Source organism: Musa acuminata, chromosome BXJ1-3 (assembly GCF_036884655.1).
Source record: "Musa acuminata AAA Group cultivar baxijiao chromosome BXJ1-3, Cavendish_Baxijiao_AAA, whole genome shotgun sequence".
NCBI lineage: Eukaryota > Viridiplantae > Streptophyta > Magnoliopsida > Zingiberales > Musaceae > Musa > Musa acuminata.
In genome coordinates this window covers 22,945,669-23,017,757 of record NC_088329.1, presented here as the reverse complement: position 1 = coordinate 23,017,757, position 72,089 = coordinate 22,945,669, and the positions used below count along the sequence as shown (strand labels likewise).

General features: G+C 38.3%; 1 long non-coding RNA gene across 1 annotated transcript; it reads right to left on the bottom strand.

The window, feature by feature from the left end:
- Window positions 1–23,670: 23,670 nt before the first annotated feature.
- On the bottom strand, window positions 23,671–61,628 carry LOC135637188 (uncharacterized). The gene is made up of 2 exons (XR_010496188.1): window positions 61,425–61,628; window positions 23,671–23,949 (listed from the first exon to the last, which is right to left on the bottom strand). It is a non-coding gene; the product is annotated as an uncharacterized LOC135637188 (long non-coding RNA).
- Window positions 61,629–72,089: the final 10,461 nt, after the last annotated feature.

Genomic DNA, 72,089 nt, shown 5'->3' with positions numbered 1-72,089 from the left:
CTGCATCACTCAAAATGCAGTTAAACATCTAAACACAATCAATTAGTTTCATCATCAAAATTCGAGATTCAACACCACCTAGTCTAGGTGGTACTACCGCCTGACACATGGGAAACCATGTACTGGCAGTACTACCACCAATCTGGGTAGTACCACTGCCTAACACTAGCGGTACCACCGTCGGGTCTTCCGAAAAATGTACACTTCATAGGTTCTAGCTCATAGGCAATTCTACTACTTGGTCTGGTAGTGCCACTACCTGACCTAACTCTGGGTCATTGAATGAACCTCCCAATGAACTCAACTTAGCCCTAGATTAGTGTTAGGACTCTAGCCAGGAGAGTCCTAATTGAGTTTCATTGAAAGAAAAATTCATGTAAAACCTACCTAGCTAACCCCTATTAAAAAGGAGAAGAGGCCAACTAAGGTTAGGATTAATTTATAATATAAAGCTCAATTGACTAAGAAAGCTCAACGATATCAATTTCCAAAGGAATGAAACCAGAATATGCGAAATCGACCAAAGCTCGATTTCTGGCAGAATTCAAGAGGCACATTGAACAAATGATTCAAACTATCAATTGTGCTCCAATATACTCAAGAAACTATTGTGAAAAGATATTTTAATCTATTTTCAGATAAAATAAGTCTCGTTTGAATCAAAGTTTCCAACAAAGAGTTACAATAGATTTAGTAACCCAAGATCAAAGAATAAATCTCAATTTTATAGAATTCACAAGGTCGGCTTCAATAGAAAACTAGGTAGGCATTTGGACTCTAAATCTTTCAATCAATATATCAAAAGAAAGATCTATGAGTCTAGTTTCTAATGAAATCAGTTTTGAACAAATTGGAGTTTCCAATATCAACTTATAAGCAGCTCGGTATCAAAAGGTCAGAAATTACGATCCCTGTTTTGTAGAATCTGTAGGCTCATTTGAAACAGAAGTTTGGGCAGTCAAACTTACTCTGAATTCTTAAAATAAGCTATCAAAAGAAAGATTTATGAGTTTATATTCTGATTAAATAAGTTTTGTCTAAATCAGAGGTCAATACATGAAGTTATAACTATAACAAGATAGAAAGGTCAGAATCTCAAAAGTTGTACAGATTCGAATCGTTACGTCTAAACAGGAGATATATCAAATGCAAGGCTAGAACAATTCAAAGGTCCTCATATTCAAAGCAAATCTAGAGATAAAATTACAATAAGGAAAGATCAGGACACTTGCAATAGGAAAGATTAGAAAGCTTACAATAGGAAGGATCGGAACACTTACCTTTCAAAGATTTTGATCCGAAGATCCAAAGAAGGTGTCAGCCCAAATCCTTCTACTTTTCCTCCGTGTCCTCTCCCTGTTTCGTGTTCTACATATGTCTTCTCTTTTTCCTCCACAACTGCAGCTCATGCAGAACATAGAGGCATAGTCACCTGCTCTCTCTTACTCTCATTCCTTCGTTTTCTTTTTCAAACGTAGCTGTCGCAACCATCACCACTGCCACTACCACAATCGTAGCCATGACCGCAACTGCTGTCACAACCGTAGCCCCTTCCCCTGCACTGCTTCCTTCCTCCCTTCTCTCGTTCCTACTTTTTCTTTCGCAAACATAGCTGCTGTCACGGCCACGACCCCTTTTTTTTTTCCCCTTTCCTTTCTTTCTCTTTCCCAAAAGCAGTTGCTGCAGCCACCACCGCTGCCGCAGCTACCGCAGCCAACGTCGCAGCTGCAGTCGTAGCCACGGCCACAGCCACCATAGCCGCAGCCTCTTCTTCCTCCCCTACTCTGTTTCCTCTCCTCTTCCAACTGCAGCTGCCACTACCGCAGCTGCCTCCCCTTCTCCTCTTCCTCTCTTCTTCCCTTTTCCTTTCTCTTCTTCTTCCTTTCCTTCTCTTCTTTCCCAGCTGCACTACTGCAGTCGTAGCCTCAGCCACGGTCGCAGCCTCTTCTTCCTCCCCTTCTCATCTTCCTCTCCTTCCTCTCTTCCAACTGCAGCTGCCATCGCTGCAGCCGCAGCCCCTTCTTCCCCTTCTCCTCTTCCTCTGCTTCCCTTCTTCCTTCCTCTCCCTCTTTCCCTGCCACAGCTGTAGCTGCCACAGCCGCAGCCGCTGCTACTTCTTTCCCTTCTCCTCTTCCTTCTCCTTCCTTTCTTCTTCTTCTCTTCTTCTCCTTCCTCCCCTTCTTCTCCCCGATGCACAGCACCTCCTCTCCTCTGTTTCCTCCTGCAGAAAACAGAGGTGCCGCCACTTCACCCGCGTCTACTTCTTCTCTTCCTCTTCTTCTTCTTCTCCTTCTTCTCCTTCTTCTCCTCTTCTTCCCTTCTCCTACCCGACACCCCACACCTTCTCACTGCAGCCCATGCCGCAGCCATCCTTCTTCTTTTTTTTTCTTTTTCTCTTCTTCTTTTTCCTCTTCTTCTTCTTCTCCTCCCCAATGCCCCACACCTCCTCTCCTCTGTTTCCCCTGTAGGAAATAGAGGTGTTGCTTCTTGGTTAAGCATTAGGAGTTGGTTAGAAGTGGGACTCTTGAGTAGGAGTCCTATTAGGAGTTGGGGTTTAAAAGCTCTATAAATAGTCATGTATTCATCCTATTTTCTTAATGAATAGATGAATCCTTTTAGCAGCGTTTGAGCAGCAACCTGGAGGAAGGAACCCCTATAGAGTTCTAAGGAGATCAATCCTCTAAAGAGATCAACCCCAAGCTTAGAATCCATAAGGGTTCTAACACTTGGTATCAAAACAGCGTTCTTGGCATCCCACAGGCCTTCCACAGCCATCCATCAGCCCTCTACAGCCACCCAAAGCAATTCCCACAATTGCTTAAAAGATCATCACCGAATTCCACCATCATCTCCACCACCGCGGATCATCCTTTGATCTCCCCATGAATTGCAACAAGTTTTGGTTCCCTACCTTACTACAGTTGTAATTTAGTTATCCTTATTCAAAAATCCAAAAGAAAAAAATTGTTCCTATATTGCTGCATAAACTTTTTATTGCAAAGTTTTCATCTCTATGACGAAAGATGCACTACAAAATTCCAACCGCATAGCATAGTTTGTTTGATTTTGTTACTGCATTTTTTCTATCAAAATCTTTACAAAATTTTTACGATAGCTTTGACACTTCCTAACAGTGGATTTCCCTTTCGTTTCATCAAAAAAATTCTCAATATAAACCAAAATGATCTTTTACGTCCAAATTGCTACACTTTAGACGTAAAAATCTGCTACGGTACCTTTACTTGATCCTTAATTTTTTCGAACCTTCCACCACCCCATGCCAATAACCAATCAACAGAAAAAAGATAGGGACATCTTTGATCTATAGGCATATGCTATAGCTTCTTAGGATCTAATTGATACTAAATTTGAATCATTTGAATCTCGGATTGAATCACTACTTGAATTATGCTTGGAGGACAAATTGTGCATTTTGTTTGCAGAATTCAGAATTGAATAACCGTCGAGTCCCACCAAATTTTAGAGAGGAGAGAGTTCAAAGAAGCCTCTAGAGAAGGAGGCATAGCCCTCGGACCTGCTTCAGCCACGCATTAGGGTGGACTTCCCGCAATGGGAAGAAGGAGACCCGTCGAGGTGGATTTCACGCGCCGAACATTACTTTCGCTACTACCGAACGTTAGATGATGCTACGGTTGAAATTGCTACGGTTGAAATTGCTATCATCCACTTTGAAGGAGATGCTATTGAATGGTACAATTGGCTGGAATATAATCATAGGGCTCCGACATGGAATCAATTTAAGAATGCACTGTTGAATCATATCGGACCTATGAAGTATAAAAATATCGATAGCCAACTCGCAAAGATTTGACAAACCTCTACGATTTAAGAGTATCAAACCAAGTTTGAGAAGCTATCCTACCTTACTCGTGATTGGACTAATCATCAATTGTTAGGAACATTCATCGAAGGACTCAAGCCAGAGATAAAAGTGGAGGTTACGGTGCGGCAGGCCCATACCGTGACAGTTGTGATTTCTTTCGCCCGGATACAAGAAGAATGGCTCAACCAAGATGCTCGGAGGATGAGAACCTCTCCTAGGCCCGCGGCATATAAACCTCCTTTCGTTCCCAGCCATCCTTTGTGGCCAAAAAAATTGACAAGAGAAGAACTATGTGACCGATCAACAAAGGGTCATTGTTGGCATTGTGACGAGCCATGGAACCTTCCTTCCTCTCCCTCTTCCCTCTCTTCTTCTTCTTCTTTTCTTCTCTTCTCCCTCTTCTTCCTCTCTTCTTTGCCCTCTTCTTCTTCTTTTCTTCTCTTCTCCTTCTACTTCTCTTCTTCTTCTCCCCACACCCCACAGCTCCTCTCTCTGTTTTAAGGAAATAGAGAGCGTGGGGGGCGGTGGGATAAAACCGAAATTTTTGGTTTTTTTTTTTTTTTTTACAACTTAACAGTTTAGTCCTTAAAATTTCTATATTTACATATTTGTCCTCTGATTTACAAATAAATCCTTATTAATAAATTTCAAATGTGAGGGATATTACACTCTCCCCCCCTTGAAAGAAAATTTAGTCCTCTAAATTGGTCATAGCTCAATCGATGAAAAGATGAGGATTATGATTTCTTTATTTGCTCCTCATACTCTCAAATAGTTTTATCAATACAATACAATTACACAATTATCCAAGAGTGACCGAAATATTCTCCTCCTTGATCCTCAATAAATGGTAACCCGACCTTCAATTAGTCTTTGAAAATACTTATGTACCCTGCAGTTAATCAAACAAGTCGTTACTTTAGAAAATACTCTTTTTTTTTTTGGTCACCTGATTTAATTGTCTAAAATTAATGTAAAGTCTCAATGTTCCATCCATCTTTTTAACTAACACCAGAGCACCCCATGATGAAATATTAAGCCAAATAAAATCCTCATTTAATAGTCCTTGTAGTTGCTTTTCCAATTCCACTTACTCAAATGATGTCATTTTGTAGAGAGGCTTAGATATTGGGATTATCCCAAAGACCAAATCAAAAGCAAAGTCACATTTGGAGGTAATCCAAGCAAGTCATCTTGAGATACATTAGGCAAGGAGATAAATCATGTCCAATACTCTGAAAATAAAAGATCGGCTGATCAAATATGCAAAAATTAATCATTTGTTATATACTAATCCATACTGGTATGATAGGAAGATAGCCAATCCATACCAAGTATAATATCAAAACTCTAAATCTCTAGGAGAACTAAATCAGCAAAAAGTTCAAGTTCTCCAATAAAATCAGACAAGAGGACCAGATTCAAGTCCGTTATCAAAGAATCTCCAATGATTGTATTTACATATATCACATAATGCAGTGGTCTAGGTTGAATGCCCAAGTGATAAGCAAAATATTACGAATCAAATCGTAGATAGGACCCATTGTCAAACAAATATTTGTATTTCTTTCATAAACATGCATAATACCTTCGACTACTAATTCAGAAGTTTTAGAATCATATTTAGTGATAGCATACACTCTAACATGGGCTGATGATTTAAGAGGCAGTAACTCTTTCTTCTTGTTCAAAGGGCAGTATTTTATTTTATGATCCAACTTTCCATAAGCAAAATAGACTCTAATCACCCACAAACACAAACTTGTTTCATAATTTAACTTGCATCATACATGATTAAGTCTTTTGTGGTGACTTTCCTTTTCAAATCCAAATGTCTTGACCCTCTTGTTATCACTTTCTGATTCATTTCCAATCATATTTTTATTGGTAAACTTGTCCTTATCATTCTTGCCATTGATCTCCAAAAATTCTTTTCATTGTTGCCATTAATAATCAGCCTCTACTTTCAATATAAGGTGGAAAAAGAAATCTTTTGATCATTAGAACAATTTTGTACATCATATATCTTCTCCGTTTGCATCATCCATTTTTCTACCACCAATGAAATAAGGTCTGCCATGCTTTCATTGCACTACTCTGATTTAGTATCTTCAATAAACCCTTTCATCCCCCTTAATTAATCAGAAACAAATTAAATACGAGGACCAAATGTACTCATCATCCTAGATTCCTAAAATGCATCAAAGAAAATTTTCACCAATCATTATAATTCACTAGACCTCAATATATTTTGCACGTTAACATATCAAATATTTCAGTAATCCTTAAACCATGCTTTGATACCACCTCTATCACGCCCCCTCAAATAATATCGATAATATTAAAATTTTCATCACAAACTAATCTAGGATCCAAACTAACATTTGAGGACACTTAAAAATATTCTATCAAATTCATATCTATAAAACTTGTGCAGTTTATAATCATATATCACATCACTCGATAATTCACATTTATAGCAACCCAAGCCAACTTAACAAACATGAACAACATTTATAAATCTACAAGCTAAGTAATTTATACAATCATATCTCCAACCATTTACCACAAGTTCATATCATCGTAAACTAGATTTAACATTCCGAAATTTCAAATAAGAGAGATCTTCTAACACTTTTACAAGGTATATCCATTTCAGTTCATCGACAACATTTCATTACATACAAAATATGCTTATACAACAATAACATAATAACCAATAAGACTTACCCATAATTCTGAATAGCTCTCCACTGCCTCAGCCCAATTTCAAACATCTCAAAGAAAAAAAAGCTGACCTGAAAGATTTATATAACAATTGAGTGAGCTAAAACCAGCTCAACAAGTGACAAAGCATATCTAGCTCGAGAAGGGACAGTTTCAAACAAACAAGATATCACAATGCAAGATAGAATCCAAGAGATTCAAGGATATCATCTCATTAGATATAGAATCGCAAATGTCATTTCATTCATAACATATTTGGTTCATAACAAATGGAGCGTAGAGTAATTGGAGCATATCAATAGCGTACGAGATGTTCCGGAGCATATCAATGGCAAATAGGATATTTCAGAACATATCAATGGTATGTGAAGCATTTTGAAGGATATCAATGGCATAGGAAATATTTTGGAGCATATCAATACAAAATACGAAACAGAAGCTCAGACGCCGTACCCTAGCATAGTGCATGTGAGGTTTAACTCAATGGTGGCTCCACGCCGTGATGAATTCTCGACTACATCCATGGGTAGTCCTTTCCTACTCGAGCCCTCTCACCCTACCCAAGTGCTAGGTCAGCTCTGAATTTCATATCAAATAGATAGAATGTGAAGTGGGATTCCAAACATAATATGGTCCATCCATTTCTGAATGACCACCAAACATAATCTAGAGCTTTGCGTGCTCTAAGCATATACCCTTTACCATTTCAAGCAAATGTTCATATTATCCCACAACACCAGAGTACAAAGAGCAGTATGAACAATAAATTGAGACATATCGGAAGCACATGCGGAACAATGAAATGTACATGTGCCTTTCTGAGTCAATACGATGCAAGCAATAATCTTTCACAAATATATTCAGATTTGAAAAGAAATGAAAGCAAGAGTACACAGATTCCAAGCAATTATATATAGTTCAATTCAAATATGAAGGTTAGATGAATTTAATATCCAAAAGAATGAAACTGGAATAGGCAAATATCGAAAGCAAATGCGGAACAATGGGATATACATGTGCTTATATGAGTCAATACAATATAGCATAAACGTTACACAATAGTTTTCAAGAATGCAATAATTTTAAGGATAAGAGAATACAAGGATTTCAAGCAATCACATATAGCTCAATTCAAATAAGAAGGTTAGATGAAATCAATTTCCAAATAAATGAAACCATAATATGTGAAATCGACCAAAGCTCGATTTCTGGTAGAATTCGAGAGGCACATTGAACAACTGATTCAAACTATCAATTGTGCTCCAATATACACAAGAAAGCTATTATGGAAAGATATTTCAATCTATTTTTAGATAAAATAAGTCTCGTATGAATCGAAGTTTCCATCAAAGAGTTACAATAGATTTAGTAACTCAAGATCAAAGAACAAATCTCAATTTTATAGAATTCACAGGGTCGGTTTCAACAGAAAACTGGGCAGGTAATTGGACTCTAAATCTTTCAATCTAGGTATCAAAGAAAGATCTACGCATCTAGTTTCCAATGAAATAAGCTTTGAACAAATCGGAGTTTCCAACATCGACTTATAGGCAGCTCGGTATCAAAAGGTCAGAAATTACGATCCCTGTTTTGTAGAATCTGTAGGCTCATTTGAAACAGAAGTTTGGGTAGACAAACCAACTCTGAACTCTTAAAATAAACTATCAAAAGAAAGGTTTATGAGTCTATATTCTGATCAAATAAATTTTGTCCAAATCAGAGGTTAATACATAAAGTTATAACCATAACAAGATAGAAAGGTCGGAATCTCAGAAGTTGCACAGATTTGAATCGTTACATCTAAACAGGAGATATATCAAATGCAAGACTAGAACAATTCAAAGTTCCTCATATTCAAAGCAAATGTAGAGATAAAATTGCAATAAGAAAGATCATGACACTTGCAATAGGAAAGATTAGAAAGCTTGTCATAGGAAGGATCGGAACACTTGCAAGAGAAAAGATTAAAAAGCTTGCAATAGGAAGGATCAGAACACTTGCCTTTCAAATATTTTCATCCGAAGATCCAAAGAAGGTGTCAGCCCAAATCCTTATACTTTTCCTCCGTGTCCTTTCCCTGTTTCGTGTTCTACATATGTCTTCTCTTTTTCCTCCACACCTGCTCTCTCTTACTCTCATTCCTTCGATTTCTTTTTCAAACACAGCTATCGCAGCCATCGCCACTACCACTACCACACTCGTAGCCACGACCGCAGCTGCTGTCACAACCGCAGCCCCTTCCCCTACACTACTTCCTTCCTCCCTTCTCTCGTTCCTACTTTTTTTTTCCCAAACACAACTGTCGTAGACGCAGCCACCAACACCGCAGCCGCAATCACGGCTACAACCCCCTTTTTTTTCCCCTTTCCTTTCTTTCTATTTCCCAAAAGCAGCTGCTGCAGCCACCACCGCTGCCACAGCTACCACAGCCAACGTTGCAGCCGCAGCTGCAATCGCAGCCATGGCCGCAGCCACCACAGCCGCAGCCTCTTCTTCCTCCCCTGCTCTGTTTCCTCTCCTTCTCTTCCGACTGCAGCTGCCACTATTGCAGCTGCCTCCCCTTCTCCTCTTCCTCTCTTCTTCCCTTTTCCTTTCTCTTCTTCTTCCTTTCCTTCTCTTCTTTCCCAGCTGCACTGCTGCAGTCGCAGCCTCAGCCACGGCCGCAGCCTCTTCTTCCTCCCCTGCTCATCTTCCTCTCCTTCTTCTCTTCCAACTACAGCTGCCATTGCTGCAGCCGCAGCCCCTTCTTCTCCATCCCTTCTTCCTCTCCTTCCCTTCTTCCTTCCTCTCCCTCTTCCCTCTCTTCTTCTTCTTCTTCTTTCCTTCTCTTCTCCCTGTTCTTCCTCTCTTCTTTTCCCTCTTCTTCTTCTTTTCTTCTTTTCTTCTCTTCTCCTTCTACTTCTCTTCTTCTTCTCCTCACGCCCCACAGCTCCTCTCTCTGTTTCAAGGAAACAGGGAGCATGGGGGGCGGTGGGATAAAATCAAAATTTTTGGTTTTCCTTTTTTTTTTTTTGCAACTTAATAGTTCAGTCCTTGAAATTTCTATATTTACAAATTGGTCATCTGATTTACAAATAAATCCTTATTAATAAATTTCAAATGTGAGGGATATTACATATATATGGTAGAAATTATGGCTATACATCTTGAAGGGGATGCCATACAGTAGTTTGATTGGTTTGAACACACTCATAGAGTCCTCTCATGGCAAAAATTCAAAGAAGGACTACTGATCCGCTTCAGACCAACCGATTACGAGAACACTGATGGACAACTAGCAAAGATCCGACAAACCTCCACCATTCAGGAGTACTAAACCAGGTTTGAAAGGTTATCTAATCAAACTCATGATTGATCTGAAAAACAACTATTGGGAATCTTCATTAAGGGCTTGAAATCGGAGATCCAAGAAGAAGTTAAAGCGTGACAACCATATATGCTTATGACAGCCATCTCTCTCACACGATTTCAAGAGGAGCGATTGAACCACGATGCTTGGAGGACTAGGGTCACTCCTCGACCAGCAATACTAAAGCCCTCAGCCCTCCCTACTGTCAACCGAGTCCCTGCACTAAAAAGGTTGACAAGAGAAGAGCTTTGGGAGCGATTTGCGAAGGGGTTATGTTGGCACTACGACGAGCCATGGAGTCGCGAGCATCGCTGTAGAAAAGGGAAACTTCTTATGATTGAACCAATAGAAGAAGAGGTCATTGATCATTTAGAAGAGAGTCTTGAACATAAAGAAGAAGATGCCGAAGAAGAGCTACAACCGACCGACGTTACAGTACACGCACTAGCTGGCTACTCAAACCCACAAACGATGAAAGTTTGAGGCCTTCTCAAACAACAATCGATCACTGTTCTCATCGACACGGGCAGCACTAATAACTTCCTAAATAGTAAGGTTGTTGTTTGGATGACCTTACCTATCGAGAATTACAGCAAGTTTGACGTTAAGGTCACTGATGGACGGATTTTGAAGTGTGATCGTAGGTGCCCATAAGTGAAACTATTGCTGTAGGACCAAGAGAAAATTGCATATTTCTTCCTCTTCCCTCTTGATGATCATGAGGCCATGCTCAGAATTGAATGGTTGATGATATTAGGTGATGTTTCATGAAATTTTGTGAAACTAATTATGAAATTTTACAGTAAGAGGAAACAAGTGATATTGCACAAGAAACGGTTGGGCGACGTAACGATGATTTGCACACAACAAATGGAGAAGGTTTTGCACAAAGCATGCAATGGCTTTTTGGTACAACTTGAGCAACAAACTAAGGGAGAGCCAATATAATTTGAAGATCCAAATCTACTTCCTTTGCTTGCTAAATTTTTAGATATATTTGATGAACCGCGCAACCTACCTCCTACCTGTTGCCCTCCTCTCTAGCGATGATCCACACAGTAGGGTTGTGATGATGCTCCTCAAAACTCTAGGCATACTTTGAGGTGGAGAGGGGGAGGAGAATATGAGAGGCAAGCAAAAGCTCTTGCCTATGAACCACTGAATCCCTCCTATTTATAGAGGTCCCCTGTCAACTTAACTCTAATGGATCCTCTCCTATTGGGTATTAGATCTTCATCTAACTACCCAAGCCTCTTAGATTAATGGATCTCTATCCAATAATCTCTCATGGGCTTTTATTGGATCTCGTCTATGGGATCCAATAATTCAGCGGCTTGTTGGATATCCAATAAGATAGGAGATCCGATGGATAACTCATATCCCAACCTTTACTCATCGCAAAGCCTACCATATATGTGTGACCCTCTAGGCCCAATATCGAGCTGGCGGTGAGTCATACCTATCAGAACTTCTTCTGGCTCAATAAATTATTATCTCTATAATAATTCACTTGACTAATCGACTGCGGACGTACTAGGCCACTACGTTGTAGTCCCTAGACGACATAGGGGAATCCAATCCATTGGACCTGTTTGTCCTCAATTACTATGTACCTATAGTCCTTCATCCATCTAATATCCCAAAGACCGTATACTGGGCATGGTGCTATCAAACCCATACGATTTTTACTCGAGTCTTACTCTAATCGGATTTTCCCGGAAAACTCTTTCTCTCTCAATTCGAATGACCCTGGTCAGGGATTTGTTTGAGCAAGAACACATGAGTTATTCCTCTCATAACACCGAAAGTGGATGATCCTCTATCGACACTCAATAGCCCTCGTAAGGTTGACTGCCACTCCCGATGACCGACTATACTAGATCTGGGACATCTGACTATACTAGTCCGGTATCAAAGAATGAAGCACTCATACATGACATCCTTGGTGTCTTGAGTCTAAGGACCACATACACCATTGGGTCTATAGAATCATTGTCAGACAATAAGGTATCATTAATCATCCAATATTTCGTAATTGGATCAATCAGTAAACTCATTCTCCAATGAGCACCTATATTGTATTCCTAGTGTTCCCACACGAGTAGCAATGAGACTAGCTGCATCCAATATATGGATGGGTATATAGCACACTAGTCTGTCCGGTTATCTCGATGTCCCTCCCGAGTAACTTATGACCGGAATTATTTATGATATGTGTTTAAAGGCGAATCGGTCTCATTATTATAATCTCATCACGATCTGATTCTCATTACACAGATCCAAGGACATCATAATATATATATATATATATATATATATATATATATATATATATATATATATATATATATATATATATATATATATATATATATATATATATATATATATATATATATATATATATATATATATATATATATATATATATATATATATATATATGCAATAGGCAATATAAAGTGATAAATGTCAAAATATAATAAGCAAAAAGACTGCATGTCAAGTCACACGTGTCATCACTCACGTGATTGGCTTGTTGGGCACCTATGACTAGCATCTATAATGCATATGAAATACATTTTGATATGTTTCAAGTATTTGCGATGTGTTGCGACGTATTTGATGATTCCAATTATATTTCAAGCATTCGCAAAACATTCAAGCATTTATGACAAGATACATTTTATACATTTATCTCAAATATTCATAATAGTAATTTGTCATCAATTTACCATATTTCTCTCTCATTGTCATCAACAAAAAGGTGAACCATTCAACAATACAAGTGTGGTAAACAAAATTAAGCAAGTTTCACATCAATTTATCCAAGCAATGAAGGTAAGCAAAAACTTTTCATGACAACCTTTTTGGATAAGCTAATATTTTTACTCAAGGGCTTTTTGGTTCTTCTTTAGATGTGCAAGTTTCTTTCTTCCTTTGTCATAAAAAAAAAAGAAGTAGAGGAAGAAATGTAAGTAGAGAATCCATTAAGAACCAAATTTATGAAATGATTTGAATCAAGTCAAATTCAAAACAATAAATGAGTTTCAGTAAATCATGCTTCAATTTTAATAATGAGAAGGGATTCACGAAAAGGATCAAGATATCTATGTGAAATCAAATTGCCATTCTTGCAAGTAATCATCACACACTAAAAATTCATAAAATTCATCTTTTATGAGAAGAGTAAGGAAGAATTCATGGGCGAGGTGTTAGCATAAAATTTGTAATCATGCTGTTTGTAATGCGAAAAAACTTTTATGCTAAGATTAAAATCAAATAAAATTAGATCTAACAATATGCGTACCTTTTATTGTTGTTCAGAAGAGTATATCTTATCTGATCTACAAGCACCCCAACGGATTTGAGATATCAATCTGTAAGGAGAACTAGGAGAACTAGATCCTTCTCCTCTCTTCCTATCTTTTCATAAGACCACCTAGATTGATGGATTAGGGAGATTGAGAGAAAAACTTTAATCTCTTAATTGCATTGAGATGTTTCTCTTTTAGTGTCTCTCATTTTAGCACCTAGAGGCTCATTTTCTCCCACTTGGCCTATTAATTGGTAAGATAAAAAAAAACTTAAAATAAAAATAAATAAATAAAATTTATTTAAAAATAATTTGACCTAATTGGATTCTGAAATTTTTAGAAAAACTATATACATGCACGAATTTTAAAAATAGGCCAATAAGTCTAATAAATATAATAATACTACATTAAGTCTGACTAACATTATGAGTCATAGCGGTTGTATGCCATTAGTGTCATACTTCTTTTTATGTACCATAATACTGTTAGTATTTCCTAATATAGTTCAAAATAACCCCTATAATTTGTCTTGTCAAGACTATCATGTCATCATATTCAACCATGATATATACATATATAATTATGAACAGGATAGCAGAAACAAATAACTTTAAGTACGTAAGCAAGAATGTCAATTATATTATTCACTCAAACATGCATCACTATATCCTTTATGGGTTGCTCACAAACCCAATCATAAGAACATGTTCTTTCAAAATACTTTAGGTTGTAAGTCCTAAGTGAATGGATCAACAATCAATACAATGGAACTCAAGTAATTAATTGACATTAGATGTTTCTGGACTCCTCTTCTCTAACCATCAAGTATTTTATACCATAATGCATAGAGATGCAATAGTATTTGTCATTCTTAGAAAAGGAAACTACTGTAATGTTACAAAATATCTTCAACGACTTGGCAATTGAGTCTGACTACACGAAGTCTTAAGATAAAATTTTGTAATCAAAAAGTTTGATCAGTAACCTCAAAGCATGCCACAAAATCAACTTTTATTATTAATAATAATAAATTACCCCTCTAATTGATATAGATAGTAAGGTGGACTTCCTATTAGCGAGGTAATTTATTCAATCAGTATTTGAAAAATACCCTTATTTCAAGTTTATATAATTTCATACATATAAGCATATAATCCTTTGTCCATTCCAGATATCTTATTACTTTCTCTACAGTCCTTTAGTGTTTTTACTTTTGGGTAACTCTAATATATGCCTAGTTTTTAATTGTAAAACTGATATCTTTTCCGACATAGGCTTGAGCATAGACTTCCAACTACGCATATATAAAGAATATCTTCTTTATCAGATTCTTTTCAAGTCATTTTAAAGTATTTACTATTGATTAAAATTTGTTTTTATGATTTACTAAACAAAGCTATATATTAAATCTTTTCAAGACTCGGTTGATATATCCTTTCTAAGACAGTCTTCATAATTATTGAGATCTATCCTTAAATTACCCAATATTAATAAGATGTCACATTCATATCAACCATCTTAAAACTCTTAGTAACAAATTTCTTGATTTAGTATAATAAACCAAGATCATTATTGGTAAGATAAAATATTATCCATATATAAGACCAATATAATAAACTTGCTCCCATTAATATAAATACTGATCAATAGTATTTTCCTTAAATATGAAAATAATGATATCAAGAATCATTATCTTGAAGATTATTTAAGATCATAAATGGATTCATGAATTTGCATACCAAACTTTATATTTCTTTCATTTTCTTTATAAATCATTTAGAGTAACCCATATAAAGTTAGATCTTAAAAAAATATTTTCATATCATTATGATATAACTCAAACTCATAAGTCACTAATGTCATGATGATTCTTAACGAGTTCATTAAAAACTAAATGTCTCGTTATGATCGATATATTCTTTATGAGTAAAACTTTTAATCATAAGTCTGACCATTATATCATTCGATATTGTCCTTTGAGTCACATTTATATAATAGACTTTTTTACAATTATTGGACAATTCGACAAATTTATCATACACCATTTTGTCATATAATAACCACAAATGATAGGATTTCTTTCCCTTTGAGATATTCCCAAGGTTGTCAATTATGGTTGTTCTATAAGATTATTAATAGTGATATCAATATAATGTGGGAGTTTAATAATGTTATTTTATTGTTCACTTTTATCAAATCATTTAATGATTTGAGTAACAACAATCTCTCGAATAATAAAGGAGTATCAACTTATATCTCCTCTATATAAAAATTGAATTTCGAGATTTTCACTCCCATTAATTTACTATTTTATAGGAATATCATATTATCAGATTTAATTGTCCTAATACTATAATTAGAGCAATAAGATATGTACCCTTTTAAACTTTTCTGAATAGATAATAAAATATTCAAAAATAGTTATTAAATCTATTTTTTTTTTAATGTGAGTTGAAGATCTTTATCTCTATAGGACAATATCAAATATGTAAATATCTTAAGTTAGGTTTCCTATAATTTCATAACTTAAAAGAAGTCATGTAATTTACTTACTACGAATACCATTCAAGATATAAATAATTGTCCTTAGTGCTTCTTCTCACATTGATTTGGGTACAAAAGAATAACCTATCATACTCCTAATCATATTTATATAGGTACGATTATATCTTTCAACAATCATTTTCTGCTATAATACATATGATAAATCATATACCTTAATTTTTCAAGAATCTAGGAAAAGAATTATAATTATAATTGGGTTCATCATAAATACCATAAAATTCATTACCCTTGTCAGATATGATGATCTTGACTTTTCTATATAATTGTCTATCGACTTCATTTATATACACTTCAAGAGCGTGAATGGTCATAAACTTTACATAAATTATATATATATATATATATATATATATATATATATATATATATATATATATATAATCATATCTCAACAGGTTATTTATATAGTGATAAAATATCTCTCTTTAATGAGATAAAAGTATAGAGTGACCCAACATAATCTCAAAAAGTTATAAAACTATATTTTAGTTTAATATTTAATTATAGGACCATTGTAAACTTAATATTCATATTAATTCTGTATAGACTATTATACAGAATTCAAAGGTTAATTTTATTAAATCATAGTAAGTTTACAACCACCAAAAGGGAAATAATATTCTAACAATTCTAGGTAAAGAACCCAAATTCCTAGAATTATAAGAACACAACATAGATTCTCAAGATCTATCAATTGAATCATCTTAAGATGTAGGCGATAAATACAAACTAATATCGCATTCACTTAAAGATGATTCTCTATAATGATGAATATCTCATTCTCTTTTGGTTTTATCCTCTTCATGAATATCTATTATTGGTAACATATGTTGAAGCATCAAATTAATCCATCAAGTATTAGAAAAAATAATTTATGTAATATTTGATTTGAACTATATAAAGGTTATATTTATACTTTTTCATTTCAACTCAAATCTTACTTCTTTTATTTTTCATCTTCACATAACTTTCTTTGCTACATAAGTAATATTTTATTGTGAATATATTCTTTTATGAGTTTATATAGTAATTATAAACTTAGGTGAGTTATGCTTCATCATTATTTTAGTGTTCCCTACTCCTTGAGTAATACTCAAAATATTATGAGTCTTGAGCTTACAGCTTTATCATTTGTATCGAGGATATAATCTTGAATTCCTCAAATACTATCATTTTAAGATGTGAACTAATGACTTATCAAAAAATTTAAATTGATCCTTAGATATTCTTATGTGCTAGTTATAAACTGTACTAAAGTCTAAGTATCATAAAATTGAGTCTTTCATACCTTTCCTAATCAATCACCTCAATTATTTATTCTATAGAATTTTCAGTAATTAAGCTTGTGTTCTGTTCAATTAATCTGATCAAGGTCTCACTCACTCAATACAACTTGCATATACTCAAGTCATTTATTTCAGAAAATATAGGGACATTTACAAAAATACAATGAAGGACGTACCACTGTAATAATATAACATTAATGCTTTGAGTTTCCAAAATATGATGAACTATTGATATCATCTATATTTTACCTTTGGGTGAAATATTAACATATCTAGTATTCACTCAAGATCATTTATGGAGGACTGATACCATTCTTATGGAATAGTATTTTTCCCTTTAGGTATACGACCCTAAACTGCAAGAATATTCAAAAATATTATCATCCTACCCTATCATATAACTATTGAAATAGATTCTCCTTTGAGATTATCTATATCTTCTAATTATATGTATCATCATGAATATTATTTTATTTAATATCATTTAGGATTAATTTCATAATGTATTTTATAGATGATTGGTCTATGTCACTTTGGTGGCTACAAGACCAATACAAAATGATAAAAGACAATCTAAAATATCTCATGAATGACAAGAACTTTATTGAAATTCATATCCTGTAGGCTTATCATCCCAAGCTACTTTAGTAACTATTGGTCAGATAAAACCTAGGAAGATAAATTACAAATAATATTCACTAAATTTCTTTATCTTGATTCATACAGCCATTATGAATATTATTTTATTTAATATCATTTAGGACTTATTTCATAATATATTTTAGAAATTATAGGTCCAGGTCACTTTGGTGGTTGCAAGACCAATACAAAAATATAAAATATAATAAAAAATATCTTATAAATGATAAGGCTTTTATTCTAATTCACATCTCATAAGTTCAGGCTACTTTGGCAACTATCAATCAGATAAAACATATGAAGATAAATTATAAATAATATTCACTAAATTTCTTTACCTTAATTGATGTTGAAGTAGTTCAATAATAGAATAACAACCATAATAATTATTGAACATTAATCAGCAAAAAAAAACTATGAGAAAATTATAAAAATATATAAATCATGATAATCATGATAACATATAAATCATGCCTTCATGTGAAAGATAAAATTATGTCACAATTTTAAAAATATATAATGTGAATAATCAAATGAATATCCAAGAACAATAATTGAATTTTATTTGCCACATGTTAAAAATATAATCAATAATTCATATGAGAAAATTATAAAAATAAACCATAATTTATATTTTTTTTATCAAAAATTAAATCCAATCAAATAACCAAAAATATAATCATGATCAAATTCAATCACAATTATAATAAATCATATTTATCAATTTTATAATTGAGAATATAAATTAGAATTCTCTTTTTCATAAGAGTAAAATTGTAAATATATTGACAGGAAATAAATAGAATTATAAAATTTATAAAGGGCAAAACTATAATTTGACAAAGCCCTAGTCTCGAGGGCAAAACTATATATATGTCAAAACCCTAGCCTACATCCCCCCTACGGCCGCGATGCTGCCGCCGTGGGGCTTCCTCTACCCGCATGCGGCCACTGTGGTGGTTCTTGCCGCGCATGGCCGACGCTTGGTGCGACCGCCACTAGTGTGTGGTTGCCACGCCGTAGCGCTGCTTGTGCCCACGCGCGATCGCTGCCACTACTTGCGAGCGTCTGCCTCGGTTCCTACCATGCTTGACCGTCGCCTTGGCACGGCCTAGTCACGTGCGACCGTCGCCGGTGCGCGGGTCCTACCCGCGCGCGGGTGCTGCTTAGGTGCGGCGTGCCCACGCGTGACCACTGCCATTACCCTCTATCCACGGGGGCAGCGGCAGCCACCATTTGCACCCACTGCACTTTCGTAGGCGCCTTCTATGTGCGCCACCATTACACATGAGGGCAGCCGCCGCTGGTGCCGTCACCGCTTGCAATTGGACCATTGCCTGCACACGACCGTAATGTGCGGCTATAGGGTGGTACATAGCCCTTCAACGTGGTCGTCGACAATGATCAACAAAGATCCCCGCCTCGATTACATCGATAGTAAACAGTAAATTCATCGATCAAACATAAAATTATACGTTACTTATAATCAGCGATAGAACAAATCATATAGAAAAAACAAATCAATAATATCTGACGAATAATTCATGCATCGTAAACATAAATAATAGATATAATATATTAGTCTCAAGAACCTATGCTCTGATACCAATTGTTAGTATAAAATCTGTAATCATGCTATCTGTAATACGGAAAAACTTTTATGCTAAGATTAAAATAAAATAAAATTAGATCTAACAATATTATGATACGTACCTTTTATTGTTGTTTAGAAGAGTAAATCTTATCTGATCTATAGGCATCCCAACGGATCTAAAATATCAATCTGCACGGAAAACTAGATCCTTCTCCTCTCTTCCTATCTTTTCATAGGACCACCTAGATTGATGGATTAGGGAGATTGAGAGAAACACTTTAATCTCTCAATTGCATTGAGATGCTTCTCTTTTAGTGTCTCTCATTTTAGCCCCTAGAGGCTCATTTTAACCCCTAGAGGTCCTGTCTATTTATCAACAAGAGCAGAGGGTCTAGGATAAGTTAGTAGGAGAGTTCCTCCCATCAAGGTTATCTCCTAAGGAATCCTACTTTAATATGAACTTCTTTTCTATTGGCTAATAACCATAATCAGAATCCAATCATATCTATAATATATCTTATTTAATTAAATAGGACCACATAAATAAAACTTCATAAATCAAATATGTTTCTCATTAAAAATTCACAAGAGTGAAATCCGTGAGAGATGCATCTATCAAAAATTCCATGAGTAAAGAAACTAAGTGTATCAAAAAATCATTAAGCTTGTATGAAATAAATTTTGATACCTAGTAGATTGATATGCCGGATTTCATAAAAGCCTTATATATGAAATGAAATAATTTTATAAAAGCCTTTAAAAAAATCAAGAAAGTCTGGAAAAGATATACATCAAATTTATGCATTCGGACAATTTAACATCCCTAACTCTCTTCTAATAAAATCAAATTGTTCTTCATTTAAAGGTTTTATAAAGATATCGACTAATTGATGTTTTGTATCCATAAACTCTAAAGATATGTCATGGTTATTAACATGATCTCTTATGAAATGATATCTAATGTCAATATGTTTAGTTGTAGAGTATTGAATAGGAATTTTTGTTAAACATATTGCACTCGTGTTATCAAATTTTATGGGAATATTCTTATGGTGAATATTAGAATCTTCTAATGTATTTTTTATCCATACAACTTGTGCACAACATGTTAGGATCGAGAGCACTAAGAGGGGGGGGGTGAATTAGTGCAGCGAAAATCATTCAGCAATTAAAAACGAAAGCTGCGTTCGTTCGATAAAAAACTATTTTGATGCAAAAGCCGATTCTAAGATTACTTATGATTAAGTGCAGTTTACGTCTAAACACAGTTTGCGTCTAAGCGCAGTTTACGCAGTTTGCGTCTAAATGCAGTTTGCGTCTAAATGCAGATTGCGTCTAAGCGCAGTTTGCATCTAAGCGCAGTTTGCGTCTAAGCTCAGATTGCGTCTAAGCGCAGTTTGCGTCTAAGCGCAGATTGCGTCTAAGCGCAGTTTGCAGTTATAAATGGAATCAAAACGTAAACGTAAACTGCAAAGAAACTCGTTCATAAAAGCGCAGAAGACAGTTTGCAGTTATAAATAGAATCAAAACGTAAATGTAAACTGCAATGTAAAGATCGTACGAAAACACCGATTTAGGTCTGAATGCAGATTCGGAAAGATCAGAACTTAGAAACTTGTTCGTAAAAGCGCAGAGAGCAGTAGCTATGTAGGAGGTTTGCAGTAATGATAAAGTGCTCAAAATAAACGCAAACCAGAGATTTAGAGTGGTTCGGTCAGTCTTGACCTACTCCACTTTTGGCTTCCTCCACCGACGAGGTTACCGACGTCAACTAGAGGCCTTCCTTCAATAGGCGAAGGCCAACTGCCCTTTTACAGTTTCAATCCTTTTGACGGGCTCAGGAGACAACCCTTACAGAACCTTTCTCTCCTCTCTTTACAACTCAAGACTTGAAGAACAGAAAGCGGAGAACTTTTGAACTTAACACAAATTTGAGCTCTTAGAATCACAGAAAAGATCAAGAATTCGGTGTAGGTCTGTATCTTTTCAGTGCTGAATGGGTGGGGTATTTATAGGCCCCAACCCAGTTCAAATTTGGAGCTCAAAACGATCAAATCCCGGAATTCCGGGATCAGGCGGTTGCACCTCCTGACTGGAGAGGTTGCACCGCCTGGCAGAGCTCGAAGATTGAGCCTCTGGGCGGTGCTACCTCTGTCAGGGGCGGTTGCACCTCTCTGCCATAGCTCGAAGACCGAGCTCAGGCGGTTGCACCGCCTGACTGGAGAGGTTGCACCGCCTGGCAGAGCTCGAAATTTGAGCTCTAGCGGTGCTACCTCCTGATAGAGGAGGTTGCACCGCCCAGTCTCGCTCGGAGACTGAGCCCTGGGCGGTTGCACCTCTTGGCTGGGGCGGTTGCACCGCCCAGTCTCGCTGGGAGACATAGCCTGGGCGGTGCTACCTCCCTGCCTGGGCGGTTGCACCTCCCACAGCAACCTGGGTCCGAATGGGCTGAACCATTCGACCCAATTTGAGTTCTTCAAGGGCCCAATTGCCCCAGGATTAAGCTAATGGGATCACCTCCCATTTCTAACTTAATCAAAGTGCTAACTATGATTATTTCCTAAGACATATTCTGCAGCTTGCTTCGGTACGTCACTCGCTTCTTCCGGCGAACTTCCGTCGATCATCCGATGAACCCTCGGTGATGCTCCTGCGGACTTCCGGCAAACTCCTGGACTGCGACGATCCACTTGGCAAGTTCCGACGAGCTCCTTTGGCAAGCTTCTGGACTTCTCAGATTTGTTCCCGTAGAACCTCCGACGACTGTCCGAACTTCCGTCGAGCTCTCGAACTCCCAACGTGATCATTGTCATGACTCCGGCGCAACTCCTGCTGCATGTCTTACTTTCATCGTAGTTAATCCTGCACACTTATCTCAACACATACATTAGACAACAAATGACAATTGACTTCATCATCAAAATCCGAGATTCAACAATCTCCCCCTTTTTTATGATGACAATCAATTGATAATGGAGTTAACCTTAACTCCCCCTGTCTATATGCCATACTTCTTGAATTTAAAAACTTTATAAATTCAAGAGACATATTCCCATCATGATTCCTATCATAATGTATCTCTTTGAAGATGATGTCAAGGCTTGACATACATTTTCAAATATAACAAGTTTGAATGATGGTTATTGTAGCAATTCATCATATTGTAAGATATCGACATGTAAAGCTGTGAAGCAAGATTTTGATATCATTACATGATGTACACATTTCGAATATTTTAGCAAGTGTACATTGCATCACATGGTAAGATATCAGTTCGTACGATGCAAATTTTTGTTTGATATCTTGATACAGGGCATATGGCAATCATATATTTCTTGGTGATGCAAGTATGGCCTAATCATAGCATCAGTGATAGCAGCCATATCAACATCAGTAATAGCAACCATATCATTATCAGTGATAGCAGGTATGGCCTAATCATAGCATCAGTGATAGCAACCATATCAACATAAGTAATAGCAATCATTATCAGTGATAGCAGGTATGGCCTAATCATAACATCAGTAATAGCAACCATATCAATTCATATTTTTCTCCCCCTTTGTCATCAACAAAAAGCATGGTAGCATTATCAAAAAGCATGGTAGATGTGATTCCAGCAGGTTATCAAGCACATAAAGGAAGGCATGACACATATAATACTTTGAATATCTCTTCTCCTTGTTATGTTATAGTTCGTTGCTTGAAGGAGGAAACTCATTTTTCAAAAAGTTTTCATAAGAGTGTACAGGAAAATCCTATTTTTAGCATTCAAACCGAAAATAAGATGATCTTCTTACATGCATTCGGATATGAGTAAGCTACTGATTTTCAAAATCATTTGTCACATAATTTCCAACATGTTATTTGATCAAGTGATACCAAGGCATGTAGTAGTAATCAATAACGTCCGAAAAATAATTTTAACTAGTTTAAGTATTCGGACACATCAACATTGGTATGTCACTTTAAGTTTATCAAGGCATAAGGTTTTCAAAACATTTAGTTTCAATGTAAAATCCGAGATAAACAACAAGAGATGTTTGTAACTTTGCATATGCTTACAGATCAAGGTAAAGAGTAACATATGGAGTTTACAACATATCAGGTAACCATATCAAAGACAAAGTCTGTCACGACCCGACAAAATACCGACAATATTTAAGATCTTCATCACAACAAACCCAGGATCCAAACACACATTTGAGGTCACTAAGAAAACATTCAGATCAAAAATTTCACTTCTATAATCTACCAATTCATAACCCTGTGCAATTCATAAACATAGCACACATCACTCGATAATTTATACAATCTGAACTCAACTCATCAAAATAAAAACCACAATATAAATCCACAAGTGGGGAAATCTATGCAGTCACCACAATCATCGATTTACCATAAGTTCATATCATTACACGAATTTAATTTAACATTCCAAAACCCTATACATGAGGGATCCTTTAACTTACACAAAATCCACAGGTTCAGATTCACAGTCACATTTCATTAGATGCAAGGTAGCTTATACACAACTACATATATGCTAACAAAAGTTCTGGCCAACGTCTTCTAAACTTTCCACTACCTCAGCCCATTCTTAACATTTAAGCAAGCGATACGCTATCCTGAAAAATTTATCAACAAATGGGGTGAGCATAAAGAGCTCAGCAAGTGACTAACATATCCATATCAAAATAGTACAATTTCCAAAGAGATGCAGTTTTCAAACACAAAGCAGAATATACGATTTCGTATACATAATATCATTAGGAGCAGAATCATAATTGTCCTTTTTTAATCATACATATTTGGTTCCTGACAGATGGGGCATAGAGTAATTGGAGCATATCAGAAACAAAGGAAACATATCGGAGCTTAACAATGGCATTTAAAATGTTCCAAATCACATCAACGACATATGGAACATTACGAAGCAAAATCAACAGTGAATGAAGCATTTCAGAGCATATCAAACTCATATGTCGTACAGAAGCTCAAACGTCGTCCTTGACGTTGCAATCATATCATAACTATCCAGAGCACGAACAAAAATAACTCACCAAAACTCTGGATGTCATATCAAACATATAGAGGGTGTAGTGGGATCTCAGTCAGAATGTGATTCATCCATTTCTGAATGACCACCTGACAAAAGTCTCCCACGTCTGGGAGCTCCATCCACCCACGTCTAGGTGAAGTCAAAGGGGGCCGGCAGAGCATCGCAAGCTCTAAGCAATATCCCACAAAGCGTGACCCCACAAAGCGGGCAAATCAGCGCATACCCTTTACCATTTCTGGCAAAGGTCCAGACAATCCCACACACCAGAGTACAAGAAGGCAGTTTCAACAATAAGTAGCATATAACGGAAGCACACGCGGAACAACCAAACGTACATGTGCCTTTTCAAAAGCAATGTGATGCAAGGAACAAATCTCTCACAAAAGTATTCGTTTTAGGAAAGAAATGAAAGCAAGAGTGTATAGGGATTCCAAGCAATCATAATCAGCTCAATTCTAATAAGAAGATTAGACGAATTCAAGTATCCAAAGGAAATGGAACAGAATACGCGAAATCGACCAAAGCTCGATTTCGGACAGAATTCCAGTGGCACATCAAACAAATATTTCAGAATAACAATTATGCTCCAATACCCATAAGAAGACTATGGTCAAACCATATATCAATCTATATTCGGATGGAACAGATTTCATATGAAACAGGGCTCCCAACACAGAGTTACCTCTGATTTGGTAACACAAGGTCAAAATAACAATCACTCTTTTGCAGAATTTATAGGGTCGGATTCAACAGATAATAGGGTAGGCAATTGAATTCCAAAATTTTCAAACCATATGTCAAAAGAAAGATTTTCAAGTCTAGTTTCAAATAAAATCAGTTTGGTACAATTCAGAATTTTCAACAGGGAGTTATAGGCATTTTAGTAGCGATAGGTCAGAAATCTTGAACTCTGTTTTACAACGTCTATAGGCTCATTTGAAAAAAATGTTTGGGTAAGTATTCGGTGTCCAAAATCTACAAAATCGGTGTCAAAAGAAAGACATAAGAGTCTAATTACAAACAAAATAGTTCCTGCCTGAATTCACATCTTATACTAAAACTTACAGCCGAAGCAGTGTATAGGGGTCAGTTTACCGAAAATATTTCAGAATGCATGGTTTTAGGTCCAAAACGAGTCATATCAGTTTCAAAACAGAAATCTTCCAATTTATTTTGAATCAACATAAAAACAGAGTCTAATACTTCTGTAGGATGGGGTTAGAACACTTGCCTTTGGAAATTTTGACCCGAAATGACAAGATTAAAGCAAGAGCCCTAAAAGCCCCAATTTTCTTTCTCTTCTTCTTCTTCTTCTTCTTCTTCTTCTTCTTCTTTCTTTCTTTCTTTCCCTGATCACCCACGAGCTGCCTCCTCTGCTTCCTTAACAACGAAGGTAGAGAAAGCTTAAGCGGTGGAATTTGTCATTTGGTGCATTTTGCAGTTTAGTCCTTGTTTTTATCATATTCACGATTAGGTCCTTAGGGTTTACATATAGGTCCTCAGATTCTTTCTTTTTCTTTTTTTTTTTTTAACAGATCTCCCAAATCTTAAAAATAAGTTACCTCTGATTCATACTCTATTTCTTTTGTCAATTAAAATAGATGCTTACATTATCACCAAAAATTTATATGAACATTCGGAAATGAGGGGTGTTACAAAGTCCTTCATGATAAGTAACATAAGGAGTTTACAACATGCCATATCAAAGACAAAGTCCATGAGAAGTTTATAACAACAACGGATGATTGTGTTCATACAAGCTCATTCATGAGGTGGAAGGTTAAAGTGCCTAAATAAAGAGTCATTGTCGATGAATTTGCTGCAGCTCAGTTAGGATTTGATCTTGTCGATGTTCAAGCCGTTCTTGTCTTTGTTCGAATCGGTCCATCCGAATCCCAATATCTTCGACAGATGATGTGTGAGTTTGCTCAAACGGATGTGTTTCCTCAAAGGGACAGATCGGAGGAGATTGGGTACCCCTAAAGACTAGTGTTTCCGGTTCTGGTTCAGGTTGAGGGGGATCAGTTCTTCTTGGCATTCTAACCCAGTTGTCGTTTCTATAAAAACATCTTAGTCGGTGAAGTAGATTTTTATTAATTATGCTGAATCTATCTACTTTCATTACTTCTTCTTCCGGTGGTATTAGAATATCATAGGCTTTCATTATTCTAGTTATTATACCACCATATGGGAGCATCATGTCTTTCTTAGATAGTTCCAACATGTTTTGTTGGATAAGATAACCAAGACAGATGTCATTTCCTTTCATGATCATATACATAGTTCTTAATTCTAATTGGCTTACTTCATCATGATGATTGTTTAGGAAGAATGATGCTAGTTAGGATGTGATGAAGTACCTTAGTGTTTAGAGGCAGTAAATGTTCACAACTTTTAGGAACAAATTCTAAGTTCGGATTGGCAAAAATTGTTTGTAGGGCTTCAACGTATGTTGTTCCAACATTTTCATCATCCCATGATCCTCTAAAGTAAAGTCCTCTACTTTTCATGGGAATGCCTATCATGTCGCAAATGAATCTATCCGTAATTGAAATATGTTGTCCTAAGAGATAGGAGGACATCCTTTCTTCTTCATCTACTAGTATGTTGTTGTAAAACAATCTTACTAGTCTTGGATAGATGGGTTCATTAATTTGTAAGATAGGGAGTAGATCTAAGTTTGCAAACCACTGGATTGTCTCTAAATCTCTTAGCTCACTTAAATCTACGTATTTTCCCTTGTTGACATTCCTAATTTCAAAAGAGGAAAATTTTTCAGCATGGTATTTTGAATCGAAAAGGGTGGAATCAAAGTCTCCTACTAATCTCCTCTTTCCTTTGTCCCTTGAGGATCTTCTAGATCCCATAACTACTGCTGTTTAGAATAATAGTGATGAGCAAAAGTAAATGAATCAAGAAACAGAGTTTAAGGGCTTCTTAGAGAGTACCTTAATGAGATCTTCAAGAGAGGGATCTTCAAGAGAGGAAAGGAATGTTGATGCTTTGCTTCGAAATGAAGAGTATTTAGGATGCTAAGATGGGGGAAATGGGAATGGAGGAGGCTTAGGAGAGTAGAGGAGGGAAGGAAATGAGTTGGGGTCGGTTTCACCGCCGGCCCTAGCTTGAGTTATAAAGGGGCAGAGTTGCGGGCGGTTGCACCTCTCTGGCTGGAGCGGTGCAACCGCTTGCAACACGTGACAGCTGGAGGTGCTACCTCCAGCTGGGGCGGTGCCACCGCCTGGTGAACACTTGTTCTGATCTGAGAATTTTTCTGTCTTGAGGAGAGTTTTCATTCCCAGTAATCAACTTTACTTACGTAATTACGTAAGAATTTTCATTTTAAGACAGGGACTTTGGCACGATCAAGGTAGATTTTTAATGTGCACATTCTCAATGTCGTACACATGTTTGTGATAGTTGCAAGTTCATGACAGAGTTAGTCATTTCATGATACGAGTTAAATTAGAAGGTTATGAAAGGATGAATTTGATGGGTTCGAAAATCCAGGGATATGTGAATTTGGGAATCATACGTTTCTAATTCTTGAAAAGTTAAACAGGATTGTATCTAGGTCGCATTTGTGATTTTACCCTTGTTGTTGTTTCCGAAGGTGACATAGCCTTCGTCTTTGCTAGTGAGCTTAGAGAGTTGAGATGGATCTCCGGTCATATGCCTTGAGCATCCACTATCGAGGTACCATCTCTTGCTCCTAGCTTGCGATAGTGTGGGTTTCTACAAGAAAGGATGATTTTTATGTACCCATTTGCTTTTGGGTGCCTCAAAGATAGATCTACATTGTTTATCATGTTGCATAGAGTTTATCATGGTTCCTTTAAGAACCCAAATCAATTTGTTTGGACTAATTTTATTGAATGGACAATAATGTGTCTTGTGTCCAATTTTGCAACAAAAGTTACATTTTGCTTGGTGTTGAACATGTAAGATGGGGCCTTTTATAAAGGTGGTTGGATTTAGGTGAGGACTTCTCACAAATCCAATTCCACTTCTTTTTGGAACGTGACCCTTGTTTGCAAGGATCATGTTCAATGACTTGCTACCAACCTCGAATTTCTTCAAGGTGTCCTTAAGTAGCAGGTTTTCTTTTTGGAGAGTTTCTAGATCATGACATTTGATACATGAATTTAAACTATCATGATATTCAATTTTTAACTTATCAAAATCACAAGTAAGACTATCATGCTTCTTTTTCAGCAATTTGTATTTTCTATTGATAATCTGGCATTCATCAAATAAGTCATGGAAGGCATTTAGTAATTCATCGAAAGATAAATCAGCATCTAATAAATTCGTTACCTCCTCTCCGATGGCCATTAAGGCGTAATGAGCAACTTGCTCGGTGTTGGACTCCTCTTCTTCAGACGCGCTCGAATCATCCCATGTTGCTTTGAGCGCCTTCTTTTTTGTTGTTCTCTTTTTGGCTTGGGGACAATCACTCTTGTAGTGTCCCGGCTTTTTGCACTCATAGCAAATAACTTGGTCTTTCTTGGGTTCAAGTTTACTTTTAGTGTCATTCTTAAACTTGTTTCTTTTAATGAATTTTTTAAATTTTCTTGTTAGAAGTGCCAAGTCATCATCACAGTCCTCATCACTTGAGTTTTCTTTCAAGTGATCTTCCAAAGTTCTAAGTGTCATATCCTTCCTGTTCTTTGGAAGGATGTCTTCTTGCTCTTCATGAGCTTTGCAAGTCATCTCGTAGGTCATTAATGACCCAATTAGTTCTTCAAGAGGGAAGTTGTTTAGATCTTTTGCCTCTTGAATAGCAGTGACTTTAGGATCCCAACTCTTAGGAAGGGATCTTAGAATTTTATTTACGAGCTCAAAATTCGAAAAACTTTTTCCGAGTCCTTTTAAACCGTTGACAACATCCGTGAAACGGGTAAACATGTCGCCAATAGTCTCACTCGGTTTCATCCGAAAAAGTTCGAAAGAGTGTAACAAAAGATTGATTTTTGACTCTTTCACTCTACTTGTGCCTTCATGAGTCACTTCGAGTGTGTGCCAAATATCAAATGCAGTTTCACAAATCGAAACACGATTAAACTTGTTTTTATCAAGTGCGCAAAATAAGGCATTCATAGCCTTTGCATTAAGAGCGAAAGCCTTCTTCTCCGAATCGTTCCAATCGATCATTGGAAGAGAAGACTTTGAAAAACCATTCTCGACAAGATTCCAGAGTTCAACGTCCATAGAAATAAGAAAGATCCTCATTCGGGTCTTCCAATAGGTGTAGTCCGTCCCATTAAACATGGGTGGACGTGTAATGGAATGGCCCTCTTGGTTTCCGGCGTAAGCCATCTCTCTTGGGTTTTAATCCGTTTGAGAGTTAACCGGGCTCTGATACCAATTGTTAGGATCGAGAGCACCAAGAGGGGGGGGTGAATTAGTGCAGCGGAAATCTTTCAGCAATTAAAAACGAAAGCTGCGTTCGTTCGATAAAAAACTATTTTGATGCAAAAGCCGATTCTAAGATTACTTATGATTAAGTGCAGTTTAAATCTAAATACAGTTTCCGTCTAAGCGCAGTTTACGCAGTTTGCGTCTAAATGCAGTTTGCGTCTAAATGCAGTTTGCGTCTAAATGCATATTGCGTCTAAGCGCAGTTTGCATCTAAGCGCAGTTTGCGTCTAAGCTCAGATTGCGTCTAAGCGCAGTTTACGTCTAAGCGCAGTTTGCGTCTAAGCGCAGATTGCGTCTAAGCGCAGTTTGCAGTTATAAATGGAATCAAAACGTAAACGTAAACTGCAAAGAAACTCGTTCGTAAAAGCGCAGAAGACAGTTTGCAGTTATAAATAGAATCAAAACGTAAATGTAAACTGCAATGTAAAGATCGTACGAAAACACCGATTTACGTCTGAATGCAGATTCGGAAAGATCAGAACTTAGAAACTTGTTCGTAAAAGCGCAGAGAGCAGTAGCTATGTAGGAGGTTTGCAGTAATGATAAAGTGCTCAAAATAAACGCAAACCAAAGATTTAGAGTGGTTCGGTCAGTCTTGACCTACTCCACTTTTGGCTTCCTCCACCGACGAGGTTACCGACGTCAACTAGAGGCCTTCCTTCAATAGGCGAAGGCCAACTGCCCTTTTACAGTTTCACTCCTTTTGACGGGCTCAGGAGACAACCCTTACAGAACCTTTCTCTCCTCTCTTTACAACTCAAGACTTGAAGAACAGAAAGAGGAGAAATTTTGGACTTAACACAAATTTGAGCTCTTAGAATCACAGAAAAGATCAAGAATTCGGTGTAGGTCTGTATCTTTTCAGTGCTGAATGGGTGGGGTATTTATAGGCCCCAACCCAGTTCAAATTTGGAGCTCAAAACGATCAAATCCCGGAATTCCGGGATCAGGCGGTTGCACCTCCTGACTGGAGAGGTTGCACCGCCTGGCAGAGCTCGAAGACTGAGCCTCTGGGCGGTGCTACCTCTGTCAGGGGCGGTTGCACCTCTCTGCCAGAGCTCGAAGACCGAGCTCAAGCGGTTGCACTGCCTGACTGGAGAGGTTGCACCGCCTGGCAGAGCTCAAAATTTGAGCTCTGGCGGTGCTACCTCCTGACAGAGGAGGTTGCACCGCCCAGTCTCGCTCGGAGACCGAGCCCTGGGCGGTTGCACCTCTTAGCTGGGGCGGTTGCACCGCCCAGTCTCGCTGGGAGACATAGCCTGGGCGGTGCTACCTCCCTGCCTGGGCGGTTGCACCTCCCACAGCAACCTAGGTCCGAATGGGCTGAACCATTCGACCCAATTTGAGTTATTCAGGGGCCCAATTGCCCCAGGATTAAGCTAATGTGATCACCTCCCATTTCTAACTTAATCAAAGTGCTAACTACGATTATTTCCTAAGACATATTCTGCAGCTTGCTTCGGTACGTCACTCGCTTCTTCCGGCGAGTTTCCGGCGAACTTCCGTCGATCATCCGATGAACCCTCGGTGATGCTCCTGCGGACTTCCGGCAAACTCCTGGACTGCGACGATCCACTTGGCAAGTTCTGACGAGCTCCTTTGGCAAGCTTCTGGACTTCTCGGATTTGTTCCCGCATAACCTCCAACGACTGTCCGAACTTCCGTCGAGCTCTTGAACTCCCAACGTGATCATTGTCATGACTCCGGCACAACTCCTGCTGCATGTCTTACTTTCATCGTAGTTAATCCTGCACACTTATCTCAACACATACATTAGACAACAAATGACAATTGACTTCATCATCAAAATCCGAGATTCAACACAACATACACTCGCCGCTATGTATTCAACTTCGGTGGTAGATAGTGTAACCGAGTTTTGTTTCTTGGAAGACCAAGAAACAAGTGCATGACCGAAGAATTGACATGTTCCGGATGTGATTTTTCTATCTATTCTACATCCAATAAAATCAATATTAGCATAAGCAATTAATTCAAAGTTTTCATATTTTGGATATCATAATCCTAGATTAGTGGTTCCTTTAAGATATCTAAGAATTCTTTTAACTGCTTTAAGATAAGATAGCTTATGATTAGATTAAAACCTAGCACAAAGCTTATGCTAAACATGATGTCCGGTCTAGTTGTAGTTGTTGAATCTCGGATTTTGATGATGAAGTCAATTGTCATTTGTTGTCTAATCTATGTGTTGAGATAAGTGTGCAGGATTAACTATGATGAAAGTTAGACATGCAGCAGGAGTTGCGCCGGAGTTAAGACAATGATCACGTTGGAAGTTCGAGAGTTCGACGGAAGTTCGGACAGTCGTCGGAGGTTCTGCGGGAACAAATCCGAGAAGTCCATAAGCTTGCCAAAAGAAGCTCGTCGGTGTTAGGATCGGAGCGGCACTAAGAGGGGGGGTGAATTAGTGCAGCGGTAAAGTGTGATAAACTTTTGACGATTTAAACACTTTTGGAAACTTCGTACGATAAAAGTAATGTTTTCGTTTGAAACCGTTTCGATTGCATTTTAACTTGAAGAGATAAGTAAGACGGAGACAAAGAAGTAGAGCATTAAAGTGCAAATGGTTTGCAGTAATGTAAATGACAATAAGTAAATGCAAACCAGAGATCACGCCGATTTTACAGTGGTTCGGTCAAATGACCTACATCCACTTGCGAGGCCCCTCTTTGATGAGGCTCCCACCTTCCACTAGCAAATCTCTTGAAAGGGAAGGGTAAATACCCCTCTTACAACTTTTACAAGCGGTTCACTCTCTTACAGATTTTCAGCAAGAAAGAAGGAGGTGAACACTAGCAAATTGAAAACAAGACTAGCAAAGACTCTTCTAAGACTTTTCTCTCAATCACTTGCTACTTAAAAAGTTGTATTCTCAGCTAAGACTTGAGGGGTATTTATAGGCCTCAAGGGGATTCAAATTTGGGCTCCAAAAATTTGAATTCTCTTATGTTCCCGATGCTGGCGGTGCCACCGCCCAACCAAGCGGTGCCACCGCCCAGCGTTTGGGTGCTGGGCGGTGCAACCGCCCAGCCCAGGAGGTGTCACCGCCCAGCTCTCGGGTGCTGAGCGGTGCCACCGCCTAGGCCAAATCAGCTCACTGGTTGGGCTCCAAACTTGGCCCAAACCAATCCGAACTCGGGCCCAATTGACCTCTACTTGGGTTATAGGATTAACAGATAATCCTAACCCTAATTAACGTGCTAACTACGAATTTAAAGACATTTTCTAAGCTATTACAAAGTCCGTAAGTCAAGACTTCTTTCGGCGAGCTTCCGGCGAACTTCCAACGGTCTTCCAATAAACTCTCGAAAACCATTCTGCGGACTCCCGACAAGCTCCTAGACTTCACGATTTGATCTTGGCGAGTTCCAACGAGCTTCTTCGGCAAGCTCCGATCTTTCTCGGTGAGCTCCGCGAACTTCCAACGAACCTTTCGGCGAGCTTCCGAAAAACCCTTCGGCAAGCTCCTACTCATTCTCGGCTAGTTCCGGCAACATTCCCGACGAACCTTCGGACTTCCGTCGAACTCTCGAACTCCCAACGAATCCTTCGCGCTTGACTCCGACACTTTGTTTTGCTTTATGTCTTCGTCGTTATCGTAGTTAATCCTGCACACACAAGCTAAAACTCTACTCCGATCTAGACAATTATTATAACGCGAATTGACATTCTGTTGCCCGGCACGTCATTGGTTGGCGCTTCGTCCGATTCTTCGGTGCATCGTCCTCTCTTGCGGCTTGTTGCCCAATCGGCGGTTGACCTCCGCAACCCCGATATCCTTGGCGCAATTTCGCTCTCCTTGGCCCGATGCCCGACGTTCGAAGCATTCAGCCATCCAATATCCTGACGTGATCTCTTCCGGCGCAACGTCAATTCCTCCTGCGTCAACTGTCTAAACCTGATTGAGTAGACCTGCATCGCTCAAAATGCAGTTTAAATCATAAACACATATCAAGTGGTTTTATCATCAAAATACGAGATTCAACAATCTCCCCCTTTTTGATGATGACAACCACTTGATGACGGAGTTAACCTTAACTCCGGGAGTTTAAACAAACTCCCCCTATCAATATGCCATATTGATAGAACCTTGAATTCAAACTAAATTCAAGTCATTGCAATATTCATCATGAATACTTGCAACACATCATCATGAACATATGCATAAACTTATGCGTATCATGTCATCAACATACTTCTCCCCCTTTGTCATCAACAAAAAGGAGAAGTACAACTATTCTTTGTGTTTTTAATATAAGTTCAACTCATTGCATGAAAAACATAATATCAAGTTTTATCATCATGCAGTTTTGAAGCTAGAAAATTTAGCAAGTATTGCATCATGCTTAGGACATTCAAGCTATCAAGTTTTAGATATACAAGTTTTACAACATACAAGATATCACTTTTGGTAATGTTCAAGATAGTAAGTTCTACATCATGCAAGCTAGCAATATTGAGATGTTCAAGAAAGCAACTCTTGCTTCTTGAAATATGCAAATTTGTCAAGTTTTGCTAGATGTGCAAGTTAGCATTTTTACCTCTTAAGATAGGAAAGATAGCACATTTGCTTCTTTTGAGATAGCAACTTTTTGCTTCTCTTTAGATTACAAGCTAGCAATTTTTACGATATGTAAGTTTCACGATATACAAGCTAGCAAAAATTTCGAAAGCAAATGCAAGATAGCTTTCTTGTGTAAGCTCATAATTCTTGCTTCCTATTGCAATGTGCAAGTTGCAAGTTTTGCTTCTTAAGATAGGCAAGATAGCACTTTTGCAATTTTTGTTTCTTAAGATAGGCAAGCTTGTGATGTTCAAAATAACAAGCTGCAACATACAAGCTAGCAAAAATGCCAAACTAGCAAGAGATAATGTTTTACATGAGGCAAGCAAACAATTTGGCAAATGTTACATTTGCATCTTCTCTTTTGAGAAGTGCAATTTTTGCTTTCATCTTGAATTGTGCAAGCTAGTTAGTTTGCCTCTTTTCATGATGTCCACGCTAGAAATTCTTGCTCCCCCTTTGTCATTGTCAAAAAGAAGGGAAGACCCTTATATCAATTTTCATATTATGACAAAGGTAAGTATCATTCTTATTTGTGCATCATTATATATTCAAATTAAAACATACATAATTTCAATAACCTTATTTTTCATGCATGATGCCGAAAAATAAATCAATCATCATTAATAAGCATATCATACATGATACTCAAACATTAAAATTTTTAAGCATTTATCAACATGTTGATCATGATACCAAACATTCATTATTTAAAGCATTCATGATACACATCATATGCAATAAATACATCATGTACATCATTATCATAAGTATTGCATACATCATTTTAACTTTATGAATATTTCATCATTGCATGCATCATACCAAAACATTTCAAGCCATGCAAGCCATAAATACAAAGAAATCATGTCATGAAGGATAAAATCATTTGAATACCAAAAGACATGATTCATATAGTAAATATCTTCTTTAAATAAAATATCAAGAAAAATCATAGGAGTACAAAGAAGAGATCTTGTTTTAAAAGAAAAATCAAGTAATAACTCCAATAACTCACAAGGAAAAATCATGATTCATTTTAGAAAATCTCCTCTCAAGAGAATATCAAGTAAAATCGTAGAAGATCGATTAATGAGAAATTTTGATTTATAATAAAATCTCATGTATCGAATGTCGAGAAATCAAAATGATGATTTATATAAAAAAAAAATATCACAAGTTATATTCAAGAGAAAAATCATCATTCATTTTCAACTTATTCAATTTGTCACATCAATATTTCTTAGATATTCATGATACCAAAACATGGTTTTAAATCTTTAACATATAATATGCATAAATTGAAAGGAGAAGGGAAGAATTCAAACGTACAAAGATTTCAACCATCTCATAAACAAATGTAAGACCAAGTCATGAATCCAAAATTCCATGAATCAAAATGATCATCAAAGGTAATCGCATGTTATTCCAAGAAATCAATATCATGATTTTGATAAGACTCATTTCAAATTTAAATCATCAAAATCATCAAAATATCAACATTACTTTCAAGAGATTCAAAATGGTATACATAGATTTATCATAATAAACATCAAGATCAATAGGATAGATAAAAATAATTTTTCAAGGAAAAAATATTTTCCTCTTTTTAGTTGTTTCAATTCATATGATTTTATTTCACTTATACCAAATAAAAACATGTATAATGTTTAAAACCGAAAGTGTAAGATTTATTACAACAAAGATTAATAAGGCACTTTCATTATGGTAAAAATCAATAATCCATAAATCACAAGATTCATATGCATAATTTCGAAATTTATTAAGCATGATCATTATGCATGACACTAAAACATGGTTTCAAAATGTTTAATATTTTCATTACATCATTATGCAATGGTTTCATTGAACATAATTTTGAATGATTCTTATAGATAACTAAAACTTCTTTAGTTTTAATTTATGTGATTGACTTTATATTAGCATGCTCAAGTTTTGTTCTTATGTCAAAAACATACATCATGTTTGAAAACCAAAGACAAGGTTTAAAAAAAATCATCAAGCCTTCCATATAAAAACCATGCATCATCATTGAAGGTTAATATGGAAATCATCAAAATACACATTCTTGCTTCTCAAGCACATATATATGATTATTTAAATCTAACATTTTATTCTATTAACATAAAACATACAATTTTCAAGAAAAATAATTATTCAAAAGAAAAGAGAAAATGCATCAAGGAAAACATCAAGTAATTTCAAAATAATTCAAGAGAGTTGAGTTACTTACCTTGTAGTCGAAGCCCATCAAAGCCCAATTCGCCGTTTCACCTTTGGAAGTTTTTGATTCATCCTTGGTTGCCTTCCTCTTCTTTGGCCTCTTCCTCCGTTCAAGTTCATTGTTTATTTTAGATTTTTGTTTAATGAACTTATTAAGATTTGGTGTCCGAAATTCAAGTTCATCATTGTCCTCATCACTTGAGTCATCGCTCAAGTGGTATTCATTTGTCCGGAGTTCCAAATCCTTCCTATTCTTTGGAAGGTGGTTCAAGTGTTTATTATGTTCATCATGTGCATTGCGCACCATTTCATATGTCATCAATGAGCCGATAAGTTCTTCAAGTGGAAAAATATTTAAATCTTTTGTTTCTTGTATTGCCGTTACTTTTGATTCCCAAGCTTTAGAAAGTGATCGTAAAACTTTACTAACAAGTTCAAAATTCGAGAAACATTTGCCAAGAGCTTGTAAACCATTGACGACATCCGTAAAACGGGTGTACATGTCAACAATGGTTTCGCTCGGCTTCATTCGAAAAAGCTCGAAATCATGTATTAAAATGTTAACTTTCGAGTCTTTGACTCTACTAGTTCCCTCGTGCGTGATTTCAAGTGTTCGCCAAATATCAAAAGCCGTTTCGCACGTTGAAATCCGATTGAACTCATTTTTGTCCAAAGCACAAAATAAGGCATTCATAGCCTTTGCGTTTAAAGAAAACATCTTCTTCTCCAAATCATTCCAATGGTTCATTGGAAGAGAAGACATTTCAAATCCATTTTCGACTATGTGCCATAAATTCAAATCCAAAGAAAGTAAGAAAACTCTCATTCGAGTTTTCCAATAAGTGTAGTCCGTCCCATTGAAAAAGGGAGGACAAATGAGAGAGTGACCCTCTCGAAAGCCGTAAAGAGCCATTTCTATTTGGGTGTTAAACCAAGGTAGAAAAACGTGGCTCTGATACCAATTGTTAGGATCGGAGCGGCACTAAGAGGGGGGGGTGAATTAGTGCAGCGGTAAAGTGTGATAAACTTTTGACGATTTAAACACTTTCGGAAACTTCGTACGATAAAAGTAATGTTTTCGTTTGAAACCGTTTCGATTGAGTTTTAACTTGAAGAGATAGGTAAGACGGAGACAAAAAAGTAGAGCATTAAAGTGCAAATGGTTTGCAGTAATGTAAATGACAATAAGTAAATGCAAACCAGAGATCACGCCGATTTTATAGTGGTTCGGTCAAATGACCTACATCCACTTGCGAGGCCCCTCTTCGATGAGGCTCCCACCTTCCACTAGCAAATCTCTTGAAAGGGAAGGGTAAATACCCCTCTTACAACTTTTACAAACGGTTCACTCTCTTACAGATTTTCAGCAAGAAAGAAGGAGGTGAACACTAGCAAATTGAAAACAAGACTAGCAAAGACTCTTCTAAGACTTTTCTCTCGATCACTTGCTGCTCAAAAAGTTGTATTCTCAGCTAAGACTTGAGGGGTATTTATAGGCCTCAAGGGGATTCAAATTTGGGCTCCAAAAATTTGAATTCTCTTATGTTCCCGATGCTGGCGGTGCCACCGCCCAGCGTTTGGGTGCTGGGCGGTGCAACCGCCCAGCCCAGGAGGTGTCACCGCCCAGCTCTCGGGTGCTTGGCGGTGCCACCGCCTAGGCCAAATCAGCTCACTGGTTGGGCTCCAAACTTGGCCCAAACCAGTCCGAACTCGGGCCCAATTGACCTCTACTTGGGTTATAGGATTAACACCTAATCCTAACCCTAATTAACGTGCTAACTACGAATTTAAAGACATTTTCTAAGCTATTACAAAGTCCGTAAGTCAAGACTTCTTTCGGCGAGCTTCCGGCGAACTTCCGACGGTCTTCCGATAAACTCTCGAAAACCATTCTGCGGACTCCCGACAAGCTCCTAGACTTCACGATTTGATCTTGGCGAGTTCCAACGAGCTTCTTCGGCAAGCTCCGATCTTTCTCGGTGAGCTCCGCAAACTTCCAACGAACCTTCCGGCGAGCTTCCGAAAAACCCTTCGGCAAGCTCCTACTCATTCTCGGCTAGTTCCGGCAACATTCCCAACGAACCTTCAGACTTCCGTCGAACTCTCGAACTCCCAACGAATCCTTCGCGCTTGACTCCGACACTTTGTTTTGCTTTATGTCTTCATCGTTATCATAGTTAATCCTGCACACACAAGCTAAAACTCTACTCCGATCTAGACAATTATTACAACGCGAATTGACATTCTGTTGCCCGGCACGTCATTGGTTGGCGCTTCGTCCGATTCTTCGGTGCATCGTCCTCTCTTGCGGTGTGTTGCCCAATCGGCGGTTGACCTCCGCAACCCCGATATCCTTGGTGCAATTTCGCTCTCCTTGGCCAGATGCCCGACGTTCGAAGCATTCAGCCATCCAATATCCTGACGTGATCTCTTACGGCGCAACGTCAATTCCTCCTGCGTCAACTGTCTAAACCTGATCGAGTAGACCTGCATCGCTCAAAATGCAGTTTAAATCATAAACACATATCAAGTGGTTTCATCATCAAAATACGAGATTCAACAATCGGAACTCGACAAGTGGATCGTCGCAAGTCCAGGAGTTTGTCGGAAGTCCGCAGGAGCATCACCGAGGGTTCATCGGATGATCGACGGAAGTTCGCCGGAAACTCGTCGGAAGAAGCGATCGACGCACCGGAGCAAGCTGCAGAAATTGTCTCAGGATTTATCGTAGTTAGCACAATGATTAAGTTGGAAATGGGAGGTGAACCCATTAGCTTAATCTTGGGGCAATTGGGCCCCTGAAAAACCCAAATTGGGCCGAATGGATCTACCCATTCGGACCCTGATTGTTGTGGGAGGTGCAACCGCCCAAGCCAGGAGGTAGCACCGCCTGGGCTAAGTCTCCCAGGGAGACTAGGTGGTGCAACCGCCCCAGCCAGGAGGTAGCACCGCCTGGGCTCAGTCTCCGAGCGAGACTGGGCGGTGCAACCTCTCCTGACAGGAGGTAGCACCGCTTGAGCTCAGTCTTCGAGCTCTGGCAAGCGGTGCAACCGCCCCAGTCAGGAGGTGCAATCGCCTGAGCTCGGTCTTCGGGCTCTGGCTGAGAGGTACAACCGCCCCTGACAGAGGTGGCACCGCCTAGAGGCTCAATCTTCGAGCTCTGCCAGGCGGTGCAACCGCCCCAGTCAGGAGGTGCAACCGCCTGATCTTAGAATTCCGGGAATTGATAGTTTTGAGCTCCAAATTTGAACTGGGTTGGGGCCTATAAATACCCCACCCATTCAGCACTGAAAGAGCATAACTTACACTCGAAATCTTGATCTTTTTCTGTGATTCTTAGAGCTCAAAATTGTTGTAAAGGCCAAAAGTTCTCCTCCCTCTGTTCTTCAAAGTTTTGAGTTGTAAAGAGAGGAGAGAAAATTTCTGTAAGGGTTGTCTCCTAAGCCCGTCAAAAGGAGTGAAACTGTAAAAGGGTGGTTGGCCTTCGCCTATTGAAGGAAGGCCTCTATTTGACGTCGGTGACCTCGTCGGTGGAGGAAGCCAAAAGTGGAGTAGGTCAAGATTGACCGAACCACTCTAAATCTCGGTTTACATTTACTTTGAGCATTTTATCTTTACTGCAAACCTCCTAAATAGCTACTGCCTTCTGCGCTTTTACGAACGAGTTTCTAAGTTCAGAACTTTTCGAATCTGCGTTTTGACGTAAATCGGCTTTTTCGTACGATCATTACACTTCAGTTTATGTTTACATTTTGATTTCAATCACAACTGCAAACTGCCTTCTGCGTATTTATAAAACGTATCTCAAAGTTTAGTATCTTCAAAATTGGCATTTAGACGTAAACCGGTTTTATCGTACGAACGTCGCATTTCAGTTTGCACTTGCATTCTGATTTTTATCATAAATTACAAACTGCCTTCGTAGATTTACTTTAACGTCATCTCGCTTAATCTTAAGTTAAAGTAATCTTAGAATCGGCTTTTACATCGAAATCGTTTTTATCAAACGAACGCAGCTTTCGATTTTAATAGTGAAAGATTTTCGCTGCACTAATTCACCCCCCCCCCCCCCTCCTAAGTGCTCTTGATCCTAACAATTGGTATCAGAGCGGGGTTAACTCTCAAACGGATTAAAACCCAAGAGAGATGGCTTACACCGGAAACCAAGAGGGCCATTCTATTACACGTCCACCCATGTTCAATGGGACGGACTACACCTATTGGAAGACCCGAATGAGGATCTTTTTTATTTCTATGGATTTTGAACTTTGGAATATTGTCGAAAACGGTTTTTTGAAATCTTCTCTTCCAATGATCGATTGGAATGATTTGGAGAAGAAGGCTTTCGCTCTTAATGCACAGGCTATGAATGCCTTATTTTGTGCACTTGATAAAAACGAGTTTAATCGTGTTTCGATTTGTGAAACCGCATTTGATATTTGGCACACACTCGAAGTGACTCATGAAGGCACAAGTAGAGTGAAAGATTCAAAAATCAATCTTTTGCTACACTCATTTGAACTTTTCCGGATGAAACCGAGTGAGACTATTGGCGACATGTTTACCCGTTTCACGGATGTCGTCAACGGTCTAAAAGGACTCGGAAAAAGTTTTTCGGATTTTGAGCTCGTAAATAAGATTATAAGATCCCTTCCTAAAAGTTGGGATCCTAAAGTCACTGCTATTCAAGAGGCGAAAGATCTAAACAACTTCCCTCTTGAAGAACTAATTGGGTCATTAATGACCTACGAGATGACTTGCAAAGCTCATGAAGAGCAAGAAGACATCCTTCCAAAGAACAGGAAGGATATGGCGCTTAGAACTTCAGAAGACCACTTGAGAGAAAACTCAAGTGATGAGGACTGTGACGATGACTTAGCACTTCTAACAAGAAAATTTAAAAAATTCATTAAAAGAAACAAGTTTAAAAATGACACAAAAAACAAACTTGAACCCAAAAAGGACCAAGTCATTTGCTATGAGTGCAAAAAGCCGGGACACTACAAGAGTGATCGTCCCCAAATCAAAAAGAGAACACCAAAGAAGAAGGTGCTCAAAGCAACATGGGATGATTCAAGCGCATCCGAAGAAGAGGAGTCCAACACCGAGCAAGTTGCTCATTACGCCCTAATGGCCATCGGAGAAGAGGTAACGGATTTAATTGATGCAGATTTACCTTATCATGAATTATTAAATGCCTTCCATGAATTATTTGATGAATGTAAGACAATTAGTAGAAAATACAAATTGCTAAAAAAGGAGCATGATAGTCTTATTTGTAATTTCGATAAGTTAAAAGCTGAATATCATGATACTTTAAGCTCATGCATAAAATGCCATGATCTAGAAACTCTCCAAAAGGAAAACTTGCTATTTAAGGACACCTTGAAGAAATTCGAGGTTGGTAGCAAGTCATTAAACATGATCCTTGCAAACAAGGGTCACGTTCCCAAAAGAAGTGGAATTGGATTTGTGAGAAGTCCTCACCAAAATCCAACCACCTTCATAAAATGCCCCATCTTACATGTTCGACACCAAAGCAAATGCAACTTTTGTTGCAAATTTGGACACAAGACGCATTATTGTCCATTCAAGAAAATTAGTCCAAACAAATTGATTTGGGTTCCTAAAGGAACCATGATAAATTCTATGCAACATGATAGATAATGTAGATCTATTTGTGAGGCACCCAAAAGCAAATGGGTACCTAAAAATCATCCCTTCCTGTAAAAACATTAAAAACATAAAAATTTTAGGCTGGAGCAAGAAATAATATTCTGCTCCTTGATTCTCGATATTCATGACCCAAGATCCAAAAAGGAACTCACAATGCTCTCTAGCCTAAATAATAGATGGAGATTATAAATTTAAAATCACAAATGCGATTTAGATACAACCTTATTTGACTTAGAAACGTATGATTCCCAAATTCACATATCCTTTGGATTTTCGAACCCATCAATTTTATCCGTTCATAACCTTCGAATCCAACTCTGTATCATGAAGTGACTAAGTCTGTCATGAACCTGCAAGGCTTACCTACTTGAACAAACTATCACAAACATGTATACGACATTGAGAGTATGCACGTTAAAAGATCTATCTTGATCGTGCAAAAGTCCTTGCCTTAAAATGACAACTCTTACGTAATTACATAAGTAAAGTTGATTGCTCTGAATGAAAATTCTTCTCAAGACAAAAAACTCTCAGATCATATCACACTAATCAGAACAAGTGCTCACCGCCTGCAGGCGGTGGCACCGCCCCAACTGGAGGTAGCACCTCCGGCTGTCACGTGCTCACCGCCTGCAGGCGGTGGCACCGCCCCAACTGGAGGTAGCACCTCCGGCTGTCACGTGTTGCAAGCGGTTGCACCGCCCCAGCCAGAGGTGCAACCGCCCGCAACTCTGCCCTTTTTAACCCAAGCTAGGGCCGGCGGTGAAACCGACCCCAACTCACTCCCTTCCCTCCTCTACTCTTCCAAGCCTCCTCCATCCCCATTTCTCCCCTCTTAGCATCCCAAATACCCCTCATTTCGAAGCAAAACATCAACAATCCTTCCCTCTCTTGAAGATCTCACTAAGGTACTCTCTAAAGAAGCCCTGTTTTTTTTTTTTATTCATTTACTCTTGCTCATCACTATTCTTCTAAACAGCAGTAGTTATGGAATCTAGAAGATCCTCAAGGGACAAAGGAAAGAGGAGATTAGTAGAAGATTTTGATCTCACCCTTTTCGATTCAAAATACCATGCTGAAAAATTTTCCTCTTTCGAACTTAGGAGTGTCAATAAGGGAAAATACGTAGATTTAAATGAACTAAGAGACTTAGAGACAATCCAATGGTTTGCAAACTTAGATCTACTTCTAATTTTGCAAATTAACGAACCCATCTATCCAAGACTTGTTAGATTGTTTTACAACAACATACAAATAGATGAAGAAGAAAGAATGTCCACCTATCTTTTAGGACAACACATCTCAATTACGGATAGATTCATTTGCGACATGATAGGCATTCCCATGAAAAGTAGAGGACTTTACTTTAGAGGATCATGGGATGATGAAACTGTTGGAACAACATATGTTGAAGCCTTAGGAACAATTTTTGCCAATCCCAACTTAGCATTTGTTCCTAAAAGTTGTGAACATCTACTGCCTCTAAACATTAAGGTACTTCATCATATCCTAACTAGCATCATTCTCCCTAAACAATACCATCATGATGAAGCAAGCCAATTAGAATTAGGAACTATGTATTTGATCATGAAAGGACATGACATCTGTCTTGGTTATCTTATCCAACAAAACATGTTAGAACTATCTAAGAAAGACATGATGCTCCCATATGGTGGTATAATCACTAGAATAATGAAAGCCTACGATATTCTAATACCACCGGAAGAAGAAGTAATAAAAGTAGATAGATTTAGCATAATAAATAAAAATCTACTTCACCGATTAAGATGTTTTTATAGAAACGGTAACTGGGTTAGAATGCCAAGAAGAACTGATCCCCCTCAACCTAAACCAGAACCGGAAACACCAGTCTTTAGGAGTACCCAATCTCCTCCGATCTGTCCCTTTGAGGAAACACATCCATTTGAGCAAACTCATACATCATCTATCGAGGATATTGGGATTCGGATGGACCGATTCGAACAAAGACAAGAACGGCTTGAACAATGACAAGATCAAATCCTATCTGAGCTGCAGCAAATTCATCGTCAATTTGACTCCTTGTTTAGGCACTTTAATTTTCCACCTCATGAATGAGCTTGTATGAACACAATCATCTGTTGTTATTGTAAACTCCTTATGTTACTCACCATGATGTGCTTTGCCTTGATCCTTGATATGGTTACCTGATATATTTTGAGCATATGTAGAGTTGTAAACATCTATCGTGGTAAATATATGCCTTGTGCCTTGTGGTAAATATAAACTAAATGGTTATCTCGGATTTTATATTAAAACTAAAAGCTTTGAAAACCTTGTGCTTTGATTTCCATGATAAATATAGTTTGAAAAAGTGATATACCAATGCAGTTGATAAGTCATTGTCATTGACACTAAACATTAACTAGCCGATATTTTTACAAAACCTCTAAGTGAAGAACAATTTGATTTCATAAGAAGAGAATTAGGAATGTTGATGTGTCCGAATACATAAACTAGTTAAAATTATCTTTCGGACTTTATTGAATGATCATATCACTTGACTGTCATTACATGCCTAAATAACATGTTGGAAATTATGTGTTGAATACAAAAATGTTTTGTCTTTTGATTGTATTTGAAAATCTGTAGCATAGTTTTATCCGAATGCATGAAAGAGTTAATTTCATTTTCGGATTCGCTTAACAATTGGAATGCTAAAAATCGGATTTTCTCTTACACTCTTATGAAAAATATTTTTCTGAAATGGATTTGATAAAATGATTCCATCTTGAAATATGGATGATAGTATTTCTATTTACAAAAAGTTGTTTCACATATCTTGACTCAAAGCAAACTCAAAAATAGCAAGAATCAAAGCAATCAACATATCATGTTTTCCTTTATGTGCTTGAACAATTAATTTCCTATCAGTTACTATTGGAAATAACATGAATCAAGTAAAAGCATGAAACAATCATTACACGTATACTCAAAATTTACTTGTATTGTTCTCCTGATATCACAACTACCATGCTTTTTGTTGATGACAAAGGGGGAGAAATATATGAATTGATGCTATAAACACTGATGCTATAATTATGCCATGCTTGCATCACCAAGAGATATATGAATAAATGCTATGATTTGCATTATGCCTTGTATCGTGTCAAGATATCAAACAAAAACTTGCATCGTAATTTTACGAGTTGATATCTTACCGTGTGATGAATTGCAATACATGCTAAAATATTTGAAATGTGTACTTGAAATGTGTACATCATGTAATGATAACAAAATCATACTTCACAGTTTTACATGCTGATATTTTACAATATGATGAATTGTTACTATTACCATCATTCAAACTTGTAAGGTAAAATTTGAAAATGAATGTCAAGCCTTGACATCATCTTCAGAGAAATACATCATGATAGGAATCATGATGGGAATATTGATAAGTTCAAATGATTTGAACTTATCAATATGTCTCTTGAATTCTTAAGGTTTTGAATTCAAGAATGACTTATCTCAAGTATGGCATATAGACAGGGGGAGTTAAGGTTAACTCCATTATCAATTGATTGTCATCATCAAAAAGGGGGAGATTGTTGAATCTTGGATTTTGATGATGAAGTCAATTGTCATTTGTTGTCTAATCTATGTGTTGAGATAAGTGTGCAGGATTAACTACGATGAAAGTTAGACATGCAGCAGGAGTTGCGCCGGAGTCAAGACAATGATCACGTTGGGAGTTCGAGAGTTCGACGGAAGTATGGACAGTCGTTAGAGGTTCTGCGGGAACAAATCCGAGAAGTCCATAAGCTTGCCAAAAGAAGCTCGTCGGAACTTGCCAAGTGGATCGTCGCAAGTCTAGGAGTTTGCCGGAAGTCGGCAGGAGCATCACCAAGGGTTCATCGGATGATCGACGGAAGTTCGCCGGAAACTCGCCGGAAGAAGCGATTGACGCACCGGAGCAAGCTGCAGAAATTGTCTTAGGATTTATCGTAGTTAGCACAATGATTAAGTTGGAAATGGGAGGTGATCCCATTAGCTTAATCTTTGGGCAATTGGGCCCCTGAAAAACCCAAATTGGGCCGAATGGATCTACCCATTCGGACCCTGATTGCTATGGGAGGTGCAACCGCCCAAGCCAGGAGGTAGCACCGCCTGGGCTAAGTCTCCCAGGGAGACTGGGCGGTGCAACCGCCCCAGCCAGGAGGTAGCACCGCCTGGGCTCAGTCTCCGAGCGAGACTGGGCGGTGCAACCTCTCCTGACAGGAGGTAGCACCGCCTGAGCTCAATCTTCGAGCTTTGGCAAGCGGTGCAATCGCCCTAGTCAGGAGGTGCAACCGCCTAAGCTCGGTCTTCGAGCTCTGGCAGAGAGGTGCAACCGCCCCTGACAGAGGTGGCAACGCTCAGAGGCTCAGTCTTCGAGCTCTGCCAGGCGGTGCAACCGCCCCAGTCAGGAGGTGCAACCGCCTGATCCCGGAATTTCGGGAATTGACAGTTTTGAGCTCCAAATTTGAACTGGGTTGGGGCCTATAAATACCCCACCCATTCAGCACTGAAAGAGCATAACTTACACTCGAAATCTTGATCTTTTTCTGTGATTCTTAGAGCTCAAAATTGTTGTAAAGGCCAAAAGTTCTCCTCCCTCTGTTCTTCAAAGTTTTGAGTTGTAAAGAGAGGAGAGAAAATTTCTGTAAGGGTTGTCTCCTAAGCCCGTCAAAAGGAGTGAAACTGTAAAAGGGTGGTTGGCCTTCGCGTATTGAAGGAAAGCCTCTAGTTGACGTCGGTGACCTTGTCGGTGGAGGAAGCCAAAAGTGGAGTAGGTTAAGATTGACCGAACCACTCTAAATCTCAGTTTGCATTTACTTTGAGCATTTTATCTTTACTGCAAACCTCCTAAATAGCTACTGCCTTCTGCGCTTTTACGAACGAGTTTCTAAGTTCAGAACTTTCCGAATCTGTGTTTAGACGTAAATCGGCTTTTTTGTATGATCATTACACTTAAGTTTACGTTTACGTTTTGATTTCAATCATAACTGCAAACTGCCTTCTGCGCATTTATAAAACGTATCTCAAAGTTTAGTATCCTCAAAATTGGCATTTAGACGTAAACCGGTTTTATCGTACGAACGTCGCATTTCAGTTTGCGCTTGCATTCTGATTTTTATCATAAACTGCAAACTACCTTCGTAGATTTACTTTAACGTCATCTCGCTTAATCTTAAGTTAAAGTAATCTTAGAATCGGCTTTTACATCGAAATTGTTTTTATCAAACGAACGCAGCTTTCGATTTTAATAGTGAAAGATTTCCGCTGCACTAATTCACCCCCCCCCCCCCCCCCTCTTAGTGCTCTTGATCCTAACAGTAGTGAGGTATAGTAAACTACCTATCATACCCCTATAAGCTTTTTTATCAAAGTTTTCTCTGCTTTCGTCGATGTCTAGCTTAGTGGAGGTACTCATAAGAGTATTAATAGCCTTTGAATTATCCATATTAAATCGTTTTAGCATGTCTAATGCATATTTTATTTGATGAAGAAAAATACCATCACTAAGTTGTTTGATTTGTAAGCCTAAAAAAAAAGTTAGTTCACCCATTAAACTCATTTCAAACTCTTGACTCATGCCCTTGACAAACGATTCGATCCTTTGTTTGAACTAGTGCTATCATAAAACTTTATGTCGATTCAAAAATCTCGTTCGATAAAAGCCGATATCGGAAATAAGCTTGACTTAGAATGCACGTTCGTAAGCATAGTGAAAGTAGTATGTAAAGTAGTTTACAATGAAAGTAAAAAGCTTAAAGTAAATGCAAACTGAGTTTTATAGTGGTTTGGTCGTCGTGACCTACATCCACTCCCGATTCCTCTTTACTCGAGGCCATCGGCTTCCAATACCGATCTTCCTTCAATGGGCGAAGATCGACTACCCTTTTACACTATTTTCTCCTTTTCATAGGCTCACGAGAGAACCTTTTGTTGAATCTCGGATTTTGATGATAAAATCAATTGATGGGTTAATTGATCTAATCCATATTATTGAGTTAAGTGTGCAGGATTAACTACGATAACCAGAAAACACAAAGCAAGAATACCGGAGTCAAGTTCGATGGACGTTTAAGAGTCCGAAGAATCGTCGGAGATGCTGCCGGAACCAACCGAGAAGAAATCGGGAACCTGTTGGAATTTTCGGAAGTTCCCCGAAGAGATCGTCGGAGGTTCACGGAGATCACCGAGAAGGCTCGGTTACTCGTTAAAGTCATCACAAGATCGGGAGCTTGCTGGGAGTCCGTCGGAAGAAGTTCATCGGAAAGCTCGTCGGAACAAGACTCGACGTTCGCGGTTGAAAACTTGCTTAGGATGTTTGTTTTGTTATGTAGTTCACTTGTAATTAGGATTAGGATTAAGAGATAATCCTATATCCTAGTTAGGGGCCAACTGGGCCCAAAATTAGACTTGATTTGGGCTAAATTTGAAGTCTAACCAGTGAACCGAAGGGTCTGGCGGTGGCACCGCCAGACTGGGCAGTTGCACCGCCCAGCACCCGAGAGCTGGGCGGTGGCACCGCCTAGCACCCGAGAGCCAGGCGGTGGCACCACCTGGGCTGGGCGGTGGCACCGTTTGGCTGGGCAGTGGCACCACCAGTCCACGGTCAGTGTCAGAAACTAACAGGCGGTGGCACCGCCACTGACAAGCGGTGGCACCGCCAGCACCGGGAACCAAAGAGAATTCAAAATTTTGAGCCCAAATTTGAATCCTCTTGAGGCCTATAAATACCCCTCAAATCTCAGCTGAGATTACAATTTTTTGAGAAGCAATTGATTGAGAGAAATGTCTTAGAAAAGTCTTTGCTAGTCTTGTTTTCAATTTGCTAGTGTTCACCTCCTTTCTTGCTGAAAATCTGTAAGAGAGTGAACCGCTTGTAAAAAGTTGTAAGAGGGGTATTTACCCTTCCCCGTCAAGAGATTTGCTAGTGGAAGGTGGGAGCCTCAACGGAGAGGGGCCTCGCAAGTGGATGTAGGCCATTTGACCGAACCACTGTAAAATCGGCGTGATCTCTGGTTTGCATTTACTTATTGTCATTTATATTACTGCAAAGTATTTGCACTTTAATGCTCTACTTCTTTATCTCCGTCTTACTTATCCCTTCAAGTTAGAACGCAATCGAAACGGTTTCGAACGAAAACGTTGCTTTTATCGTACGAAGTTTCCGAAAGTGTTTAAATCGTCAAAAGTTTATCGTACTTTACCGCTGCACTAATTCACCCTCCCCTCTTAGTGCTGCTCCGATCCTAACAATTGGTATCAGAGCTAGGCTCACTCTCATATTTGGTTTGATACCCAAGAGAGATAGCTTACTCCGGCATACATGAGGGTCATTCTATCACACGTCCACCCTTGTTTAATAGGTCGGATTATACTTATTGGAAGACTCGTATGAGGATCTTCCTCATTTCCTTAGATTTCGAGCTTTGGACTATTGTTGAAAATGGATTTCAAAAATCTTCTCTTCCGATGAGCGAATGGAATGAATCGGAGAAGAAGGTTTTTGCTTTAAACGTAAAGGCTATGAATGCCTTGTTTTGTGCACTAGACAAAAATGAATTTAATCGTGTTTCAATTTGTGATTCGGCTTTTGATATTTAGAGAACTCTTGAGGTCACTCATGAAGGCACTAGCCGAGTGAAAGAGTCCAAAATCAACATCCTTGTGCACTCTTACGAACTTTTCCGAATGAAACCAAGTGAGTCCATCGGAGACATGTACACCCGGTTTACAGATGTCATCAATGGACTCAAAGCTCTTGGTAAAGATTTTACTAACTTTGAACTAGTAACTGAAATCTTAAGATCCCTCCCTAAAAGTTGGGATCCAAAAGTTACGGTAATTCAAGAGGCTAAAGACCTTAAAACATTCCCTCTTGAAGAACTTATTGGGTCTTTAATGACCTACGAAATGACATGTCAAGCTTCATGACGAGCTCGAGAACCCCCTTCCAAAGAACAGGAAGGATATGACACTCACATCACAAGAAGACCACTTGAAAGGAACATCATGTGATGAGGACAGTGACAATGACATTGCACTTTTGACTCAAAAATTTAAAAAATATTTAAGAAAGAACAAATTTAGAAATAATACAAAAAATAAATTTGAACACAAGAAGGACCAAGTGATTTGCTATGAGTGCAAAAAACCGAGACACTACAAGAACGATTATCCTCAAGCCAAAAAGAGAACATCAAAGAAGAAGGCGCTCAAGGCAACGTGGGATGATTCAAGCGCGTCCGAAGAAGAGGAGTCCAACACCGAGCAAGTTGCTCATTACGCCCTAATGGCCATCGGAGAAGAGGTAACAGATTTAATTGATGCATATTTACCTTATCATGAATTATTAAATGCTTTCTATGAGTTATTTGATGAATGTAAGACACTTCATAGAAAATACAAATTGCTAAAAAAGGAGCATGATAGTCTCACTTGTGATATCGATAAATTAAAAACTGATTGTCATGATAGTTTAGCTCCATGTATAAAATGCCATGATCTAGAATCTCTCCAAAAGGAGAACTTGCTACTTAAGGACACCTTGAAGAAATTCGAGGTTAGTAGCAAATCTTTCAACATGATCCTTACAAATAAGGGTCACATTCCTAAAAGAAGTGGAATCGGATTTGTGAGAAGTCCTCACCAAAATCCAACCACCTTCATTAAAGGCCCCGAATTACATGTTCAACACCAAAGCAATTGCAACTTTTGTTGCAAATATGGACATAAAACTTATAAATGTCCATTCAAGAAAATTAGTCCGAAAAAACTAATTTGGGTTCCTAAAGGAACCATGATCAATTCTATGCAATATGATGAACAAGTTAAATCAGTTTTTAAGGTACCCAAAAGAAAATGGGTACCTAAAAATAATCCCTTCTTGTAGAAACATACACCATCACAAGCTAGAAGCAAGAGATGGTATCTAGATAGTGGATGTTCAAGACATATGATTGGAGATCCATCTCATTTCTCTATGCTCACTAGCAAAGAAGAATGGTACGTCACCTTCGGAGACAACAACCAAGGTAAAATAATTGGCAAGGGAACCATAGGTAACAAATTAAAATTTTCAATTGATGATGTCTTACTAGTTGATGGATTGAAACATAATCTCTTGAGTGTTAGTCAATTATGAGATAAAGGTTATATCGTTAGATTTGAATCAAATGTGTGTATTATTGAAAAACCAAGCCATAACATAACTATGATTGCATTAAAACAAAATAATGTCTACACCATCAACCTTGATGAACTAAGTAATGAAATGTGCTTCTCCGCTTTAAATGATGATGCTTGGCTTTAGCATAGGAGACTAGGTCATGCAAGCATGAAACTAATATCTAAGATCTCATCTAGAGAATTAGTACGAGGAATTCCAAATATAAAGTTTATTAAGGATAAAGTATGCGATGCATGTCAACTAGGTAAACAAATAAAAACTAGTTTCAAACCAAAAACTCAAATTAGCACCACTAGACCATTACAATTGATTCATTTGGACTTATTTGGACCAATTGATATGACAAGTCTAGGAGGAAGCAAATATGCGTTTGTAATTGTGGATGACTATACTAGATACACTTGGACCTATTTCTTAGCTCACAAAAGTGATTGCTTCAAGTGTTTCTCTAAATTTTGTAAACTCACTCAAAACGAAAAAGGTTTCATGATTTCATCAATTCGGAGTGATCACGGTGGCGAATTTTAAAACCGTGACTTTCAAAATTTTTGTGAAGTGAATGGATACAATCACAACTTCATTGTCAGACAACGATTCTCTTATCTTAGTGGTGTATCTGGTCATTAGACTTGAGACACCAAGGATGTTCTATATAAGTACTCTACTCTTTGATATCAGACTTGTAGACTTGGAAGTTCTAGATCTAGCATAATCGGTCATCGGGAGTGGTAATTAACCTTACGAGGGCTATTGAGTATCGATAGAGAATTATCTATTTTAAGTGTCATAAGAGGAATATCTTATGTGTTCTTACTTAGATAAATATCTAGTCAAGGTCATTCGGACTAAGAGAGAAAAAGTTCTCCGGGAGAATCCGATCAAAGCGAGGCTTGAGTAGAAACTGTATGAGTCTGATAACACCATGCCTGAAATACAATCTCTAGGATATTAGATGGATGAGGGACTATAGATACATGATAACTAAAGACATACAACTCTAATGGATTGGATTTTCTTATATCGTTTGGGGACTTTGGCATAGTGTGATACGGGAGTGCCTAATTTGCTACAATCTACTCATATGAACATTGCTGATGCTATGGTATATTTTTCAGCCCATAATGTTGCCTCATAATTTTCAACTCAGCCCACTCAATTATGACATCTCATGAGCATATTCCCTACATAAAGTTAAAGCTATTTCAAGATGCTTTTCTTAACGCATTAAAAGAGTTAGTTACTAGTTGTAAAACAATTAATCTCGTAATTCCCTATACATAAAGGGTTGTTTAATGCACTAGTACTTATTTTGGTATTTTAAGGTTACAAAGGAGTTCAGAAACTGATGATATTAATAGAAGCTTTGTTGGAATTCTCTCTTAAACTCTATATCTCTTAAATGCTTCCTTGAGTAGTAAGTCTTTTGTTTTTAGTTATGTATTCTTATTTATTTTTCTTGGGGTGGTGAACTTCTTGTATCCCTTTGAGATTTTAAACTTAGTGATGAGCTTTTTTTATTATTATTAAAGTATTATCGTGAGTTCATTCCTTTTCTACAATCGACTTTTTTTCGAAATCCATTCTGCATTACCTCTCCCGTATCAATTTGGTATTAGAGCTAAAGGTTAAAGATTATGACAAGGCGAAATAGAAAAGTTATAGTTGGTGAAGGTAGTGGCCATGAAGATGATGTTGAGTCGTTGAGGCTACAGCTACGAATATTGCAACATAGTCTAAAAGAAAAAAATGAAATAATTGAAGAACTTTGAAGTAAAAATAACCAGCATAAAAATGATATCCAAGAGTTTACTTCTGATGATAATACCCCTCATCCAAGAGAGTTGAGAAGGTTTCGAGCAAGAAATAAAGTCCAAGATGAGTGGTAGAACAAATACAACATAAGATTGGAGATCCTAGAGTTTGAAGGTAAAATCAATGTTGATGACTTTATTGACTGACTTAATATAGTAGAAAGAATTTTTGATTTTCATGAACCACCAGAACAAAAAAAGGTAAAACTTGTGGCACTCAAACTCAAACGAAATGCATCTTTTTGGTGGGAAAATATGAAGAAATTGTGACATGGGAGAAAATGAAAAATGAGCTAAAGGAAAAAAGTTTACTTAACAATTATAGGCAAGAGATCTTTCTCAAAATCCATGATTTCAAACAAAATGATCTTAGTATAGAGGAGTACACAATAGAATTCGATAATCTCATGTTAAAATGAGAGTTTGTGGAACTAGAAAAGCAAATCATTGTAAGATACTTAAGAGGTCTGAAATATGAGATTGCTAAAGTGGTTCAACTACAACTATATTTGTCTTTAAATGATGTGAACAAGTTAGCTTTAAAAGTTAAAAAGAAAAATAAATTTAAAAATAGTTATCGGTATGGATCAAAAGAAAGCTATACGAAAGGAGGAAATTCCAAGCCTACTGTCCAAAGAAAGTTGATATCAAAGGTGCAAGACAAGGGTGAAGGATCTGCTGGCAACAAACAAACATATAATTCTGCTACACCATATGGCCAAAAATGCTTCAAATGTCATGGTTTTGGGCATATTACTTCATATTGTCCAAATATGAGGATTATTATTTTGGTTGAAGATCATAGTGATGAGGAGAAGATAAAGCAAATGATGAACCAAAATACGATGATGATGAGTAAGAGGTTACTTATGTTGATCATGGTATGTCTATTGTATTGCAACGTAGCTTACAAGTATCCTATATAGCCAAGGATGAAAGTTGGGTGAGAAAGAACGTGTTTCACACTAAATGTACTTCTCATGGCAAGGTGTGCTTGGTGATCATCGATAGTGGCAGCTTTGAGAGTGTAGTATCTTTGGAGATGGTGCAGAAGCTAAAGTTAGACATAATCCGTCATCCATATCCTTATCAATTATGTTGGCGGCAAAAAGAAAATGACATCAAGGTAACTAAAAGATATTTAGTTTTGTTTTCTATAGGCAAGTATTATAAAGATAAGGTATGGTGTGATGTTGCTCCTATGGACGCTTATCATTTGTTGTTAGGAAGTCATTGGCATTATTATACAAGGGTGTTATATGATGGCTACAAACATACTTATTCTTTTAAGGTGAATGAAAAGAAGATTATTTTAGCTCTATTACAATCTTCTAAAATCAATGCACCAAAGAAGGAGATTAGCGTTTTTATGTTTTATGGTGAATGCAAGGGTGAATTAGACAGGGGTGGTCATATTATGGTTCTAGTAGTAGTAGATGGGACTGAACAATACAAGGAGACACCCGCATTCATAAAACTAATCCCAAAGGAGTTTCAAAATATTATATCATAAGAGATTTCATATGGCCTTCCACCTTTAAGAGACATCCAACATCGCATTGATCTTATTTCGGAGGCTATTCTACCTAATAAGGCAGCATATAGAATGAGTCTCAAGGAGCATGAAGAACTTCAAAGGCAAGTGGATAAGTTGATGAAAAAGAGGGTTAATTCGGGAGAGCATAAGTTCTTATACGATTCTAGCCTTTGTGCCAAAGAAAAATGGTTCTTGGAGAATGTTTGTGGACAGCCGCACCATCAACAAATTCATAGTGGATTATCGTTTTACCATTCCAATGTTAGATGAATTATTTGATCAATTATGTGGTGCTTCTATTTTCTCTAAAATTGATTTGAGGAGTGGCTATCACCAAATAAGAATGGAAAACAACATTTAAAACTAGAGAAGGCTTATATGAATGATTGGTTATGTCATTTGGGTTATCTAATGCTCCTAGCATTTTCATGATATTTATAAATCACATACTTAAGTCATGCATTGGAACATTTGTTGTGGTTTACTTTGATGATATATTAGTATACAACAAGAGTGAAGAGGAGTATATAAATCATCTTAAAGAAATCTTTCTTATTTTGAGGCAATAAAAATTGTATGCTAATCTAAAGAAGTGTGATTTCTTTACTCATAGTGTTGTATTTTTGGGGTATGTTGTTTCAAAAAATGGAATCATGATGGATCAAAGCTAGGTAGAAGCTATTTTCAATTGGTCAACACTTGCTTCATTGCATGATATGAGGAGTTTTCATGGCTTAACTTACTTTTACAGGAGATTTATCAAGGGTTTCAATTTTATTGTTGCTTCAATCACTTAATGCCTAAAAGGTAATAAATTCAAATGGACTAGTGAAGCCGATGATGCCTTTAAACTGTTAAAAAGAAAGGTGCCCGAAGTTCCTATCTTAGTACTACATAATTTTGACAAGGTGTTTGAAGTTGAATGTAATGCATCTAATGTGGGAATTGGTGTTGTTTTTAGTCAAGACAAAAAGTCTATTTCCTTTTTTAGTGATAAGTTGAATGATATAAGAAGGAAATATTCTACCTATGATAAGGAGTTATATGCTATTTATCGAGCTTTATCTTATTGGAGTCAGTATCTTCTTGTCAAGTCATTTGTCCTATATTTTACTCATGAGGCATTAAAGTTCATTAATCACCAACACAAGCTAAACAAGAGGCATGCAGCTTGGGTGGAGTTCATGCAATGTTATAATTTTACAATCAAGCACATATATGGTGTTCAAAACATAGTTACTTATGCATTAAATAGAAAGCATTCCTTATTATCAGCAATGGAAGTCAAAGTGGTTATATTTGAGACATTTAAAGATCTCTACAAGAATGATGTGGATTTTGACTCAATATGGCAAAATTGCAAATCAGGTTCCTTTCAATAATTTTCTATCTTTGATGGTTTTCTTTTTCAAGCTAATGTATTGTGTGTTCCAATTTGTTCTTTGAGATAAGTAATTCTAGTTGGAGCTTATGATGGTGTTTTGAGATGACATTTCGGTAGGGATAAAACTCTAGCTCTTGTTCAATCAAATTTCTATTAGCCTACGATGTTCAAAGATATGGAGAGACATGTAAAGCAATGTCGAGTGTGTTATTTAGCAAAAACAAGAAGTCAAAATTATGGTTTGTACACTTCATTGCCAATGTCAAATGCTCCATGGGAAGAAGTCTTGATTTCGTTTTAAGACTATCAAGAACTCAAAGGAACAAAGATTCTATCATAGTTGTTGTTGATAGATTTTCAAAAATGTCACTTTTTTCCCTTCAATAAATCAAATGATACATCTCATATTGCTGATTTGTATTTGAAGGAGATTGTTAAATTGCATGGTATTCCAAGAACTATGGTGTCTGATCAAGATTCAAAATTTCTTAATCATTTTTGAAGAACTCTTTGGAGGAAGTTGGATACTTCTTTGAATTTCAACAACTTGCATCATCCATAAACCGATGGGCAAACCAAAGTAACGAACAGAAGCTTGGAAAACTTAGAAGTTATGTTGGTAAGAATATTAAGTAATGGGATCTCATTCTTCCACAAATTGAGTTTGCCTACCATCGTTCTATGTATCATAACATTGGTAAGAGTCTTTTTGAGATTGTTTATGGTGCTATCCTACTAGTCCTTCGGACTTAATCCCTTATTCGACAGCTAAGCAATTTAGTGAAGATGTTGATGAGAGAGTTAAGTAGATAAAAAAATTGCATAAGGGTGTTAAAGCAACCATAGAAAAGCAAAATGAGAGATACATGTTATAGGGAAATCTAGGGACGACATTACATGCGCAGTGGAAGAACATAAAACAAAAACCCCAAATTTCCCAATGCGTGTTCGTCAGCGTGCGTAGATTGATGTGCAAAAACCCACGACATAGAAAACCACATGTGAGACAATTGTGTTACCTAGAGAGATCGTATATCCCTGAATCCCTGCAGATCTGTAGGAGTGGATGAAGGAGGTCAAGTTTCCTCCTCTCTAGTGATGATCCACACAACAAGACTACAACAACGCTCCTCAAATTTCCAAGCCTGTTATCTAAGGAGGAGAAGGGGAGAGGAGAATAGGGGGAGGTGGCTACCAAGAAGCCCCAGCCTATGGGTATTTAGTTCCCTCCTATTTATAGAGGCCCCTAGTTAACCCTAATGGATCTTGCCCTATTGGGTATTGGATCTTCATCCAATTACCCAAGCCTTTTAGATTAGTGGGTCTCTACCTAATAATATTTTATTAGCTCTTATTGGATCTCATATATGGGATCCAATAATTTAAGGGCTTATTGGATATTTAACAAGATAGGGGCTCTTGCGGATATCTCATATCTAAACCTCTACTCGTCGCAACACCTACCATATATGTATGACCCTCTAAGCTCAATATCAAGCAAGCTAGTTGTGAGTCATACCTATCGAAACTCCTTCTGGCTTAGTAAATTATTATTTCCATAATAATTCACTCGACTCATCGACTATGGACGTACTAGGTTACTACACCGCAATCCCCAAATGAAATAGGGGAATCCAATCCTTTGGACCTATTTGTCCTTAGTTACCGTGTCCCTATAGTCTCTCATCCATCTAATATCCTAGAGACCATATACCGGACATGGTACTATCAAGCCCATACGGTTTCTCCTCGAGTCTCACTCTAATCGGATTCTCCCGGATAACTCTTTCTCTCTCAATCCGAATAAGCAAGAACACAAGATATACCTCTCATAATACCGAGAGTAAATGATCCTCTATCGACACTCAATAGCTCTCGTAAGGTTGGTTGTCACTCTAAATAACCGACTATACTAAATTTAAAGCTTTCAAACCTATAAGTCGGGTATCAAAGAATGGAGTACTCATACAGGACATCCTTGGTGTCTCAAGTCTAAGGACTAGATACACTACTAGGACTACAAAATCATTGTCTGACAATAAGGCATCATTAACCATCCAATATTCCGTGAGCGGATCAATCAGTAAACTCATTCTCCAATGAGCACCTATATGCACTATATCCTTAGTGTCCCCACATGAACAGCTATGAGACTAGCTGTCTCCATCATATGGACGGGTATATAGCACACCAGTCTATCTGATTATCTCAATGTCCCTTTCAAGTAACATATAACCAAGATTATTTAGGGTCTGTGTTTAAAGGCGAATCGGTCACATTATCATGATCTAATCACGATCCGATTATTATTGCACAGATCCATGGACATCACAATATATATATATATATATATATATATATATATATATATATATATATATATATATATATATATATATATATATATATATATATATATATATATATATATATATATATAACAAGTAATATAAAGTGATAAAATACTAAAATATAATAAGCAAAAAGAATACATGTCATGTCACACGTGTCATCAATCACGTGATTGGCTTACAATGCACATATGATTAGCACATGCAAGCTGTCAACAAATACAAAAAGCATGTAGGGTTTAATATAGATGATTTGGTCTGGATTCATCTAAGGAGGGAGAGGTTTCCACCGAACAAATTTAAAAAATTAAAGTCAAAGGCTGATGGTTTATTCAAGGTACTTAAGAGAATTAGCAAAAATACTTATAAGATCGAGCTATCTAAAGATTACGGGGTATCCCCAATATTTAATGTGATCGATTTAAGTCCTTTTCATAATCGTGTTGACGAAACAAACAATGACTTGAAGACACGTCTTTTTCAATAAAGGAGAGATTGACACGGGAGTGTCTAATTTACTACAATCTACTCATATGGACCTTGTTGCTACTATGGTATATTTTTCAGCCTACAAAGTTGCCTCATGGTTTTCAACTCAACCCACTCAATTATAGTAGCTCATGATCATATTTCCTACACAAAGTTAAAGTTGTTTCAAGATGTTTTTCTTCATTACTAAGGAACGCATTAAAGGAGTTAGTTACCCGTTGTAAAACACTTAATCTTATAATTTCTTATGCATGAAGGGTTGTTTCATGCACTAGTACTTATTTTGGTGTTTTAGGGTTAGAAAGGAGTTCAAAAACTAATGATATTGACAGAAATACTCTTGAAATTCTCTCTTAAACTCTGTATCTCTTAGATGTTTCCTTGAGTTGTGAGTCTTTTGTTTTCAGTTTTTGTATCCTTATTTATTTTCCTTGAAGTGATAAGCTTTCTATATCCCTTTGTGATTTTAAACTCTATGGTGAACTATTTTTAAATTTTTATTAAAATATTATCGTGAGTTCGTTCCGAGTTCGTTCTTTTCCTACAATCGACTTTCTTTCGAAATTCATTCTGCATTACCTCCCCCATATCATAGTAGCCTAATACATCTGCAATCGATAAGTCAAGTGAATTATTATGGAGATAATAATTTTTTGAGCCTGAAAGAGTTCTAACAAGTATGACTCACAACCAGCTCGATATTGGGCCTAGATGGTCACACACATATGGTAGGTATTGCAATAAGTAGAGGTTCAGATATGATATATCTGTTACAGCCCTATCTTATTGGATATCTAATAAACCCTTGAATTATTGGATCTTGTGGATAAAATCCAATAATACCCAATTAGATTATTTGATAGAGATCTACTAATCCAAGAAGCTTAGGTAATTGAATGAAGATCCAATACTCAATTTGACAAAATCCATTAAGATTAAGTTGACATAGAACCTCTATAAATATGAGAGAACTAAAAGGCCATAGGCAAGATCCTTTTTTACTATCACCTCCTATATTTATCTCTCTTTCCTCCTCAGCCAACGGCCCTAGTTTAAGAAATGTGGATAGCAAGAAAGGTTGATCTCTTCTTGATCGTGTGGTGCGGGAGAGAAGGATTATACAGCGATTTGAGAAGTGTCTTCGCAGCCCTTATCGTGTGCATCACCGCTAAAGAGGAGGACAATTAACCTCCTTTATCCTCTCCCATAAATTTATAAAATTTTAAAAATATATGATATTCCTAAGTAGGACAATAATGCCGGTTCAAATTATCAAAGTAGTTCTTTTATATTATTGTTTCTAAAGAGACTCTTATATTAATTGCAAATTTTTTAACATTCCAAGGCTATACAACAACAGCAGAAACAACAAACTATATTTTTACATCAACCCAGAAAAATCAATCCAGCAAGTAACATTGTATATCAAGAATTAATTTGACAGTATATAATTCTTGCAGCTAGTGCATTTTCCACACATTTTCATTAGGAAACCATCTTAAAGCAGGATAATTAAGTGCACAACGTTTTTCACAATAAAGCATGTGTTTTCATGCATGCAAAACTATCCAAACCGTTCCCGTATTGCACATGCCGAGCAGCCTCCGAAGAATATGCAAAAAAAGCATGCATTATTCTACCTCAGGCAAATTATACAACTTATGGCAAAGCTGTTTGTCTAATATACTGCTGATTTAAACTACTCATAGAACATTAATATATTATTTATCTAATTTTTGCTAAGATATCTTTTTTACATTAAGCACAAGTACATCCAATGGTTACCTAATTGACCATGTGTTGTTCTTATGTTTCAATTCATTTTCAATCACAAATGATCCAAATAATGAACTTTTCATTCATTATAAAGTCATATCCAGACTTGGTAATTTACTGAGCTTAGAGTTCACATCCAAGAGTAACAGATCTTTCCACATCGGAAGAACCAGTACAACTATCATCAGGATTTCTAAAAATCAAGACTTGCATCAATTTAATGTTCCAAAGCTCAATCAGATCCACGTACCGAGAAGAAAAAGAGAAAAAGGAATACCATGAACATTCCCATTGACAAAAAACATCAAAAACTCAACAACAACAAGAGAGAATTCGCTTTGATTATGATCAGCTTGCCTAAATCACGAAAAAATCCAGACTTTAAACAGTGGCTGCTCTCAGAGGTCCAACAAGGAGCAGATGAGGGAACATCGCAGAATCTACTAAACGATTACCAGAGAAATAAAAATAAAGAAAGAGAAATCGATCGCAAACCAGAAATATCAAATCCAAACAAACGAGGGTTTCCAGTAAAGTGGAATCCTACTTCTCCTGCTCGACGAGGGGTCTATCAGCCGAGGGCATACCGGAGATGTGAGGGGAGCGTGGCGGTGGAGGGGGACGGCGAATAGGCCATGTATCTGCCGGACGCCATGGTTCCGGCGAGATCGGCGGCGTATTCCAGCAGAGAGCAGCAATCGCGGCGAGATCGTGGTACCCAAAAGGTGCCGTGTTTGATTATGTTGGTGCAGAAAGGAAAAGCAGCATTAATAGTAAAGCTTGTCCCCTTCCTTATCTTTAAAAGAAATAAAAAACAACAATAATATTTTTTCATATTTCAAAACTAAAAACTATTTTCCGTACAATCAAAACAAATTAATCAGATATTTTATCATTATAGAATTTAAGATTTATATTTATGAGATCTTACATATTCTTATATTATTATTTGTGAGTGACCTAATGTAATCCCTTTTTTTCTTTTTCTTATATGAAACGGAGACTGATATTAATGGTGTCAAAAACAATTCTGAAAATATTAAATAATTTATGCTCTTTTAAAATATTTTTTCTTCTTCATGTTTCCTGCAATTATTCATTTCTCTAAGTATACTAATTTTGAGTTCTTAAATATTTTTTTCTTGACCAAAAACATGGTTTCTTAATTTTGTCAACAGTATTTTTGGCATTATATTTGTCAACATTTCTAGCTCAATCACTTTCCAAAAGTATAATTTGTCTCCAGAGATCAACTTAGCAGAAAGACAGTATTCAACATAATACCAACACAGGAAGATAAATCTTAGAGGAATAGTTCAACTATTTATAAATTTAAAAGAATTGAAAAGAAAAAAATTACTTCTTAATATGTATTTCCTTCAATCTTCATCATGTCATGGAAACCACTGGCGTAATAATGAATCAGTTGACTTGCTGTTATTGTTTAACTAGTCAAATCATAGTTCATGCATAAAGTCATCATCTACCGGTCTCTCGTATATTCTATTCTCAGAGTCAAACGGAAGCTTGGCGTTGCTTGTAAGAAACCTTTCAATAATCTTTTAACTATCTAAGTGAAGCGTCGTTTTTTCCCTCGATTAAGAAAAAAGAAAGGAAAGGTTTTTTCTTAAACATACATTCATACATTCAAATTGAGCTAGTAGATAAGATTTTCCTAAGATATACTTCTTCAGTAGTACTTCATTTCTATCATGATATCAAAGCTATCATCGTGAAGGCCACTTCTAAATATCTCGAAGTAAACTAGCCTCCCCATTGGACTCTATCGAATCTTAGCTCCTTCTCTTACTGCCTTGTGGATCGCGACTCCATCTCAATCTCTCCCCTCTTTGTCGCTGCTCTTGTCGTGATCGTACCCGGTGTCACCATCAAGTGCGGCGTTTTTCCTTGGCGAAAGGCGACAGCAACAGTGACATCTTCCTCCGTCGAGCTCTTATCACTACAGTGTTTTCCACCAACATCCTCCAGGATCGTTGCGTCGACCTCCTTCGAAGCTGAACAAGGGCCACCATGCCACACCCTCTTCTCCTCCTTGTGCCGGCGGCATTCTTTACTATCGCCTTTCCTCTACCTCTTCCTACAGAAGCAGAGCCGACGCAACCTCGCAACTGCTCCCTATCCAGCGTCGATCAATTGACCTACGTCCATGGATGGAGGAGCAAAACTCTACTATAAAAGGAACAATTATAAATGCCTTAGGAAAATGTTCCTAAGCCATAAAACACCTGAAACTACTAAATAAGAAAAGCCCAAACTATTTAAACTAAGTATAGACTTAATAGAAATTAAATCCAAAGCAAACAATTAGGTTTTTCTTATGGTGCATCTGGTTTCAAGGCTCAAACCCTTATTTATAGTTGCAATAGGAAATAACAAGCTTGATTTTCCCGATGTTGGACTATATGAGACTTGCCAAACTAACACCGTCCTTGCCGCATAGCCATCACTGCCTTCCTGCGGCAACACCGCATTTGCTCTTCTCCCAAGCCTCCTCCCTCCCTCCTCCATCTTATGTGAAGAACCCTATTCAGTAAAAAAAAAATGTCTGGGATGTCTTCATTATCTTCTTATGACATTCCAATTACTATTTCTGTAGGAACTCATAATACTTCTCCTATAGGGCTTATCTCCATCAATGCTGCCACGCTAATCCCTTTGAAGTTATCAAAGGGTGGTAACTATGCATCCTGGTGGGCTTAATTTTCTAATCTCTTATTTGGATACGACTTGCTAGGATACGTTAATGGCTCCTTCAATTGTCCGCCAACCATGATCAACATCCCCGGAGAACCCAGTCCAGTACCAAATCCAACTCACAAACTATGGCTATGTCAAGATCGTCTCATCCTCCAAGTTATTCAAGCCTCAGTTGTTGGAACCGTCGCTTTATTGATATCTTCATGTGGGACTATTGCCGAAGTGTGGTCTAAACTACAAACAACCTTGGCAAATCATTCGCGTACTCACAAGCTCAGTCTTCTGTCCAAGCTAATGGTGACAAAGCAAGAGGGCAATACTATCACTGATTATCTACAAAATATCAAAGTTATCATCGATGATTTGGCTTTGATAGGTCATTCCCTATGTGACGAAGAAATCATCATCCATGCCCTTAATGGTCTCAGAGATGATTACAAGGAGTTGGCAGCTACAATTCGGGCACGTGATACGCCAGTATCCTTTGAAGACCTCTATGACAAGTTAATTGATTATGAGACGTATTTGAAGCATGAGGATAAGTTGCTCAGACCGACTATCATAGCTCAAGTCAATCACAAGTCTAAGAGGAAGGACACTTGGTACCCTACGAATATCTCTAAAGGTTTGACCAATACACATCTTGATCCTATGGATCCCATGTGAAACCCCCCTTATCCTCCTAATCATAACTTCTCGCAAAGTGGCAACTCCAATAATCGTCTATCTTGGCATCCTGCCCTACCAAGCCAACAAAGACAGGTCGTTTGCTAGCTGTGTGATAAAATCATACACTCTGCTAAAGTTTATTGGTCTCGACCCTGCCTCCCTGCTCCGTCACACTAGCCTTAGGCAAATCTCCTAACAACTCCGATGACTAGCCAGCCCAACTGGATTATCGACTCTGGCACCTCCCATTACATCACCGTTGATCTTCAGAATTTGTCTCTTCATAACACCTATAGCGACAATGAAGACATCATCATCGGTGATGGTAAAGGACTTCCTATAACTCATACTGGTTCCACAACACTTACTTCTGATACTACCACATTTATACTCGATGATGTGTTATATGTCACTCATATTAAACATAACCTCATTTCTATTTCTCAATTTTGCAAACATAATAATACTTCAATTAAATTATTTCCTGATTCCTTTCTTGTTAAGGACTTGAGCACGGGGGCATCCTTGGTCCAAGGCCTGAATAGAGGTAATATTTACGAATGATCGTCAGCTTCATAAATAACCCAACCCACTATTCATTCTTCGGTTGCGGCTCCAATTGATGTGTGGCATCGTCGTCTTGGTCATCCCTCGTCCCTTATTCAGCAGAAATTACTTTCTCATTACTCTCTTTCTATTTTTAAATCACATAGTTCTATAACACATTGTGATGCATGTTTTAGTAATAAAAGTCATCGACAGCCCTTTGGCTCCTCTTCCATTTTCTCCTCTAAACTATTTAAAATTATTTATATCGATGTTTGGGGCCCTACTCCAATCCTGTCTTTTGATAAATTCAGATTTTATGTCATTTTTGTAGATCACTTCACTAAATACACATGGTTATATCTGCTTCACCATAAATCTGATGTTTTCACTATCTTTCCCACCTTTCGAAAGTTGGTCGAAAACCACTTTCAGTCTACAATCAAAATGTTTTACTCTGATGGTGGCAGAGAATATCAAGCGCTAACATCCTATCTCTTAGCTTATGGTATCCAACACCTCAAGTCTCCCCCGCATACTCCTTAGCTAGTTGGCTCCGCTGAACGCAAACATCGGCATATAGTAGAAACTGGGCTCACACTTCTACATCAGGCCTCTATGCCTTCAAACTTTTGGACAGTAGCCTTTCAGACTATCATCTACCTTATTAATAGAATGCCTATGCCAGTCCTACAATACTAGTCCTCCTTTGACACACTATTTCATAAACCCTCAAACCTTCATAAACTTATAGTATTTGGTTGTCTATGTTATCTATGGTTACGTCTCGATGCCTCTCATAAGTTAACATCACGATCTAATCCTTACATTTTTATAAGTTACTCTCTTGAACATAATGCTTTCCGTTGCTATAATATCCACACTCATAAAGTCTTTATATAATGTCACGTTATTTTTATTGAGTCTATCTTTCCTTTCCAAACTCATACCAATCCTACCATGTTGTCACGGACTTAGCTGGTTTTGCCTAAGTCGTGCGGCACCCTTGCGTGTCCATCTGCAAAGGTCAGCCTCCCCAAAGCCTCCCATTGTCCCTTAGGACCAACAAAAGAGAGAACGGGTTAGAGAGAACGCCTCAATCGGGATCCACAAGCAAACATCTCCGAAAAACACTTCATAGACAATGCAAATTACAAACAGGCTTTACAAGCTCTGAACAGTGGCACAACAAAGGGTAAAATGGTCCATTACAGACCGAGAATCTCTCGCACGTGTCCACATGACACAACCTTTATTTAAAAGCCTAAAGAGGCCATCAACCCAACTAAAATGGGACTATTAAGCCTTCGGCCACCCCTCTACATGCTGTACAAGGCATGAACATGCCAAAAGACACGGACATACATAAACATTACATCAAACACCTTGTTTAAAAGTTTGTCTGTGACATTCTCCCCCACTTATTCCTTTGACGTCCTCGTTGAAGCCTTTGTCGACACTACAACTCCTCGCCTTTGCTGAGTCTTCAATCTTCTACTCCAGCTACAATTCGCCTCTTGGCTCCTTGCTGCTCTCCGCTGCTGTTTTTGAGTAGTCGAACCTTTGATCCGCCATGCTGCTTCAACTCACCAATGACTTTGACTATGGTGTGGGGTTGGCTGAGTTGTGTTGATCCTTGTTGATTCCTGCGGATCCCCCAGATGAAGGAAAAGACCATCCTTACTACGCCAGTCTCTCAAATTCCTCATGCTGCTTGAACTGGGTGGATGCTTGTTGGAGCTTTTAACGAGCATCATCTCACAAACTGCTGAAGTTTTGGGTCCTTCCTCCACAAAATTTGCTCATTGACTCTTCTTTCACTTAGTTGTCACATCCAAGTAGGTTCGCATCACTTCCGCTTTCGATTGGCATTTCGTTGGGAAATGAAGCGGACAATCTACTCTTAGTAGCACTGATCACCATTGGTGAGGATTTGACAACTATTATCTTCAATTATCTTCGAAGGGTCTTTGAACTTATGCAGAGCTCCTCTACTGGATAGATAAGAGAATTGGGGTACTCGGTTTCGCCCATTCTCTTAAGAGTTGAGAAGGGCAAAGGTTACTTGACTTCGCTCGCCTCCTCGAGGTTGTACTCCATGCATCGAGCTAGTTACTGGCCTTCGCCTGCTCTTTGCTCACACTTCTGAAGCACTTGAAGTGTTTGCACTCCTTGCGTTGAGTTAGTTACTATGATTCACCTTCTCAATGCCATCGAACTTCTGGAATGCGGGAAGTTTTCACCCCAACTTGGAGTAATTCTCTCATAGGTTTGGTCGCCTCTGGGATTGTACCGTCTTCTCCATCAGCCCTGCCGCCTACTCCACTGAGTAACAAAGGTACAGTACCGCGTACTGCCTGCTTCGTTCCTTGGTTATGCACTCTTGCATGACCCGAAGTCCTTCACTTTCGGCTATCTTGATGAGAAGCTCATTGACACCGGTCTTACGAAGTTCCTCGGCCTCTGCCCTTCAGCCTTGTCTCGGTACTTGGAGATTGCCTCTGCATGCTCCACCTCCTCGGCCCCTTTCACGACCAAGCGCTCTCCCTCCATGAGAGCAAGGGATCAATGACTTTCACGGAAGTCCCGCCTCTGCGGTACCATGGCGCTGCCATGCCCATGGCCCTACTATCCGTCGCCTCGCATCTGCATCCCTTTTCTTCACGATCAGTAGATATGTCTCCGTGGCACTCCTCTGAGTCCACCTACATTCTAACTGATGCTTGATTTTGGGTAGCTAAGTCCCTTTGGACTCATCGTCGCTTCCTCGTCCCTTTCGACCCCCTACTTCAACACTTCTGTGTTCTCCAAGCAGTCTGTTTGGTCGATGGAAAGATAGACTGCAACTCCCATGCATGGCCTCTGCCATCACGTTGTAGGGTTTGCACCGATTATGTTCTCCTTAGCTTCCTTGGTAGCAATGTTCGCTTACTCGATCTTGTCCTCTGACTTGTCGGGCTCCCTTAAGCGAATATAAGCTCTGGAGCAGTCCAACTCTCCAACTGCTTCGATCATACCTCTGTATGATCTAGTCCCTCCCATAGAACTCACTAGTACTTGCATTCGAACTTTTTCCTTGGTGGAACACAACCCCCATATGCTGATGACCAAGGCTTTCTTCCGATGCAAAATTCAATGCACGCACGGAAGACCCACCTCTGCGGTACCATGGCCTTCACTCCTTGAATCCATAGCCCTTCTTACCGTCGTGTTGTTCACCGAAGTGAAACTTCCAGTAGCTCCCGATCATACCTCCATATGATCTAGTCCCTCACGGGACTATGTCGTGTGTATCGCATTGCCACGAACTGTTCCACCACGATCCGCTGCACCATGTCACCTCCTGGTGACATCTCCATTGCATTCTGATCCTTGTGGAATAAACTCAAATTGTGAACCCTCAATGTGTGGCCTCTGCCAATACATCGCAAGGTCACTTCCACCTTCGATTTTGTTCGCTCCTTTGGCAATCGACCTTCATCCACCCACTCTTGGGTCACACCTAGATGAAGCACCGCTCTAGGACAGTCCATCGCCTAGTAGCTCCCGAAGTCTACCGACTTCACTGTAATTTGTGCACCATTGTTTGGATCCTGGGCCTCTGCCCCTACCAGCACAATCTCCGCTGCGCACTGCTTCCTTCATGGCAACTTGAATGGCAACACTGTGGTATATTCTTCAAGAGTACCCACCTCTGAGTCCTCTTGCCCCGTGCTAAGGCCTTCTGAACCCAATTTCGCCTCCGCAAATTGAGTCGCCTTAGTTCCTCCATCAAATGCTTCTCCGAGATAAGGTGCATGTGCCTAGAAGCTCCCTTCATCTTTGGCACCATGCAAGATGAGTCCACTCCGTCAGAATGAAGGACCCATGGAGCAACATGATCCTACTCTTGCCTCTACAAGAGTTCATGTCCTTGACCTCTGTCTAAGGAAAGCATTGTGCCTCTGCTCCATGTTCCAACTTCTATGCTGGCTCCCTTCATATGGCTTGGGTACTTCGCCAAGTTACACTCAAGTTGCTCCGCTCCTCGTTTTTGCATTGAGTCGATGGTGGCCCTCGCGCCCACCATTCCACGGGTCAGCCCTCCCTTGAGTCCGATCTCCACATCGACTCCAAGTGTGCCTTTATTTGTGTTGCTTTGGGTCACTCGCCCACTTGATCTCGCAATGCATCCACCAATGCATTCTCTCAAGCGAGATCATGCGATGACTCCTCGCCGCTTGCTCAGTCTATCGAGCTTCGTGGAGTTGTTGTTTGTTGAGGTACTCCTCCTCAACATGTGAGGTCCGTCTCACATGATTCTCCCTTTGGAGAGCTGGGACTTATCCCTCCTGGATAACTATCTCATTGGAGCAACATCTCTCTTCGTTTCGGAGACCACCATCCTCTTGGACTACTCCGATCTGCTAAACAAACTGTGCATTGTTCTGCCTCATGCAAATGCACTTGCTAGATTGCAACTCCACGTCAATACAGTCCCTGCTGCACCACTCAAGGCCTAGCAACATGCTGAACTCGTTGCACACTTCAGCCTCCTACGGACGTATCCTTCACATGCCGAAGAGAAAGTTTCAATGCTCTATGGCACCGAGTTTCGGTCGCCTTGGGATGGCCACGAACATTCCATCGTCCACATACAAGCCCATGCATGAGTACCGAATTCTTTGAGTTAGCAATTCCCCTCACCTCTGTGAGCTTTGCACAACTCTTTCGATCGCTGAGCAACTTATTCCACCTTGCATGGTCTCATCCTTTACCAAGCGCCTCGCTTGCCTTGAGCACCATCAAGTATAGTTGTCAACGTTGAGCCGTAGCTCAAACTCAGCCATCCCAACCTTTGTGCGCTCCACATTCTTCCAAGCTTGCCTATTCTCATGGTGCCTCTTGCGCGAAGGGTTGGCCATTCCTCTGAATGCCAATGTCAGATGCTCGCTCCTCCGAGCGACTCCTTTTCCCTACATCTCCATGCTCGTTTTCCCCCAAACGGTCGCGCGTGTGCTGACTGCCCTCAACGCAGCCCCGCTAGGTCCTCCACGTTTGCATGCTAAGTGTTTCTATGAGTGCTTGTCCCGCTCTGATACCATCTGTCACGGACTTAGCTAGTTTTGCCTAAGTCGTGCGGCACCCTTGCGTGTCCGTCCGCAAATGTCAGCCTCCCCGAAGCCTCCCATTGTCCCTTAGGACCAACAAAAGAGAGAACGGGTTAGAGAGAATGCCTCAATTGGGATCCACAAGCAAACATCTCGGAAAAGCACTTCATAGACAATGCAAATTATAAACAGGCTTTACAAGCTCTGAACAGTGGCACAACAAAGGGTAAAATGGTCCATTACAGACCGAGAATCTCTCGCACGTGTCCACATGATACAACCTTTATTTACAAGCCTAAAGAGGCCATCAACCCAACTAAAATAGGACTATTAAGCCTTCGGCCGCCCCTCTACATGCTGTACAAGGCATGAACATGCCAAAAGATACGGACATACATAAGCATTACATCAAACACATTGTTTAAAAGTTTGTCCGTGACAATGTAGACCACTTCGTTAACCATTCCTCACTAATGTATACCTCCGATCCAACCGGATAAGCCTCCCATGACATTGTCCAGTTCCTCCCTTCATGATCCACACTATATTACTCCTCTAGTTCAGTAATTGCCCATTCCTTCCATTCCTACTCCACTTCCTTCTTCTCCAAATGTTGGGATAATTAGTTCAGAAACACAACCGTTATCTTTACCTCCTTCTCGGTCAAGTGACACTAACGTACCTCTACCTAACCCGGCCTGTGTCAATGACTCTCAATCACTTATTCCAACAACACAACCTCACGATCCCATAGTCTCCAACCATCTTATGACCACATGCTCTAAGAGTGGTATTTTTAAACCACGTCAAGTCCTTGACATCCATGCTATCATGGATTCCTCATCCACCATCGTTGAACACATCACCTTCACTCAAGCCCAAAAATCTCCATATTAGCGTACCGCCATGTGTGAGGAATATAATGCCCTCCACCATAACTCAACATGGAATCTAGTACCCTCTCATCATACACAAAACATCATCGGGTGTAAGTGGGTCTTTCGAATTAAGCAGGACTCAGATTACTCTATTGCCCGATATAAGGCACGTCTCATTGCCAAAGGGTTTTATCAAAGACCTGAAGTTGATTTCACTGAGATATTTAGTCCCAATGTTAAGCCGATTACAATCCAACTTATCTTGAGTTTGGCCGCCACTAAGGGCTGGCAATTACGATAATTGGATGTTAATAATACTTTTTTACAAGGGACTCTAACTGAAGCTGTTTTTATGAAACCACCTCTTGGTTTCACTCATCCTCAGTAACCAAGACATGTTTGCAAACTGTGATAAGCTATTTATAGACTTCGTCAAGCTCCAAGAGCTTGGTACATAGAACTTGGCTCTTTTCTAACTTTAGTTGGCTTTCTCAACTCCAAATCTGAAACCCCATTATTTCTACTACAACATCATGGTGACACAATATACATTCTGGTATATGTGGATGACATCATTGTCATAGGCAACAATCCCATAGCAATCCAAGCATTCATTAAATAGTTGGCAGATCGATTCTCGCTTAAAGATCTCAAACCCTTGAACTACTTTCTAGGCATAAAAGCTACATTCACTTCTGTCGATCTCTTTCTCTCACAAAAAAAGTACATTCAAGATTTATTATAAAAAATAAATATGCAAGACGCAAATGTGGTTACAACTCCTCTCTCTACTAGTGGCTCTCTCAAATTATCCGATGAAAGTCATACTACGGAGCCCACTTAATATCGACAAGTTGTTGGCTCCTTTTAGTATTTAGTTCTCACCCGTCCAGACATCTCCTTTGTAGTCAACAAATTATCACATTTTATGCAGAGGTCGTCTATTATGCACTGGTCTGCGGTCAAATGAGTCTTGGGATATCTTAAGGGGACCCTTAATCATGGTCTCTTTCTTCGTAAACACTCTCCACTTCATCTTCATGCCTTTGCTGATGCCGATTGGACAGGCAACTTTGATGATCAAACATCCACATCGAGATATATTGTCTTCCTTGATGCTAATCTAATCAGTTAGAGTTCTAAGAAATAAAAGACAGTCACACGGTCTATAACTTAAGCTGAATACCGTGTCATCGCTACCGCCACTGCAGAACTCAATTGGGTTACAAATCTACTCAAGGAATTCAACATGAGTTCCTCTCCTTCAATATATTATGATAATGTCGGAGCTACCTATTTGTGTGCTAATCT